The 61,347-nt window shown below is 41.7% G+C and overlaps 2 protein-coding genes across 3 annotated transcripts; both read left to right on the top strand.

Moving 5' to 3' along the window:
- The first annotated feature begins 19,737 nt into the window (after nt 1-19,737).
- LOC121197901 (paralemmin-1-like) lies at nt 19,738-46,021 on the top strand. Of its 2 annotated transcripts, XM_041061659.1 has the most exons (9): nt 19,738-19,860; nt 36,171-36,222; nt 37,411-37,491; nt 40,010-40,137; nt 40,582-40,723; nt 41,733-41,757; nt 42,620-42,700; nt 43,455-44,051; nt 45,226-46,021. In XM_041061659.1, the coding sequence occupies exons 2-9, from the start codon at nt 36,178-36,180 to the stop codon at nt 45,396-45,398; spliced, it is 1,272 nt and encodes a 423-aa protein (XP_040917593.1). In that variant the 5' UTR covers nt 19,738-19,860; nt 36,171-36,177; the 3' UTR covers nt 45,399-46,021. The 2 variants fall into 2 exon arrangements, with proteins under 2 accessions (XP_040917593.1, XP_040917592.1); XM_041061658.1 differs by having other exon boundaries at nt 19,743-19,860; nt 43,455-45,368.
- A 2,472-nt stretch (nt 46,022-48,493) lies between these two features.
- LOC121198772 lies at nt 48,494-53,612 on the top strand. The gene is made up of 3 exons (XM_041063088.1): nt 48,494-50,695; nt 52,750-52,835; nt 53,277-53,612. Exons 1-3 carry the CDS (start codon nt 48,616-48,618, stop codon nt 53,379-53,381), a joined length of 2,271 nt encoding a protein of 756 aa, XP_040919022.1. The 5' UTR covers nt 48,494-48,615; the 3' UTR covers nt 53,382-53,612.
- Nucleotides 53,613-61,347: the final 7,735 nt, after the last annotated feature.

Genomic DNA, 61,347 nt, shown 5'->3' with positions numbered 1-61,347 from the left:
GGCTTGTGCACCCAATCTATACAAGTATTCTGACAGAACAGAACATGATAAATAGGCTTTGGGAGCTGAATAAATGGTTTCCACATGAAAATGACCCTGAAAGGTTTGTCAGTTGTTTGCAAGAGAATGAAAATGAGAGAGAGCAAGCGGGGTATTTTATGGACTATAAAAGTTTAGATGGAGTACTTAAGAGTGAAAAATGTGAAGGAATGGGAGCTGGAGTAAGAAAGCCGCTGAGCCAAGGGTGCATTCACAGAGTCCCAGCAGCAAGGGGAAGGAAAAGAAGGAAGAGGGAGAAGAGGAGGTGCTCAGGGAGCAAGGGAGAGGGTGGGAGGATGATGGGAGCAGGGTGAGATGGGTTGAGGGAATGAAAGGGAAGAAAGAAAGAGGAGCACTGGCAATGGAGAGGGTTGCTGCGAGAGTTTTGGCCTGCATTTCTCTGAGTGAGTCTGTGTTTCTGGGCAGGTGAGGTGAAAACAGACACGGAGACAGCGGGAGAGAGAAAGAGAGAGGGGGCTTTTGTGCTGTATTTATTTGAAAAAGGGCTGAAGGGAAAGGAGAGTCCGATGGGAACCAGAGGAAAGAGATGAGAGGAGCATTGCTTTAATCATCCTCCAGTTCGGTCCTCTTTTCCCCATTTAAAAAAAAAAAAACACCTCTCATGTTGCTCTCATTTCATTTCCTGCCAGCCATCATGTATCCTGCCTTACAATGGTTTTTCAGCAGATAATACAGTAATAATAATAATAATAATACAACCAAAAACACTGTTGGGGATCCACCTCTCTGCATGTCTTCAATGCGGTCAGATAACCACCCCTGCAGTGCACACAGCGCCACGGAGAAACCCTGTGCACGCACATTACAGAGATTACACTGCAGCAAAACAGCTATTACTGGCCCACTACCTGCCCCGAGCTCCAAACTCCTTTGTCTGCTAAGTCATACAGTGTGCAATCTGTGTATTACTCACTCCCCATGAATAAGTAATGTCAGAGAAGTAGCCAGAGTGCAGAACAGTCGAGCAGGGTTTGGTTTGTTTTCTTGTTGATGATGAAATGTCTGAATGTTTTTTCCTTGCTATTGATGGATGTAGCCAACACCGAGCTGCCTTAAAGGATAAATCTGTTGATGCTCTATATTTTTCTTACTGTCAACAAAATTCCATGAAAAGACAAAAAAGGCTTGAAAGCCTCACTGCTTCGACAAGACTCCATCAACCCAACGCTTAATGGCCTTCACAGGCTCGGGATCTCAACCCAACTGAACACCTATGGAGATTTTGGAAGAATGTGTTAGACAGCGCTCTACACCACCATCATCAAAACACTAAAGGAAAGAATATCTTTATCAAGTCCACAGACTTGGAGAATCTATGAGAAGGAAGGCAATGAAGCTGCTCTGGAACAACATGTTACTAAGACATTTGATGTTGGTTATTCATCTGTGTGTAACTGTGTATAACACTATACTCACAGTGTCACCTCATTTACAAGGGGCACAATGGTTTTAAAGGAATAAACCACAACAGCAGTCTATTTTTTTAGTTTCAAAACATTTCAACATAAAGTATGGATTACATTTTGTCATTCAGTTGGGAAAAAAACCCAACAAAATCACAAAATAAAGTTGTGAAATTATCAGCCAACAGCATAAACACGTAAAACCTGAGTTAAGAAAAGAAAATGTATTTTCAGGTGACAAATATGTGTAAAAAAAAAAACAACACTAAAATGAAAAACAATTTTGTTGATTCAGGAGATTATATTCAGGAAAGAACAGGACACTCTACTTATTATTCATCAGTGTGCGGGTCTGATAGTCTCTTAGGCTTGTTATGCATCACAGCATCAATTTGAAACTGCCACACAACATCATAGGGTCGGTTCTAGTTATGATGTTTACCAGCTGGAAACCAAAGAAAAATCTGCTCTTGTTACGTCTAATATAATCTGCTTGATCACACCTCAGAGACACTACATATGCATGTGCTCTGGTTCCACGCTTGTCTCTTTTTTTTTCAGTGGATGTGCATTTTACCCCGATTTTGTTTTGAGAGTGTATCTACCCCCACATCCATGTGTTCCTCCTACTGTATGTGTGACTGTTTGTGTGATGAGGGGGTCTTCGCTGGCTAGACAGGGGAGACTTCCTGTGACAGGTGTGAAGCTACCACAGTGTTACCCACCATTAAACACAATGGCCTATTTATAGAGACAAAGGAGGCACCCAAGACACGCTGATGTGTTCGCTGTCTAATCTCTGCCTGTTGTTCAGGTGTTAATGAGCCCTGTGAGTCTGTGTGTGTGTGTGCGTGGTGCAGACAGAGACATTTTACATTTCTCTAAGTGTCAAAGTGAGTTAGGTGAGAAAATAAGTAATGAAAAAAACTTGGTGATGGTTGTGTCAAAACTCCTATTGATAGAAGAAGCTCCAAACAAGTTGAGAGCAGTAGAACTGTGTTGTGTGAGGGAGCTTCAGCTGTGTTACAGCAGTGCCCTCTGGTGGAGAAACTACAACAGCTCCTTCACTAGGAATATGCTCTATTTCTTTAATTATATCAGAGTAATGGGAGCACCTAATGCATGCTGTACAAACCCATGTTAACTCCACTAAAAATGGCACTGGACCAGAAAACAAAAGCAGCTAGACCACAGGTTTCACTATTTTCCAACCAAAAAAAAAAAAAAAAATCACAGAAATGTTTTCAGAACCCTGCGTTAGTAAGATTAATGTAGGACATCTATCCACACATTTGACGCTTTCATGAGGTACCTCCGGGAAAAGGAGGATTAAGATGTTGTCGGCTCTTATGTGGTTTAATTTAGATAATGGCAACAGAAAAGAATACACCCACACTAGCTCAACTGAGAGTACATGATATGTGATCTGAAACATGGGAGATTCAGTGTTTGAGACATCTTTAAGCGCACTGCAGATTTGTGTTGGAAAACCAAAAGTAATTTAATCTGACCAGCCCCCCACCTCTTGGTAAATCTTTTAAACACTTGGGCTGATATCCTAAATTTAATTTAAAGGGACTGTGTGCAAATTATTGGGGTGTGGAGGGGGTGAATGTCATTTTTCATTTTATAAAGGCTAGTGAGGCCAGATTAATATCTTCATAAGACCCTCCCCCTGACTCAGACAAGAACTACAACACCCTCCCCTCAATATCTCCAAACAACTTATCAATGGCAAACAACAGAATGGTGAAAATGCAGCCACTCCTCACAATTGCACAATACACAATGCAGAGTTGTGTGGCCTGGTGTGTCGGAGGTGTTTACTCCAAAAAGTGCAGCTTTCAGTAAAGCTGATTTACATGGTGCATCATTTCCTGTGAAGCACTTGTGCATGAATCTATGAGGGAATGGGAACTAACACTGAAAACTACAAAGCAGAGAGGTGATAACATAATGTAAATATATTTAATGACTGTTACTAAACAATAAAGACCATGAATGTTATCAAAAACAAAGTGTGATTTCATAAAAATTTTAAGGATTATAACGTATTTTTTGGTTGGATAAATAAGGACATATGGACTTGTTTATGTTTACTGTTTTTTAAAGACATACATGACGATTTTATAAATACTCCCCTCACTCCATAATAATTTTCATACAGTCCCTAATATGTTAGTATAATAAAGTCACAAATTGCAAACTTATACTGACTAAAAATCCCAAATGTTTTAAATCATAACTGGTATTAAAAGGCCAAGGGCTACAGCTGCAGCATGAATGGTGTGACAAAATTTGAATGCAGGTCAAAAGGTGTCATTAAACAGCTCCCAGTCTGTCACGTGGTAATGGCAGCAGCACATATGCAAAGCTGTGAGTGGGGCTGGAAAAAGTGTTTACAGTGGTGGAATGGGGCTTTATGTTCACCCCTCCACTGGGCTGGATAAGTGCCTAATCACAGACTCCTCACAGCACAAAGCTGCATTCTCCATTACACCTCTTCACTGAAGCGCACAGTAGATTAGCTTTAAACAGAAATTACTTTTAAACTGCAAATTTGCTAGTGCGTCCCCAGATGGCAGAGAACAAATGTGTTTTTTTAAGGGTGAAGGAAACAGCAAAAGGAAAAAATATCATCAATCTGTAAATAGAATGTGCTAGAGAAAGACTGACTCAGCTTTTTTTTGTTCCCCAGGTGAATGAGGTTACAGAATTCACTTTAAAGTATCATCAGTCTTTACAGAATTGGATTAGATGCAGAAGGGAGATGATGACTTAGATTTGCACACAGCAAAATGGGATTAAACAGCAAATTAATGAGGGGTGGCGTCAATGTGTGTGCAGCTGTGAATGGCTGGGAGGAATCTTGCCAAAAATCAGAGACGAAAGACGAGCACTGGCAGGGAATCACACTGAAAAATGGGAAATGACGGAGCAAAATGGAGGGGATAGAGGAGACACGCAGAACAAGATGGCTGAGTGAGTAGCACTGATAGAAAAGGTTGTGACTTGTGATTAGGGCAGGGAGGATGAAAGGAGTCAGAAGAAAGAGAGCAGAGACGGAGAATGAGTCTGGCTGATTGGTTTCCATGGTAACTGCTGATGAGGTGTGGGGCTAAATAAAAGAGCAGGTCCTTTTGGCTTGGTATGGATCACTGTCACACACACACACACACACACACACACACACACACACACACACACACACACACAAAGACAGACATTAAAAACTGAGGGTGTGGAGGGGGATGGTTGATGTGCAAAACCACATCATCACAGGATGAGAGTGAAGCAGCTCTGTTATTCTTTTACCTAAATTTAAAGGAACATTTGACATTTTGGGAAAGATGCATATTCACTGTCTTGCCAGGGACAGACTACTCGTTTCCCTGTGTTTCCAGTCTTCATGCTAAGCTACGCTAACCGGCTGCTGGCTGTAGCTTTATATATTTAGTGCACAGATAAAAGTGGTATCAATCTTGTCGTTTAACTCTGGGATCAAGATCACGAAGAAGTTTATTCCGCAAAATGTCAAACTATTCCTTTCATTTATTCTCCAGTGTTTTTCCTTCTATTGTTTACCAGCGAACAGCTACTCACAAATTTCCCCCACATAATTTTTGCAGTCCACACCAGAATCCCTCCTGGCCACAAGCCCATTTCTCTGATATTCATTTATTAATAGTTCAGTAAAATTGTTCTGTGCGGTTCACAGCGCAAAAGCTGTGGTTACTCACAGCGTTGCTGTTACTCAGTGTCGTCGACAGTTAATCATCCTCATTCATTACTTTTTAAGTGAATAATTTATTCGTTTTTAATTTCATTTTGCTGTCTGCTATTTGCTGTTTATTGTGAGTCACAGACCTTGACCGAGCATACACACAGATAAAGGACACACTCGTGTATCCAGCTTTCCCACTCACATTCATGGCCATGAGCAGTTTGCAGTTTCCAGAAACTGGGTTGCATAAACTCCCGGCCATCGCAGAGTACACAGAAAGGCCCGGGAATCAAACCTGAATCCTTCTCTCTGTAGTGGTGACAGCACTAACCACTGAAGCACCTCACAGTCAGTGTCAATAATGTCGTGTTGTTTAACGCAGTGGAGCGGCACAGTGGTTAGTGCTGTCGTCTCACAGCGAGAAGCTCCAGTCTTCGAGCCTTGGATACATGGGAGACATGCTGGTAACATTATGTGTGTGATTTGGATTCTCTGGACTGCCATCAGGGGTGTGACTGTGGACATGTTTGTGGGCTTGCGACAGACTGGCGACCTATCCAGAGAGCTTCCATGTGGACGAATGGTTGGATGACTGCAGAGGCGAGTGTGTGAAACAGGGTGTTGATGTAAAATAGTAAGCACGCGCAGTAAAGCTTTTTTTCTGGATGGCAGCAGCAGAACCGGTGCCAAGTATTCAGAAATGCACAAAAATACTGAGAAGCAGTTTAATGGAGAGGTTTGCCTGCTCGTACTTCACACTGTCTTCTCAGTCCACAGACCAAAATCTGCCTCTTTCACCTCTTCAGTCTGTCTTGATTTTCCCTCCCAGCAGCACATCACTGCATCAGATATAAAAACTCTTTTAACACCCAATACATAACACCCTGTCTTCTCAGCTGTCCAGTAAAATGAAAAACTATATTCTATCATCATGGTGCTTGACTGAACATAAGGTAACTTCAGGTCAGGTCATGATGTACAGGAAGACAATTAATGGAAATAACACAGTGCAGTAGAGCCGTTCTACCATTCTAATGCGAAGGCCTTGTCGTTCATCACATTTTAGATTTAAAAGTTAGAAAACCTTTGTTGTGCAAAAACTTTATTGCCTGAATTGAAATTACAAAGCACGAAGCAGCAAGAGGGAGAGAGCAGTCTGTGATGTTGCTTTCTGCTTAGCAACAGCATCAGTAATGAGACCGACTCCTCCAAACTCAGTTCATTCTGTGAGTCACTGCCCTGATTTCTAACTTGCACCAACATGAGTCTATTTGCCAGATTATATCTAAATGCAGAATAATATATCAGAACTGTTTACACCAAGCATTAAAACCATGTTTTGCCTGTCCACAGTAAATTAGATGGGACTCCCCGCGGTGTCCCCCTATTAATATTTTCACCCTGCAGAAACAAGCAAATAACACAACCAAGCAATCACAGCCAGTCGCTGACATGAAGGCAGTTTTATGCTGAGGCATGATGAACATTCTTAGTCTCAGTTTTCAGTTTCTGCCTGTAGCCTGACTATTGAATTTCACAGAAATGTTCCAAATAAATAAATAAATAAATAAATAAATAAAGGTACCATCAAATTAAAATAAAAATCACTGTTCGAGGAGATTCAGTTGACTGCTCACCAAAGACCTCCCCCAAAAAGGATTGTCCAATCAAAGCTTAGAAAGCTAACTAGGCATGGCAGGTCTATTAAGCATAGGATTTCTCTACATGTTGATGTAGTGAATGTAATGCAGTATTACTCCATATATAAAGAGTTCGGAGGGATGTGTTTTTTTTTTATCCTTTCACAAGAACATATGAGAAAACTAAGAAACAGTGTGTGTGTCTTCTCTAATGTAAGCTGCGAATGTTAGCATGTCCAGCCAACTAGCTCACCAGCTACAGTAGTAACCAAACATCCCATTCCCAATGCAAACCTCCACTGCTCCAGGTGTGTCTTCACAGGCTGCATTGAGACACGGTACTGTGTTACAGGCCACCCACGTTTGGAAGTGCTCAGAGCGTAATACACAATCACTGTAGTTACACGTGTGAAATGCAGGAGGATGGAGCATAAAAATATCCTTCAGGATGTGCTGACAGACATATGGTGAGAGTAAATCGTGAGCTGTTGAGCGGCTTGCGTAGACACCTGGATTAAATATGAGAATGTCTGTTCTGTCAGAGGCACGTGACACAAACGATTTGCTGTGTAAACATACTGTAAAACTTGTGCGCAGTACTGTGTGTGGCCATCAAGTGCATATTTAAGACCCTTTTACAGGGTTCACGTCATAAAATGAGAAACCATGAAGCATGTGAATGATGTGATGAATTTCGATGGTGAGCCTGATGCTGTTTTCACCACACAGTAACACAGAGGGACGGGGCTTAACAAACAATCTGTTCAGTCCTGACCGGCTCCTCGCACTTCCAGTGTTGTCATTTGTGTGAAATTTGCATACTGACAATTCATTACCACACACTTTCTTCATTCTGTCTTACAAGATTTAAATCATTCACTTGTAATCAATTATATCAATCAATATATGTATATATGTTCATTTAAATGATCATTGCAGGGATATTAAATTGTTAACTATGCCCTTTCTCCAGCTTCCATGCATACAGCCATGCAAGAACTAAAAGCAGAAGGAAACCTTGTTAACTGCCCTCCATTACAGGTAACAGCTGCCGGCCTCTTTCCCTCGCCCTGATTGCTTGCTACATTTCTCCATCCCAGTATAAATATATAGAAATTCCCTCCCTCTCAATCACACACACACACAGACACGCACACATAGATGTAAGGTTAGCAAGGGAATTGACTGAGACCTGAGGGCTGAGAGCTGATGTGTGGGAGGCATATGGCGGAGTGGCCTAATGGAGAGCTTTTATAGTATAACCAAAGGGACCAGTGTTTCACAGACTGGTTCATATGGGCGTGGTGGTGTAACCGACTGTATCCTGGGGCCAGGGGCCAGGCAGACACAGAGGAACACTACTGAACAGGGAAGACTTGCAGATGTGTTCAAGTAAAGAGCCGCAGACAAACATACCATAGCACAGTTTCCTGTGCACATACATTACCAGATCAAAAGTGAATCCAAACATGTAACATCTGCATCACATCGTGACGCACCTGCAACGCAATGATGCAACAGAAACAGCATTGCTTATTTGAATCTGTTACAGATCAACGCTCTGAATGCATGGGGTGCTCCAGCTGAAAAGCCCGTGGTTCGCTCACTTGAAGCCAATGAGCATGTAGACTGCTTGGTTTGTCTAATTAGATTACAGACAGTCTAATTATCTCACCAGTTCATGCTTTTCTCCACCTCAGTTATAATTTGGTGAGGGCTCTGGGACTTCCATTGCCCTCTGAGTCATGTGTCTGACTGCTCTCACAAACAATGTGGAACACGCTTTCCACAGGGGATGAGTGCTGTATGCGTGTTTGTCCGTGGCGCGTTCTCGGTCTGCCACAGACAGTGACCTTTAACATGATCTGTACAACACAGCTCCAAAGCCCACAGCACAACTGCTGAAAATCCACTCTGTCTGTGCTGTGACATCCACAACCACCTCGATGAATCATGCAGTTCACAAATATGCTGGAAACGCTTCGACACGCCGCAGAACAACTGTAGCCACTTTGCAAAGCCTCAGCTGCCCCTGGTGCTGGAACAGGGCAGGATGTGTGACACCAAGTGGGAATGTCAGCGACGGAGAGCGTGTTTGCTGAGCTGTCCCAGACTCTGCTGTTCAACCTGAAATATTTACCACTGAGGCTCAGATTGTAGAGATGCGAGGAGAGGAAAGTGCATCAAGCCGGGGGTTTAGATAGAAAGTCAAATCTCAGAGCCGCAAAGGTTTCTCAGCGCTGACAGCACCGGCAATCGCAGGGATAAATCACAAGTCAGTGTGAAAGCCCAGAGAAACAGGAAATAGCCAGCAGAGATATGATCGAGACATCTGTCCAGAAACTCCTCTCAGATCTTCAGTCGCTATTATTTTACACTGAGTCAGACTGACATACCTGGTGAGGAGTCTCTGCTCTCACTTTTGTCAAGGTTTCATCACCACTAATGTTTGTTAAAACGATGTATTCCTGAAATCAGTTGTGTTCACAGACACGGTGTCAGAGCAGTGTCTTTCTTAGGACACTCACGTTTCTTACCTCCACAAACAGGAAGCAGGGGACGATGGAGCTGCTGCTCTTCACACCGGGCTTCTCCTCCACTGCCATCCCTTTTTCTGTTTCTCTGAAAGTCCCTCTGTCCAGCTCTCTGTCTCCTTATCCTGAAGGAAACAGAGTAAGTCAGGTTAGTCCACTTGCCAACCTCAGGTCAAGTCCAGAGTGTGAGATTAAGTGGAATCCAATCAGGATAAATGAGCCCTGGATGGATCTGGGGCTTTCCTTGATGTCTTTCTTTCAGTACGATCACGCTGCTGTTGTGCACATTGTTTCCGTGATGCCTTTTTATTGTTTATTCATATGCTACATCCATGAATATTTAACACATGCACGAAAAGTGAACTCATTTCTTAGCACTGTGGGCTATGTGCATTCGTCAGTTTACTCTTTGAGTCACAGAAATTGCTTTGCTTTTGTTGGATTTTGATGCCTCATACACCAGTTCCCTTAAGAGTAAACAACAAATAGACAAATAAATTCTGCAAACAATCTACCTCCCTGTGCACTGTAGTCTCGCTTCACTGTACATGGATAACTAAGCATTTCAGTCACATAATGAAACACTGTTCACGTCTGGCATATGTAATCACATGACATTATATTACTAATATTAATACAGCCCTGTCATAACGTGGCACGGTTCACTCACTTGTCATCACAAATCAGTTGATGCAGGAAGCTAAGACAACTGAAGGCATCAGTAGGCTCATTTTTTTTATATGCTTGCTAGCTTACTGTAGATAGATAATTAGTGTAGAAGCACATAAAGTGAAAAACACTGTATAGCAAAGAGAAAACAATGATAAAATTTGCCATACACTGTGTAACAGACAACAAAATGTCGGTTGAAATTTGACCACTGTAACATTTTGTAGGTAAAACAAAGACTAATAAAACGTTAGCATCATATCCACAGCCACACACTATTAGAGATGTATTTATACCATCATGTCCAGAATCAACAACTGACTGGAAACCACTTGTCTTATGTGGAGCAGTTTATACTACAGAATATAAAATTGGATGGAGCAGCACACCTAACATGATAATGTGTTAACTAATGAGCTTTAGAGGTAAGTGGTAAGTGGACTTCGTTACCTCTGTACAGAGCCCAATTAACTGTTTTCTCCTGTTTCCAGGCTGTTGCTTCATATTTAACAGACAGACTCGAGAGTGGTATCAATCGTCATCCACCAGAGAGCCAATAAGCAGATTTTCCAAAAAAACACACAATTTCTTTAAGCTGCAACGTATCTCATTTGGTGAGAGACAACCATGCCTCGCTGGGTTTCCACTGAAACACAAAGAAAAAATGAACACACGTAAAACCCACAGACAAAGGACAAGTAACTGTCCCACAGAGGACAAGAAGCAAGATTCCTCACACACACAGTGTGATCACTGTGACATTCCTGAACGTAGATCACAAACTTTCTTATCAGTGGCTTAACATGGACCCTCAATGACCTGTTGTCAAGTTGGACAAATTTTAAACACATGAAATATACAGAGAGGAGAGGAGAGGAGAAAAAAAGATAGAGAAAAATATTTTTTTTGTCTCTCAGAGGTTGGCAGGTTGACCTCCATTCTGCTGGTGAGTGGTGTGTTATGTGCTGGAGAGCTTTCTTCCTCCTAATTCCTTCTATGCTGGTGGAAAGAATAGGCCTGAGGGATGAATAAGGCATGAAGCCAAGCTCTTAGCAGCCCTCAGAACAACGCAATGTGCCAACCAAGACTGCTTTTAGAGAGGGTTGGTTGGACTCTGTGTGTGTGCATGTGTACAGCTGTGTGTGTGTGAGACTTGTCCAAAAAAAAAAAAAAAAGTAGCTGTCAGGGTGAACAAGCAGTGGCCCCAGGTAACGGAAACCAACAGTGAGAGAAAGAGAAAGAGAGACAGAGGCAGGAATCGTTCCTGTTTCTTTTCCTCTAGAGGCTGCTGGGAAGTGTTACTTGGTGTTTCATGCCCTCAGTGGGAGGCAGCACAAAGAGGCCCTCTCCCACAGTTTGGGCCACCGGCTGAGAAAGAACACGTACGAGTTGTGAGTTGGTGGTTGCAGATCTCCTGAAGATGAAATCGCGTTTTGGGAGAAACCACTCGGGTGGACAGAGATGAGGCGGAGAAGCTTTTGATGATTAATAACTGTTAAGTGGGACAGCAAGCCAGGGATGGTTTCACCAAAAGAATTGGAATTACAAAAGCTTAGGTTACATTCCCCAGGGCTGTATGCAGACTTCTGAGCTGTCCCACGCACATTTGGTATAAGTGAATTTTTTCTCAGAAGCTGATTCGGGTGACAAGTTTGCAGCTTAATTAGTGTGAGAAAAATCTATCCACTGCTCAGTATGCAGGACATAGAAACTGAGCCAGAGGCTGATAGATATCCTCTTAATGTTACTGTCCTCATATCAACTTAAGGAGCATAGAAATCCGTGTTGAACAGGTTACAGTGCAATCAATTACTTACTACTTATAACTCACTGAAAAAGTAATTACACTGCTTTAGTCATTTCTCAACAGCAAAAGCAGCTAGTTACATTACATGTTACTGTGGTTTTGTTGTTCAGTACGGCTCCATCAAAGATGCCTTTCAACAACACCAAAGCCTCCATACCCAATGTCCGTATTTAAAGTGGATATTTTTGATATATCTATAATAAAAATATATCCATTGACAATGTGAAAACAATGAGGAAAGTCACTTCTCATAGTTACGAACCTACAGAGCATTATCAGCTTTTCAGAGCTTTACAGAGAGTTTCAGCTCATTGTTTTGCTGTACCGCCCCCCAACTTCACTGTAATGATTCACTCTCACTGATCTCATGGTATCATTTTCAGCCATTTTCAGAGAAAAAAGCTCTAAAAACCCACTCTGTGCTTCCTGCTTAGCTCCAAACAGCAGACAGACACAGTTAGAAACAACCTGGTGACTATAATGAAGCATTTAGCAGATACTAAGCCTGATATGTCCCGCAGGAAGTGGTACAGACCAAAAACAGAGCTAAAAGAGAGTGACTATCAGGCTTGTATTCATCAGGTGCACATGACCCCAAATGACCAGTAATGTTGCACAGTGTAAACTTCTTGATACTAAAAAACAAGGGGCCAGCTTGCTAACATTAGCAAGCTGCATAAATAGACACAAAACAACATGTAATTAAAACAGTTATGTCACTGTAACTCACATTTCTCCACTTTTGGTAGAGGAAAGTCTCCATATGAAGTAATGGAACATTACTGGGATTACTAACTTTAATATCCAATAAATACTGAATTTCAAATTGTCATTTGTTACACTACTACACTACTTTATACTGAAAAAAGTGATCACACCACTGTAATATGTTATAGTGAGCAATGTGTTACTGCCTTACGCTGGTTAAACTGGATGGATTTGTGTGCATGTGTGTGTATGTGAGACAGTCCAGATGGTTCTGATGTGATTAAAGGGGTCCAAGTGAGAAGGGACCTAATCGGATAGTTTATCTATCAATCAGAGAAAATCAAACCAACTGTCAGCAGAGACAGAGATGGGAGGATATACAGACATCTGTAGTTTAAGGGAGGGAGAGACAAAGAAAGACAGAGACAATCACACGACACACACGCCCACAACACACCAATCAGAAGAAAAACGTGAGAGAAGTGAAATCAAAATGGTGGAGATGAGAAGCAAAGCGAGCCGCAGAGGTGAAAGTTGAGTTAGCGCCATAACACACACAATCACACTGATGCACATGCACACACACACACACACGTCGTGTTGGGGAGCAGGACGTTTGAATCCCCTGCTGCTCCGAGGACTCCAATCAAAGGGTAGAGACCCAGGCAGCCATATGTCCTGTCTCTTGCCTCTGCAGTCCACCACCCTGCCCCAGGACATACACTACACATGCCTGTGCATGAGACAAAACACACACACACACACACACACAAAAGCTAATTGGGCACAACAATCTGGATAATGCTTGATGATACAGTCATTTCTGCCTTGCTAAATAATGCTTTTGCATATCACATATCCTTTTATGCACAAGTCCAAGTCATTGGTGCAGCAGTAACATAAGAGAAGGTGCAGCAGCAATGCAGCATTAAAACGCCAACTGTCAGTCATTCCTCTGCTTCTCTGTGCCACATCCAGACAGAAAACTCTGCCATAACCTAAATATTACTAATTTGACCGCAGATGATTTTTCAGTGTGGAGCACTGACAGAAATAATCTTTTTTTTTTTCTTTTTTTAAAACATTTACCTGCAGCCTAGAGCTGTCACTGTCGATCTGAGCAAAGCCTTACATCTCTCAGCTCTCATGTTGCTTTGGATTTTTTTGGGGGGGTGTTTTGTGTTTGTGTGTGCGTGTGTGTTTGTGTGTGCGTGTGTGGCCATTTCTGCCCAGCCACTGTCACACCAATCTCTTTCAACTCTGATCCCATGCTTTACCATGCTCACACATGTAGTCACACTAGTCATACTTCTTGTTCACAAACGGACAAACACACAGGCTGCAAACACGAACAATACACCTAACCTGACACCTGGGTTGAGTCACAAACAGACAACAAACATCCCACTCCTCTGACTATAAGGCAATCCCTCCCCGACTATTAATAGAACAAAGTAAAGGGGGAGAGTAAAACCGTAATAGGATTCGCACAGCGGTGGATAATTAGGGCTTCTGTTTGGGGAATACCACTGCAAAACACAGAATACCATAGAGAGACACTCCCCCCCACCACAACATACACACCCACAGACACACTCAAAGACCTGGGGAAGAAGCATGTAACAGCAGATCCTCTTAACATGCAAAACAGTGACTTCCACAACATGACTGCTCTGTTATGGCTGTTGAAGTCACCAGGAGAGGAAACCTGCCTTCCGTCCAGCCATCCATTCACCCTTCCCTCCCTTCCTTCTTACCTCGGATACCTCGTCACCGAGCTGCCGGTTGCCGTGGCACCAGATTCCTATGCGGTGGCCATGTCAGATCAGATGATGGTAAAGTGGTGTGAAAATCTCCTTCCACCCAAGCTCTCTCTCTCCTTTCCTCTCTTCCTCTTCTTCTCCTCCCTCTTCTCTCTCCTGCTGCCTCCTGGTCCACAGCGAAGCGTGAGAGAGCAGACGAAGAGACGGCGGCAGCAGCAGCAGCAGCAGCGTCTCTGTCTCCAAATCTTCCACACATGCACACACTCAACCTTCTTTTAATAAGCTTGCTCCAACAGCCAGCAATGACTAATAAATTAAGTGGCCGAAATTACCTCCTGTGCAGCGTTCGGTCCAATGAGGAGACACAGAGGAGAGGGACAGCGCAAGAACATGTGTGTGAGGGAGTAAGAGTGTATCCGCGTGTGTGTGAGAGACAGTGATCGAGAGAGAGAGAGGGAGAGAGGGAGAGAGGGAGAGAGAGAGAGAGGAAGGGAGGGCATACATTATGTGTGTCAGCTCATTTGTATTCAAAGCTTGTTTTCCCTCTCCATCCCTCCCCTTCTCTCCCTCTGTCCATCTCTCTCCTCATCTCCCTCCATCCATCCCTTTCTCCTCTCTCCCCCTCTTTCCTTTCCTCCTGGACATAGAGGACATGAACCTAGGACATGAACCTAGAGGAAAGAGGGATGGAGGGATGCTGCAGACTAAGAAGGTGGTAGGGAGGAAAAGAAGGCTGCACATGTGTGCGGCTGCTCGGCTGCCTGCCTCCAGCTAAGCACACTCTGGATGTGGGTTAATGATACACGGCTATTGATCTAGCGCTCCTGGAGCACATGTAACATCACAGGTCAGAGCTGGTAACAGAGAGAGAGAGAGAGAGAGAGAGAGAGAGAGAGAGAGAGAGAGAGAGAGAGAGAGAGAGAGAGAGAGAGAGGCCAGCCAGACTGGCTAGACAGTCAGTGTATGTAGACAGTGTATGTGCCTGTGTGTGCTTGTCCAGCACATATGGCTATGTCAGTGTGTGAGAGGTGAACCAAAGTTTAGAGCTATGCAGAGAGAGGATACAGCTGAGAGCCGTGAAAACATTATGACAGTCTGCCAAAACATCTCTGGCAATCAGGTCACGATGAGATACAGAGGAGACAGAATTAGCTATTGAAACAAGACATCACCTTGCACTGAGAAACAGCTGAGGGCAGCCCCCTGTTATTAAAAACAATGCCAGTTTAGAGTCGAGGCAGTGACTTTATACTGTCCACCACTTTGGAACAGACCGAAGTACAGGATCTCAACATCTACAGGACAAGATTGGCACAGGAATTTGAACAGACATTAATGAATCCCAGTGACTTTGGTGATCCCCTGAATTTTCCTCTACAGTAGCACAACAAATGAGGTCGACATTTTTGGTTTTGAGATCTCAACAAACTGGATGGATTGCCATGAAATCTGATACACATGTTCATGCCCTATGCAAGAGAAACTGCAATCACTCTGGCTATCCTTAAACTTCTCATCTAGCACTATCATCAGCGCTAAATTTGGATGTTCAACACTTCGGTTTATGAGCAAACATCTGCAAAACTAACAATTCAGTAGGGCTAAATAAATAAGATATAAAATATTAATTAGCAAGCATAATAGGTGGATTTAGCTGGTGGTAGCTTGATATTTACTGCACAGACATGAGACTGGTGTTGTTCCTCTTATCTAACACTTATCACTTTTTTCATCACTGTATCACTACATGTACATTTCTAACTTCTTTTATGAAGCACACATTAACAGGAGGACAGGTGGAGTCCTGCAGCTCAGAGAGACCCAGAGGTGCTAAATGAATCAAGAGGTTAACCTCAGGTGTTTTCTGTTAGCCAGGCTGCTGGTGGCTTCTGCCTTGCCCACTCTTCATTAATATAGCATTACCGCAGGCACATTAATAGCCACTGGCCTTTTTTTTTTATGTGCACAAAGCTTTTGACCTATATTTTATGAATGTTAGGACATCAAGAAAGAGGTAATGAATACGAATAAGTGACTTTTCAAGTTTCAAATGAGAAAGACACCAAAAAAAAACACAAATCCACACAGCTTAAATGTAGCTAATAGCAATAACCTCCCAAAATCACATCTTTTCTCCATAAGGGATCACATATAATAACAATGAAAAATTATAAAAAATAATTAAGGATGTTTTTGGGCTCTGTCTCTAAATAATATGTCAGTGAAATTCATATCCGCTCTCTGACATTCCTTCCAAATCAACACTTCACTGCCTCCCATTTCCCCTCCTCCATTGCTGAGTGTGCTGTCCTGCCTCGCATGGGTCTCAGTGGGATTGTCATGGTGGTGGATGAGATATGGCCTGAGCATCGTGGAAATGAGAAATCTGCCTGTTATGGGGCCGTTATGGTTTACGGCACAGTAGATGCGTGTCCCATGGGTCTACTCTCCTCCCGGCCCTATACCCTGCTCCATCTCTTTGTCCATCCCCCTCCCCTCTCTGACTGCTTGCACCATACACAAGCCTGGATGGAGGATGAAGGAAATAGGAGGAGGAGAAGATAAAGAGGGAAAGGGCAAAAAGCAAAGAGGTCCAGATCTGAAAGAGATCTTGCTGAGCTGTGCTTGTTGTGTGAATTTGTTGTTACCACGGAAACCTTGCCTTTGCATACAGAAGCATGCACAGAAAAAACACATTTAGTCAATGGGACGAACGTTATTATGTATGCATTAACACATCTGACTCATTCATGCACATTGTAGAACCATAAATCTATAAATCTCTGCTTGTATACTATATATGTGTGCAGCATGCATGAATGAATGAACACAAGCATCCACAGGACCCTTGGTACAGCTGCATGCCTTCCTTTACCGTGGCTGCATTCTTGCACTGTACATGCCTCATTTAAATAATTCAGATGATCAATTCAATGACAACATCATGTGGGCAGTCATGCAAGACGTTGGGCCCAATGTGTTGAGTCTGCAGTTGACACAAGAGCTGAAAGCACAAATTTAGTCAGAATGAAAAGCTTTAAAGCAGCGTATAAATACTGATGAAAGTACCGCTTCAACTACACCACCCATCAAATGTGTCAAAGTTCTTCTACTTCTATTAGCAGAAGCTGGATGTTTCAATCATGTATCCGATAATTTAGAGAATGCCAGCTCACTAAAAATGTATGTCTCATTTGTTTAATCTGTACAAAAAAACATTGTTAATTTACTAAATTCACATGAGAGTGATATCCATCTTTTGATGTAACTATTCCTTTAAATAAGAGCTTAGAGAGCCCTCCTCTACAGTAGGAGGTCACACACATTTCATACCTGAACGGTTCAGACCGCATGAGCACACAACCTTAATATCCAATTTCAAGCCCATCATATAAACACACCTTCCACAGATACACACATTACCCCTCCTATTACCACCACACATAATTCCCACAGAGCTCTCCAAACACAACCCCCCCTCCCCCCCAGGCGCACACACACACAAGTCCCTGTATCATTATGCCAGGGGCTCCAGCTGTGGTCTACAGGGGCAGTTCATTAATCAGCTCGACAACAAAGGACCACATTCCTACACTATCCTTTCTCCTTTGTCTGTCCCTCCCACTGGATCCTGTGCTAATTCTTCCTCTTAAACACACAACAAAAGCTCTTATTTTTGGTTTTTCTCAAACCAGATCATCCCTATTACATCACATCTATCTCTATTATTACTTATTGTTGTGAACTTTCACAGTACGTTAACACACAAGGCTTTCTTTGTTAAGTATGTGAATACTTAACATAAAAAAAACGCACTGTAACACAACAGTAGCAGCAGTACATTTGTAAATGTATCTACAAGCAGTGAATGAACTCAGTCAGTATCATTCATTAAATATCTGACCTGTTTTAGCAGCTGTGGCGACACAGAATACCTTGAGCACAGGCTTCCTCAAGAGTCTTATTTAATTGAAGCCAAATATAACTCTCTAGGAATTTGTTTAGACTCCTGTCTCAGGTCTGTGTTTTACAATGGAGCTGTGCTGCTTAGCGCTAGTCATGATGAATTACTTACTGTCTGAAAAAATGCCATTACAGACAGACCATCAACATAACAGCATCTGGGCAAGGTTCTGCAAATATCAAGGGGGGCGCTACAGCAGGTGTTCCCCTCTTTTACGGTGATTGGAAAATAAATTCCATCTCATGTGATTTGATTTCCCGAGCTGCAGTTGGCTATTATCAACCCCACCCCTTTACACAGGATCCAGTGGAGTGCCCCCTTGTTCATGTAGGCTTGCCATAAACCCCTCAGGCACAGAGGGAAATGATGCATATTATTGTGAACACACCAGATGGGGTCTTGAAGCAGAGAACATGGAGGTAGAGAAGCAATCTCTTCATAATGAGATGTAAATGGAGGCGACTCCAAGCTGGGGATGGTGACAAGGAGGTTCATTTCAGTGGATGACAGTGCAAAGTAATGTAAGTGACAGGTAGTAAACCTGCATGAAAATAAATCACATTTGTTAAATTAGGCTGAAGACATAGCTCTTCTCAGCCTGGGACCTATTATTAGAACCAGCCAACATTAAAGCAGCTAAAATAAATATTTTTACAATAACAACGGATCAAATGACTATGATTATTGTGAAAGGTGTTGCTCCAAATGATGAACCCACAACTTATCACCTGACTGTGCTGTTCCACTAATCTCCACAGAGCTGTTTTTTGTTTTGGTTTTTGTTTTTGTTTTTCCAGCCATTGCACTGTTTTGGTTCAGTCCCACTGCTCTCCCAGAATCGTTATTGGCCACAGCTGTTAGGTGGTTTCAAAGACAAATAATATGATAATGATAAATGCACTGCACAATACCTGTCCAGGATCAAACAACGGACAAAGTAAGGGACCAGTTGGCAGTGGAGGAAATAAGATAAAATTATTAAAGCTAAATCACATACAACATTAAAATACTGTCTACATATGATTGCATCAGCAATAATAAGCTAAAAGGAAAATTCTGCTGATAATATATTATCAAATAATACTATATAATAACATAGTAGTGTGAAGCTGTTCTATAAATGACTGATTATATCAGTAATGAGCAGAGAGAAATCCTATTCTACAGCCTAAAAAAGAAAACTGGAAGGCACAAGTGTGAAGCTTTAGGCCTGGGGTGTGGTGCAGCATTCATAGGCTGCCATTGCTACCTCCCAAGTAGTCGACCAGGTCCAATTTCAAGATGTTTAAGTTTTCATTTTATCAGAGGCTGAAGTGTGCAGCACATCGCTCCAGTCTGCCCCACTTACACACACACACACACACACTCACGCATACCGGGACAAAGCCACTCCCACCTCTCTGAAGTTGTGAACTAGCTCAGTTTGTTCTCCCAAAAGTCATTAGAAGAGGCCTCAGAGCCACGCAGGAAACAGTGACATCTGAGACTACTGACTGAGCTCATGAAGTCTGTTTGCAATCCAATTCATTTTCTAAAATAGTTTTTTTATTCAGCTGCCGTGAAGTTTACCACCTGCGAGCTGTGAAAGGTAAGACGCCTTATTCGTTATTGCTCATACCAGCTGAATTATTCTGTGAACTTTCTGACTATGTGATGTTGCAAACTACATCTCCTCCACTTCCACAAAGACACAAATAAGCTCAGACACAGACTGTTGCCATTCAAACCTTTCACTTCAGCTAATTCAAGCCTGGAGGAAAACAAATGCAAGAAGCAGTTACTACCGTGATAATTCCAGTATATGAACATACAAACTGCTTGAATAAAAAGTCAGACTTTTAAAACTTAAATTTTCAAATGGAGAGGGGAAGCACGAATGTCCTGTCACAGATAAAAACAGTACAAAAAAGGGTGGATGTGAAATGCAAGGCTGGTGCTGCAAATAAAACTAGAGTCTGCATCCAAAATAGCTGTTTTACATGCAGTCCAGACCACACAGTAAACAACAAGTCATTCATGGGTGACTTACAATGCGTCCCAACCAGTGGACACTGAACTAACAACAAAGACCTCAGTCCATGGCTGCAGACAGAGTTAATATGACCCAACTGTTAAGGAGACAGATTGCTGTGGGACACTCTGTCTGTTCGTCACCCAAGGCACAAGAAGCCCATTTAGTGTGGTAGCTTTTATTAAATGTGGTGGCTGCAGTCAAGGCACACCACCACCATCACTTATCAGCATCACTGTCATCATCCTCATCACTGCTACTGCCACCAATTTGTCCCCAGCTCTCTGTAGCTCTGGTTTTGCGTTCTACCCACTGCTGTCAGCTGTTCGACTGTTTTCTCCTCTGACCGAAAACAGGAAAATAGATGCTGAGATGATTTAGACACAGGATAATTTTCAAATTTTCAGTGTGTACCCTGATGTCAGGCTAAACCCCCCCCCCCCCATGTATAGCCACCTGTGTTTAGAACTTTTTGAATGAGGGGGGGGTAAGCTAGGGACACAGGGTCAGAGGAGAGGGCCTTTAAATTTCACTCAATCCTTTTTAATAACACCTTTGAGTCCAATGCAATAAAATTCAACATCACTATAAAACTACAGTACAGCCTCTAAAATTACACAAAGATAAATAGTTTCCACAGAACCTGAACATCACAATCCTCATCATTTACAGCAGTGCTGCATTAGTTTTTGTACCTAAAGTAATAAACTTGCAACTAAATGGTGACAGATAGAAATTTCAACTTGTCATTGTAGAAACAGTAGAGGTGTTATTAATAACTATTTAAGAGTCCCAGTCAGCCCATGATGGTGTAACTATGATTTCAGTCATCATTATTTTTACATTTTAGCATGGTTCAGAGGATCAGCCTTTCACTAGCAGGGGAAGAAATAGACCCAAGCCGTGCTAAAGAATCATGAAATGCACAAAAATGTGTTCCTGCATGGTAAGATAATGAAAGGAAACCATGTATTTATTTTCTAAAAGAGCAGTAGGCTAGACATTGGGGGTGTGTGTGGATGCATTTGGCTGTATTTGTTATGTTTCTTCTGCATGTTGGAGCTGTGTGCAAGCATCTGAGAGAGAAAGAGAGAGGGAAATCTGTGGCATGTTGAGGGGTTGACAGTGTTACAACCATCCAGATTGGCGCCCAAGGCTGCTAAGACTCGCTATAAGACACCCACATGCTGAATCGGAGCGCCTCATTAGGTAGGACACGCAGCGGTGGGGGCGGAGGACGAAGAGAGGATGGGTGGGAGAAGGGATGAAGATGAAGGGAACAGTTCTTCACGCTCCATCTGGACTGAATCTTTAAAATTGCTCCTGCAGTGTCGGGACTTTACAAGGGCAGTTCAAAGTGTTGGTGACATGGAGGAGGGATGGAGGATTGTAGGTCAGCGTGAAATCCTCTGAACGAGCATCATACTGAAAATGATGCAAGATCTGAGCTATCGGACTTGAACTGCCCACAGCTCTTAAATGTGTAATGACGATTAGTTATCGCTGGCCAAGCACACTCAAGTGCATAATGGGGTTCTGAGGCCAAAATGTCAAGTACAGTGAGTAACAGAGTGGTAAGGAGGTGGTGGTAAAAACTAGCTTAACCAGACTTGTCAGCGTTTCTATCCTTAATGGATTTCTTACAAAATGAACAACTTCCTCACCCTTTACAGATCTTAAACCCCACTTGTGTAATTTCTCCCACTCATAAAGTGTCTTAATAAGCCTCTTAATATACTTGCTTCTCTGCTCATGTAAGTGTAGTCAAGCTGCGCGTTCACACTGCCTGTGTACTGTATAGTATGAGAGCTTTTAGGATTAAATAGTATTGCCAGTAGGGGGCAGAATAGGCCTGAATCGTCCCTTGCCAATGCTGGAATGTCTTCCGTGACAACTTTAGCTTTTGTATACCGTGCTCCCATCATGTACAAATGTATGGCAAGCACCTGCTTCGAATATTATCACCCCGCGAAACAGCTGTTACCAGTTGTGATCGGGAGTATAAATGTGGGTTAGTACGGCCCTGTTCTACCTCAGAGTTGGCTCAGTAGGCCGTTATTGTGAGCCAGGCCTTCAGCATCATTGTTACAATAATAAACGTGGAACGTGCTAGGCTTAGTTTAAAAAATTACGTGGTAATGTTTAGGAAAAGATCATGGTCTGGGTTAAAATAACAACTTACAAAAATAGCAACGCTAATTATGGGTTTGATGTAGGAAATTAACAGTTGTCTCCGTTCTTATCCAACTTTTGTTCCTGTCATAATTACTACAGCCACTAGAGGTCACCTAATTATAAAGCATAACTACGGGCTGTAACGAGCTGCTTGGCTAGCCAACCTATGGGGTCATTTTTCAGGGGAGGGCAGTGTCGATGATATTCACCCTCTGGGCTATTGGTAGGTGCAGTTTGCCCCCTCTGAAGCATAATTATGGGTGTGATGACAAATGATAACAGTCATTTAATGTGATGCGTGGTGTTAAAAATCAAGTATATCAGAGGCTTCAGGTGTTGCACCACAACGAGCCTCCAGAGCAGCTTCAGTGTTTCTTTACAAAGACTCTAGAACTCTACAGATCAAAATTTCCTGGGGGACACAGACAGACAATGTGTAATGTCCCAGAAAAAATATCTGTAACAAGACAAGTCATTAGAGTGAATTTGGTCAGATTAGCAGCAGCATGAGATTGAGTGATATTCTTGTGGGAAATATTCTTCTTGTTTACTTTGTTGGTTGTGGTGTGCTCAGTTCAGAGTAGTTCGCTTTAACTGCGTTCATGTACTCTAAATATGTCTTTCTCAACGAGCCTTAGAAACAGATCTAATTTAATTTTGAACTTGTGGGAGTGAGGTTCTGTCCATGATGGTGATTCTCAGACATCAACTCAATTATATTCTCCTCCACCCTGGTTTGCTCTGAAGTGTTGTTTCCTGTGTGAATCTGACAGTTTCTCACACAGTTACACTACTGGATCCTCCACTTTTGCACTGAACACTAACCTGAAATGCTCCCCATCCCCTATTTCTGTTCTGTCCCAGCTTAAACTCCCAGGTTGTTGATGTCCATCATGTGGCTTAAAGCAGTTCAAGATGACACAGGCAGACAAGCTGAAAAAAGACCGAAGTATTGCAGGGGCCTGCAGCACACAATGAGCTGTCAGTTTGTGATGGTGAATCAGCTTTGCAACATGATGGATGGGCACCACTGGGACACAAAACCTCTGCCCTGATTTGGTTGTTTGGTTTATTTGCAGATAACAAAGCCATCATTTTTAGACTCATTACAGACCAACAAAGAAAATGCTTCACTGTCTCAGTTACTTGTTCTCAGCCATACATCCATCTCGTTCTTTGTCTTTATCTTTGTCCTTTTCCTCTGCATAATTTATGAGCCTGTCCGTCCCACACACCCATTACTCTCTCATCAGGTGACCCAGTTATGAGGGGGAAGCCTGCACCGCAGATATGGCCAGCGTGGGCCTCATAAATCAACATTTATGGAAACATTGTCCACTCATTCAGATGTTGAATGTGCAATCAGAGCTCACTCTAGCTCAGTGACACAGCTGGTCTGGTGTTCCACTGCAGCCGTGCTCCCTCTGTGTTATTGTTAAGATATTATACAATAAAGTATTTCTACTGGAATGCACTGTGTAGAAATCAGGGTTAAGAGACAATAAATAAAGCAAACAGTCAAGTGGTAAATGCTGATGTTGAAAATGTGTTTCAACATCAGCGTGAGGGCAAGAAGCTTCTGACCCTGGATTAGTGATTGGCATCCAGAAGAAGAAGAAGTTTAGAGCCAAGGATAACATTCAGATTTCTGACCTGTGTGGTACTTTGTAGGGACACATTAGGGCCTAAATAAAAACATATATCTCCCCAACGTGTTTCAACATATGACAAAAAAATTCAATTTTGTCCTTGTTGAGGTGCAAGAAGTTGTAGGACATCCAACCAGTGATTTAACACGGTTCAAGGCTCCAGGGGGACAAGGATAAGTTTAACTGCGTGTCAGTACAGTATAAACAACTGGAAACAACCAGTCACTTTTTACTCATAGATCCTCAATCACATGGAGAAGAGCTGTTTCAGTACTGTGGTTAGCACTGAGTCCTGATTGAAATGTATTATGCAGATGTTTAATGGTCAGGTATCCTGCGAAAGGAAATGTTGCTATAGAATGAGTTTCCTATTAGACAAAAGAACATATCTATCTATCTATCTATCTATCTATCTATCTATCTATCTATCTATCTATCTATCTATCTGTCTATCTATCTATATATACATACATACATACACACCCACACACACACATATACATATATATGACCATGGAGATAATATTATGTAAATTGACTGGATTATGATAGTTTGCTCTTTCTTCCTACGTTTAATTAACCTAAGTCAACCTTTAGCGGGATAACCCCTCTGCAACACCCTGTGTCTCTCCAGATCAGTGTTTAAACATAGTCTGGATCCAAAAAATGGGTCACAGGCCTGTTGCCATCTATTTGTATGTTTTAACGAGCTCAGGGCCAAGGAGTGAGATTATTTTCTTAAATGAATCCCACGTTGCTTGAGGTTAAGAGCCTGCGTGCCTGAGCCCTTTGCTTCACAATGGAATTAAGGCTGTAATAACACGCTTAGTGGTCATTTGTTTTTTACATTTTAAGACAGCAACGCAGATTAAGTGAAGTGGAAATAAGAAGTGATCTGAGGAACACAGATGCAGAGGGCTATTTAAAGAAAGTGCATCAGCAGAGGCTTGAAATATCTTTGCTATTGCCAAAAATAGTTTTCCCTCTCACCCTTAAAACTTCTTTTGCTAGCTGCAGCTTGATGGATGAGAGGAAAGAAATGCTCATTTTGAGAGCTTAATGTATTGTAAAGAGTAAAAGGAAAAGTATGGTATGGGCACTGGAATTGTTACCAAGCCACAAAGTATTTTATGAGCCTAGTTTTAGTGGAGAGTTAGTGGAGAGCCTGTTAGCTAATGCTAACAGGGGGTTACATGTTTAAAGGCATTTTGGTTATCACACAGATGTCTGGAACAATTACATTTTTGCTTGGGGCGAAACTAAAATTTAAATCCAGTATTTTCTCATACCATAAATGTATGGTATGTGTTAGTATACGGTCATCAGTAATGTATAGCATATGCAGTTTGATGTGCTAAGCACATGCTTGTTCCTTTAAGCCCCTTTAAAGTGCAATTAGCAGCATAAATTGAGCTACGTAATGATGATCCTTTTTCATGCAGTGTGAACCCTATCTCACATCGCAGATCCCTGCCTTCTCTTCCTACACTCAGGGGAGGAGATACTGTATGAAGGGCAGAGGGAGAGAGGAAGGGCAGCCTTGAACATGGCATGTAGTAAATATGAAACAGAAAATTGTTGTTGAGCTTTAGCAGGACCTCTTGTTTGTCTCTCTACCTCGAGCGATGTTGCTGTATGTGGATTCAGCCCACAGACAGCCAGCCAGCAGCACAGTGCAGAGTTACTGTACATACAGCCGTCACGGATCCGATTTCTGTGTGTATGTGTGTGTGTGCCCCTAGGACTCCATGTCCCATGTTGAATAAACAAGAATTAATCTGCGCTGCCAGATAGAGTACGACAGAGCTCAATCTGCAATCTGTGGGAGAACAGAGAGACAATGCTGCTTAACTGCTTCTCGTGTGTGTCTTGTCTATCAGCTCCAATGCATGCTGCATGTTCTTGCTCGAAGCTGGTTAAGTGCCAGCATGCCATGTCCTTCTGGCTACTTTGTGGGCGGATCAATGTGTGCACATTTGGTGAAATCATATGTTTCCTCTGGAGAATGTGGGTGAATCTGTGCGTGTGATCAGAATGTGTAGGCTGCAGCAACTTTGATTTCCTTCAACAGGAGGGAAATATCCCATGGAGAGGTATGGTAGGCTTATAGCGTCTTAGCGCAAAGATTAGCCTTAGTCATCATCAAGCAAACGCAGCAAGAAAGATTAAAGCTGTGATGACTTTGAAAGCTCTGGTTCTGAACAAGGAAAGACACCTTGACATATGACAATAAAGCTGTGGACTTAGGCAACAGAGGATTATGTTGTATACTGTTGACTCTTTATACAAGATTTGTGTGTTCTTTGCTCAGGCGGTTTAAGTGATTTGGGGGCCGTGGGCAAACCCAGGCACAGAGCCTTCCTTGTGATTTATTCTCACCCTTTACCTGAGCCAGAACATTATTGGTACTAAGCAGATAACAGATTGCTGCAGTACTGTATTTAAGTATATTTGAGGTAGTTGTACTGTAATATTTCCATTTCAAGGAACATACTGTACTTTTTATTCCTCTACATTCAGCAGCCTTGGTTACTTTCAGATAAGATTCTTACTCATAAAACATATGATCTGATCACATGATGCATGTTCTTGAACAAGCAAACCATGACAGTCTAACTGAACTCAGCTGCAGAAGAAATATTTAAGAACAAAAGTGGCCACACCATCACAAGATCAATACATCAAGCTTAGTTCCTGGAGAGATAGAAAAACAACTTCATCACAGACACAGAATCTGCTAAATAAATAAGGCTATAGCAATTAGCTAAAATACAGTCAAAAGAAGGCTGTCCTGTAGCTGTCTCAGAGGACAAGGAACAGTTTCTAAACTGCTTCTCAGGAGGGGAAACGAGGCCAAACGAGGCCAAACACTTGGGGTGGACTAAGAAATACCAGCGCTTCTCAGTGGACGACTGGACAGAAGTCCTATTTACTCGTGGCAGTAACAGAAGGGTGTATGTAAGGAGACAAACAGGAGACAGAGTGACACCACAGTCTGTCAAACCCACACTCTGACCGAGAAGAAGCACCACTCCAATCTTCAGAGACATGCTGTACTCCCTGAGTTGCACGTTCGTGGAGAGTAAAGTCTGCCCGTGGTTCTTTGTGTCTTAGCGTGCTGCTTAAAAAAAGAGGGGTCAGAGTTCAGTACAGATGTCAGCTAAGTGCCAAAATAGCTTGACCAAGGTCATCACTGTGGGACGGCGTATTTAAACGTGCAGCAGGTGCCTGATCACATTTGCTTCAATTAGCTTTTGTTACCTTTGTATATTTTACACATTCAGCTTTGCTAATAAGTTATAGGTTGACAGAGTAGACTAATGCCTGGAAAAGATGAGTGTGAGGTGGGAAGAGCTTTTTTTTCTGTTCACTGTCTCTCTCAAGACATACTGCAGCTTTTTAACATGCTGGTAAAGAAATGTTCATTACTCTGACGGCTGTGTTGTTTGTACTTGAATAAATTTATTACATTAAGTTTTTATGTCGCCATCCATGGGAATTACTCTGAACCCATAACAGAAAATATTGATTACCCTTGTTATTTTGGCTTGATTGGAAGGCAGTGTGGTTTTAATCTAGTTAGAAGCAAAGCTATATTACAGATGTGCTTTACAGCAACGATATATAAATAATGAGCTCCATCAGCATTCATTTTCTGCAACACTGTGTATTGATTGTCAATTTAGAGATCAACTGAAACAAAATGAACAGGCCGCTGTGTGATTAATAATGTGACAGCGAGCTCTGGAATGCCAAGTCCAACCAGCTGTAGTCGTGCGTTTTGAAAGTTCAGCTGAATCCAAAAAAAGAAAGAGGAGTGGGGGCAAAAAAGATTAGGAGTACTGGGGCAGCATATGAGATTTGTCCAGTCCTGCAGAGGTCAGCGTCCTCTGATCAAAGTAAAACCATGGTTATTTTAGGAGACTGAGGCCCAGAAAAGTACGTGCCCACATCTGAGAAAGGTGTATTTTTGACCAAAGCTACAAGCACATAATGTATGTATTTAAAAAAAAATTGCCAGAAAAATAATTCAGGCTTTGAAACCAGGGCTTCAGCTACACATCACTTTGACTGACATGTAGGTCTCATAATCTTTTAGTCTAGTTTGGTAGAAATATCGGGCATTTCTGCCTCCCACAGTGCACCACTGCAGAATTTTATGAACTTTGTAATATCATCGTATGGCATTGAGTTCATCTGTTAGATCTTTATAAGTACACGCTCATTATCTTTAGATTGGTTCACTTATTGGACCAAGTTTAATTTGATGTGGGCGGCCTGTCACAGCCGAGGAGGCCCGAGCTTGAAATGCAACTGTGGTATCATTTAAATAATGGCCCGCCTGAGGTGATACAGAGAGAGGGAGACAGAGAGAACGTGGCAATCCCAGCATCAGTTATGACACCACCGCTTTAACACGCTGCCATAGCATGTTAAGCATACCACACACACGAGCATGCTGATCTCCATTCTGTTTTATAGCAGCAGAAGCTGAGACTGAAGCCAAGTCAACAGCTTGTGAATACATTCCTACAAGAACAAAACACTGCTGCAGGTGCATTTATAAAGCTTTTGTTTCAGGTGAAATAAAGCACACGACAAGAATTAGACTGCTACACGTAACTGTCCTCCAACATGTATACTTTGGTCTTTAAACCCTAAATAACACAGACAGGACAAAGTGTCTCTCGTCCTGCAGCTCTAAAGTAGCTGTGCTTCCATGTATTCTTAATTCAACTGTAAACCAGCAGTGATAAACTGCAGGCCAGTGCAGATGTTGTGTCTCAACCCTAAATTCTTTGATCCCAAAACACACTGTTTATTTTTATGACTAAAGCTCTGTATATGCACAAAGACAGAAATATGCATAAGCACTGAAATTTAGGAAAGTTAATGTTTTAGTTCATAGCACTTAAGTGATTTACAATAAAAGATAAACTGAAAAGAAATGAATTATTGTCATTATTAATCATTTAAAAGGGCTTTAGACTGTCATGCTGTATACCATGTGTACATCTGGCCTAATGTCTGCATGAGTTGAGCACCTTAATGTTTGTGGCTCTTAGGAGGGCCGATGACTTCCTTCACCACTCCCACAGCTCAGCACAGACTGCAGCGGGACACGTTGGAGAAGATACATCATATTTCTCTCTAACAAAACAGAGAGAGTGAGAGCATCAGAGCATCAAAGTACATGTACGCTGAGGAGAGCTTTGAGAAAATCTGAGCGTGCGCAAGGGGAGCAAAGTGAAAACAGAGCGAGCGAGAAATGTGGGCAACAGTGAGCAACATCATATTTCAGCGATCTGTTATTTGAGCAGAAGGGAGGGGTTAAATACTGAAGGCTGTACGGGGCAGCGCTCAGCCTGCTGGGAAGCACAGGCGTCCCTTCTCTCTAATTAACAAGCACTTGACAGAGCCGCTCAGACAAACAAGGCAGCAGAGCACACAGCAGCCATCTGCAGCAGCCTCGTCTGCCGGGGCTTTGATGCTGATTTGAGCCAATGATGAAGTAAGTCACACTGACATCAGGCTGCATGCAGGCCTTTGAAAGGAGCAGACACACACGATAGCTCACAATCTGTGCCGCAAGATGACAACTCCACGGAAATAAACCCATCTGACAGTAGAGGAGGACCTCGGAGGCTGAAGTAAAAACAGAACATTCATATTAAACGAGACAGAAAGAGCTAATACCTTTATGAGAAGGACGTGATGTGATGTGATGTAAAATGCACAGGTTAATGTATATACACATACACACATTCACACCTGCATGACGTGTGGACATGATGCTAAAAGTCAGCTTCATTACTCAGTCCATAGAAGCTGTCATGTTGGTTCGCTGTATCATGGCGGTCTATGAAGAGTGTCAGTCTTTGGGTCCTTCAGGGCTGACGTAGTTCCACACCTGCTATGCTACTGTCTTCTTTGAGATGTGAAAGTAACTGACTCTAACTAACTCTTATTGACAACACTGCAACAGGTAAAGCGGCTAAATCAACTTCTGAACAAGAGGTGGGCTGCATTAGGCTACAGAGTGTGATTCCACACATGAACGGAGGTCACACAATAAGACTTCAAAGCAATCAATAGTTGATTTGTCCATTCAGCTCTAAGTTTCCACTGATGGACAAAATAATGCAACACATTTCGTCATAGTTGTCAAAGATTTTTTTTGTTTTTGCTGTGAAATATAGAAAGTTGTTTGTTTTTTTTTGGTTTTTTTTTTTTATTGACAAAATTAACACCGGGCTTGAGTCAAGTCGTTCCAAGTCAAAAGGCTAAAGTCTAAGTGAACTCACAAGTAACTGGTGTTTAAGCCAAAGTCGAGTTGCAAGAATCATTTGACGTTTTTTCAAGTAAAAGTCACCTTGGCCCACACGTCTAGTTTACTAAAACTATAACCATAGAGCACTTACGCTCTAACTGTTCACACCCACTCCTTCCCAGCACTTGCACAATCGTGCTGTCACTTCTCACCAGACTTGGACAGTGAGTCGTGTGTTAAAAGAAAGTGACAGCAGTAAAAGGCCATTTTGAACCCCCTGGGAGAAGATACGGCAGGAGAAGATACGATGCCGCCTCTCCTGTAAGCAGTGCAGGCTTTGAAATCCATTTGTCTGCTTTTCCCCCTTTCTCTCCCTGATCCTCCAAAAAATGTTTCTCCTACTCAGCTACTGAAACGTCAGAGAGTATGACTGGGCAGTAAAATAAATATTCATCTCGTATTTTATCTGCATTGCAATTTAGAAGAGATCTCTGTGGTAATTCAGAAAAATATGGGAATGTTTCTTGATTTCAATTGTTAGTCATCGTCTAAAGCTGCGTGAGCAATTGAAATGCATTTCCTACCTGCGTCTGCGTGTTACAGTGCTCAGTACAGCATGTTCTGGGCTCTGTGTGCTCGATTAATTATGTGCATCAGAGAGTTCAGTAAACCAAGCAAGAAACCTCCATTTGTATGGGGAAGATGAAGGATGTTTGCATGTTGTCCAATGTCTCCTTCACTGAAACACAACAAGAGTCACGCTGGAGCAGGAAACAAAATTAAAACGGTCATTTTTTGCTGAAGTATAAGCAGAACAGTATGTTTTCTCCACTGAGTTACTGCAGCCGAGGAAGTAGTTCACACTACAAATGACCAGAAATCTCAATTCTACATTTCCTAGCTGTATATCAAGCTGGCTGCACACAGAGCGTCTGTCTCCCTGAGATGTTCTGTGAAAGAAAACGCATCCACCAGTGTAAGCAAAGTAGAAAAAGGGTTCACAAAACTGTATCAGTAAAGAAGTCAGAGGTCACTTGCACGAAAGTAGAAAATATAAAGTCTATTACTGTGAGCCATCTTTGTGTAATTAATGGTGTTTACTTTAGCATTCAACTAGAGTAGCTTCCTATTTCTGCTTTTGTAGTTTATAAAATATGAATTAGACTCATGTCCTTCAACTCCACTGAAACAGAAAAATAGCAGCAGTTCGGTCGCTTACTGTTCAATGGATAATGGATTCACTCACCTTTTAATCATTGCGCAACAAAATTGAATTAGTCAACTACAAATTCAGTCCCATCACATTTTATTTATAATATCTAGCAATGTCAACTGTCACAGACCTGTATAGTCCTGTATCAGTAGTAGGGCTGAGTCAAAACAAACACACACTGTAGGATGTGTGCTGATTTCTTAGCCAAAATTCATTTTAATTCCTGTTAAATTTTAATCTTAGACTTAAAAAAAAACAAACAGAAAAATACAGCCATTAAAATATTGCATCAGCCTGGTGAACGGCCGCACTTCTCAATGTGAGTCATGTGCATTGTTGCAAAGAGCCTTTCTGTTCTGTTCTTTTGACCGTGGGGATTTCTCCTGGGTCGTAAACCCCCATGGAATTCAATCCACATCTGCTTGTCTTTCTTCACTTTTTACACTCGGTGCCCTTTGTGTCATTGGGCTATTTAGCTATTGGGTCATCTCAGTGTCCAGAGGAAGTGATAGACATGGTCTCAAATGATTAACATCTATCATATAAGCCTGTTTCCACAGGGCTACCATCAGAATAATGGTGTCTCGGAAACGCTGGCTACACTACCGGTGAAACATCAGCCACTACTATCACCCATTTCCCATCTCATTACCCCTTAGGCAGCACACACATACATCCACCACACATACAGTATCATGTTCATATTCACTCACTCCACGTCAGTGTGTTCTTTTGTTGTTACGTGCTTGTGTGTGTGCGCATGTATCGGCTGAGGCTGCTGTCATGAGGAGATAGCAGTTCCCCCGGGGTCGTCAGTGACCTTGTGCCTCTCAATGAGCTTCTTTCTCATATTCAAACAGAGAACAAACTCTCAGCAGTACTCCTCCTTCATGAACAGGCACAGCTCCTCATTAGTCCTCCTTCATATGTCACACAGAGGCAGTACGCTTCCCACCTGTGGCCTTGGCGGATGTTGTTGTGTTTCACAGACCTAATTTGTCTTGATCTTTGTGTTTGCTGTGATCTCTGCTGTACTTTGTTCTTTGTATCAAACTGTTTGGCTTTCAGTGACAAAGTTCTGTCAGTGAGATGATAAAGTAACACCACAGTACAACTGTCACCATCGCTACAACTCATCCTCCTACTGCGACTTCTGTAACCGACTCGGGACTTCTACCTTTTTATACTCCCTCCTGTATTTGTTTGTATACTAAAAGATGTACAGGGAATGAAAAATGAGCACCTCATATAACAATAGCGCCTCATCAGGAGGGAAAAGCAACCATCATAAGAAATAAGGAAATGCTCTTTGCCCCCCCCCCCCCCCCCCCCCCCCTTCCCCTGAGCCATAGTTGGACTCACTGGTGTTATGAGACAGGACGGGCCAGGGCTAGCTGGTTAGCATGCTAACTTCAGTAGCTATCTCTGCAACACATCAGAATATATATGAATATTTTTAGCTAAAATACTTGGTGTCGATCAAATGACACTGCAACAAAAATTCAAAATGATAAGTTTCACTTATGCAGCATATTTCATAGCAAGACTATACAACTTCTGCAGCAGCTATAAGTGATATTTGTGAGATAATGGTAATTGCAAACCAATGCATAACAAAAGATGTTTCCATGTATTTAAATATTGCTTCTATTATCAGTGCTATTTTCTTGTTAAATACTGCAATATTTTATCCCTAAAATACACAGCATCTTAAACCTAAGAAAAGAGGTCACAAGCACTGTAAACACTGCTTTGTTTTAAGAGGAGGGAACTACTACTACACTGTATTGTACTGGCTTTCCTGTTATTACAGTCGCCCTCTGCATAATACTGATAATGTCGTATTCCCACAGGGGATAAGGATCAGCTCCCCCTGCACAGAGGTCACAGTGATATCTAATCCATATTATTCCCTCCTTATGCCTGAACTCATCACGCAGGGTCAGAAACAGGCACACAGGGAGTTTTACTGAACACACCAGAGCTCCATCACCTCATTTCCAAACATGAAAAGGACATCTGAAGTTACCGCTCCCTCGTTGGGCGGCGCACTGACTCATCAGGCACCACTCTGGGGCCTGAAGCAGATATTGCCTTATCTCTGGTGAACTAACAAACAGTCATTAACGGTAAATTATTATACATCTCAAAGGGGCTTTAAGCCTACACACTTCAAAGAGACAGTCCTTTGCAGGGAGAGGCTTTGATGTAACGTGTGCGCAGGAAATCTGAAGTCTGTCACAGGATTATGAACCAAGGCGCATCGCTTTATATTAAGTTTCTGTGCATACCTGAACGTCTACAGAGAAAAGTCAAACCGAACAGATCACGACTGAAAAAAAAAATGATTTGCTACAGTTCACGGAAAAATATGAACATCTACCATATAATGTCAGACTCATATCACTCTAAGTTGACAATTTTCAAATGTATTTTCCTTGTTCTTATTTTTACTTTTCAATAATTTAACAGTGAAAACAGTAAATCCATGAATATCGTAACAATGTCGGGGCCACGGGTGTGCATGGTTTCAACAGGTGGAGCTATACTGTATGTTACAGCCTGGGCTGCGTTAAGGAAGTTCAGAGTGCAAGTTAAATGTGTGAGGAATGTGAGCTGTAGCCATCTACAACCTCACACTCCACGGCGACTCCCTCCCACTCTGCCTGACTAAGCTGAGACTGCCAGACTGGTCTTGGCAAGGGCTTAAATGTTTGATCTGTGAGTCAGGGTGTGATCTGATCTTTGTAGTACACTACGTTTTCTTTATCACTCCTCCTCCTCCTCCTCCTCCTCCTCCTCCTCCTCGTCTCTGCTTCACTGAGTGAGTCTGCTCCTCCATCAATCAATAATTCTTTGGACTGGCCTCCTCATTATCACGGAGCAGAGATCAGCTATGAGATACCGAACACTGGCAAACACCACATGGGTTTTACTCTGCAGATGGAAATAGTTTCTGACAAATAAATGTCCTGTTTACTTGTGTTTGAGCAGTAGTTGCTAAAAACCGCAGGGCCCGACTGTTTCAGGAAATTACCTTAGCCTTTTTGAAAAAGGAAACCTTGTGTTTGTGACCCAGTTTTTAAGATTTATATATTCAGTAGCACTGAAATAAAAGTCAGTGACATTATTGGAACAGACTGAAGTTGGAAACTGTTATTTTGAGAGTTTAACTGAGGCACGTCTTTTCACTGGATTTGATGAACAAGAACAAGACAAAAGTCTGATTTACTGTCATCCACTCACACTGATGTCATTCCAGCTAAGCTGATCAGAGAAGTGATGGAGGAAATTGGCTGCAGTTTTCTTCCATATTTCAAACACTTCCCTTTTCTCTGTGTCAAAGACCAGTTTATAACCTCCTGTTGTCAGCCGCTGCTAAAATGACCCACCCTTGATCCATCAGTTTTCAAAGATCTCAGATCAATCTCAACATTGGAACTTCTGGATTTGCTTAAGAAAAACCACAACATCTGAATTTCACAGAGCACAGAAACAGCTTTTGTAAGAGGTCTGGATATTACTCTGTGTTAGTGCTACTTGACCTTAGTGCTGCATTTGACAGTATTGATCAGGCTTTGCTAATCAATAGACTTAAAGAGTGGGTGGATATTTCTGGAACAGCCCTGGATTAGTTTTCATCCTGCCTGTCAAACTGATAATTTTAGGTTTCAGTTCATTCATTAACCTCAAGGATCAAACCACGTCTGTTCTCACTGTATTTGCCACACTACAGAGCTGCTCAGCTGATGTTAGAGGCACAAAATACACAACATATTTTAAACTCTGACAAAACAGAGGTCATTATTATCCCTCATCACCTCTGTAAACAAACCCCTCTGTGTTATTTTTGACAAGCTTTGGACAACACACAAAAAACAGTCCAATCAATACTGAAAAAAATGATCCATGGTTTTATATCTTCAGGCCTGGATCATTATAAGGCTTTGTATAACTGCCTTAATGCTTGAGCTGTATCTCAGCTTCTGCCAGGCTCCTAACACAGACCAAACACACCTCTCACATCACCTCTTTGCAGTACATCAGAGTACAGCCATGAACTTTTAACCCCTTTTAATGTCCCAAAGGCCTCTTAGTTCTGCTGGGTTTGGCCTTTTAGCTGTTTCAGAGTCCAGGTTAAGGTTAAAGGGTGATCGGGCTTTTGCTGTACTGGCTCCTCGACTTTTCTTCCAGTTAGTATTTGGTCTGCTGACCCTGTCTCAAAAATATATTCAACGTCAGTCTACATAACAAAGTGAATAAAAAAATGTAAACACAGTTACTGTGAAGAAGATAAAGTATAACATGGTATGATCACATATAGCTGATGCTGAACTAAAAGAAGCCACAGGTATCTGCAGTATATACAGTATACATTACAACTGTGGGTTGTTTCCTATAGTTTCCTATTACCTAACATTAAATTTACTGTTGGTTTCATCCTTCATAAACAAAGCCATGACTCCTACACATTTTCATCTACTATATTTTTCCAAATTTACCTATTTAATGTATTTTGATGATTGTGACTGAATGCTTTCCTATAAATCTTTAATCATTTCTGTTTTGTGTGTTTTAGGCCAAACATGGATGAGGCAGAGACGTACCAACACAGGCTGTTAGCCATAGCGGTGAGAATGTCTTTCTGTCTTTCTTTACTTTTTACCCTTCTACTGTCCACTTCAGTCTGCCTTAAACCAACTGGAACTTTCACCTCATGTCAAAATAATCTTACCACACCGACATTGGCTTATGTCACTTCAGTGGAACGGTCTCACTTGATCTGCAGTGCCTGAAGTGAGCATGCAAAGAACATTCCCCAGTTAACTTTCTGGCCAATAATCACTGGTGTGTGAAATGAAAGGTTTGAGGGCCCGAGTGTAGCCTGCTTGACCTCTCTCCGATGTAAAAAAAAAAAAAAAAATCACCCCAAACACAAGTGACCCACTTCACCAGAGACAGCACAGGCCTGGAGTGGACCTCAACATGTTTACAGCTTACATTAACAGTACAGATACAGTGTCAGCATGCATTCAGCGTGCTGTGTCACTGAACTATTTCTCTCGGCATCCCTGCTCTCTGCCAGCTGTATCACCCCGTTTTAATCTGTCGGTCACGTCTCCTAAAAATATCCCCGTCTCTCTCTCTCTCTCTCGCTGTCTGTCTCAGTTCTCTGCTTTCCTACAGAAGAAGTCCTTGTCTTCAGGCACCGTGACTGCAAAGGGGTGTTACCAAAGAATTATATTAAAAAGCGGGTGTAACCCACCATAAGTCCACTGCTCTCAGATCAAGTTTTATCTGGTGTTAGTAGAACACAGCAGTTGTAGTTGTTTCAGTTCACAATAACCTGCTCTTTTGGACTAATTCAAGTTTGAGAGGTAGCTCACATGAAGACTCTTTACAAAGTATTTGAGGGGTAAGTAGTGATAACGATTCTGAAAAATTGTCTTTTATGTGTGCTTCACACTATGAAAATGACTTGCTAGTTATGTTAATTCTCACATATAAAAAACTGGCAGCTCAGACAGTCTGTCACTTTCTGCTGCTGTAGCATGAAAGTGAAGAGAGCTGAGATTAAGTAGAGATTCAGTCTTTGACAAAAGGCTCTGAGTGGGGAGGTCAAGAGGTAAACTGTGAATTTTACCATCTTGTTTTAACCACTATGGTCTGAGATTTGGTGTCACAATCTCAAAAAAACTCCTACGATTCATCACCACATCACAGGATTCACAGATTTTTCCCTCTGATTTTGCTGTCTCGTTATTACCCCCTCTGTTTAATCATAAACCTCCGTTTATCACTTCTTCTCCTGTCATCAGGAAAGGCGTCGACGACAGGAAGAAGAGGAGAAGCTGAGGAAGGAGACAGAGGAGGGATGGTTGAAAACGGCCCAGAAAAAGGTCAGCATCTATCACACCTGGTTCAAACAGGGTATGATGATACCTGATGATACTTGTTTTAATCTGTCGTCACGCTAAACTAAGCTAAACCAGCTGCTGGATGTAGCTTCATACCTACATCACTACAAGACATGAGGTATCAATTTTCACATTGAACTCTGAAAGAAAGCAAGTGTGTCTCCCCCAAATATCAAACTATTCCTTCAATAAAAAAAGAACCTTCTTTTTGTAAATGCCAGGGAGATTGAGGGCTGGGATCTACCCTACTTTGTTTACCCTCCTCTCCAGCTGCTTCATGTTAAAAATTGACCACTGCTGTGTCCCACCCTCATGTCCTGTCTCATGACTGTTGCCAAGCTGAGCTGCTCACTAGCTGACGTCTAGCTCAAGTGTTTTGGGTGGGGTCACTTGGATTCATACTCCCAGTAACACATGAGCAAACAAAAGTTTTCAGCTCAGTTTTCAGAGCTGAAAGCTCCAGGAACAGGGATTCCTTGTTAAGAGGTCAACCTGACCTATAGCAGGATATACATTGAATTAAAAACGCTGACTCTTCCTGTTCCTGTGCTGAAAATAATAAGTGAGAGACACTGCAAGAGAGGACGTGATGAGGACAAACAAACAAAAAAAAAAGCACATTATAGTGAAGTCCGTTAGGGATTCCTCACACTGAGCTGTTATGCATCCCATTAACTACTTCACTGTTCCCTGCAGGACACGCTCTTTTGAAAATTAACAACACATAACAACCTACATTATCTATGCCACCAGTGGCCCAGTGTTGCATCACGCACACTGTAACAGCCTCCCACACAAACAGTACACAACACATTTCTGCTTTCTCCAACCACACCTTGCCTCGGGGCATGTGAATTGCCAGCGGCAGGGACACACCATCCCTGCCGCAGTTGAATGAGTTTAGCCTGAAGATACCACAACACCTCCTTCATCTTAGTGGCGGCTAAATGTGAGGCAGAATTTGTCAGTTTCTCCTGCTTAAACCCGAAGGAGATGATGTTATTCTCAGCATCTCCGCTCCAGCTACTGCCTGTTTGTTTATTTTTCCTCGTTTGACCCACCAAGACAGGGGCCCATGCACTGACCCTGGACAGATGTGTGGCTGTAGATCTGGTAGGTGGATATTGCCACCTTCAGACAACACCAAACTTTCCATTTCCCACTGGTTTCAGTTTTTAAGCTAAGATAAGCTAACCTAACCAGGTGGTGGCTTCATAACTTCTGTATGCTCCTTTAGGTTGGTATCAATCTTCTCATCTAATCTGGGTAAGAAAGTGTTAAAGTGTTTGAAAAAAGGTATTGTCAGGTTTAGGCTGTCACTCCCACTCATGCCACTGCCTGCCTTTAATGACAGATTGTATCTCCACTCAAGGAGCAGGATGCCTGGGTCTCAGGGCAGGGGCACAGAGCTGTGACACCTTTTCACGATCACTCACAGGCAACAGCAGTCTGCTGGCCTTACTCATCCAGCTCAGCAAGATCTAACACGGCAGCACCACAGGCCTTGCTCCGTCTATGGAGGGGTCAAAATGGCAGAGGACCGCTGCCAGGTGGCTGGCTGCGTGTCATGATCCCCAAAATGAGCGCTTCTGTTCTGTGTTCACACAGGAGGAAGGTTTGCTGTGCAGTCTGTTTGTTTTGGCTGCGTCTCGGTTTTCTGTTGGGGAAGATGTAGTGTTGCAGACTCGACAGCTCGCTGGATAACAGAAGGACATAGTTGTGGTAATGTGGGTCCTTCCATGGACCAAGGTTAGGATATTATTATTAGCTAATAATAAAAAAGGATTATTCACGACTAGCACACCCACTGTGCAGTAATTCCTCACTGTGTGGAAAGTGGTCCTACTCTTTACTGGATTTGGGGGACATTTACACTCCAGCATTACCCAAGAATGAAAATTTACATTTGAAAAAACAAACCAGTAGGTAGGCTCAGCGGCCAAACAGGGTTGTGTTTCAATGAAATAACAGTCTGATCATTTTTCCATATCATCCTCATAATTCTAGCCCCAAGCAGCTCTACACAGCAACACAAGAGCAGTCCTGTTCAGCTGCTGAGAATGCAGAGTTTTAGCCTCAGTCTTTTAGCAAATTATTATTTAGCCATCAAATGCATAGTTAAGACCCTCTTACAAGATATTCTTATTTTAAGATGAGTCATGGGGAAACACAGAAAAGTCATCCAGAGGAGACATTTTCAGCTCATGAACTCATGGAGTTGTTTGTTTAGTTGTCTAACAGACTCCAACTGACAGCAACTGTGGTCACTTTAGTCACTCGCTGGCTACAAATGAGAAACCTGCTTTTGTGTACCTCTGTCTGAAATAAAGAATCCACTGGTTAAATAATTACTGACAATTTAAATCTGCCATTACTATCACTGTAAACTGTGGGAAGAGGGAAAGCTTTGACCCCTCCTTCTTTTCTCTTTCATGCCTATCTGTCCCTCTCTCTTCTTCTTGATCGTAAGTTTGAACTTTTCTCTTCTATCCTCACACAGAGGAAGTACTTGAGGGACCAGTGGCTTAGTGAGACAACTCCACCTCCTGTCCTTCTTACACTGGACAACTTTAGGACCAGTCCTGCACAACAGGACGAAGCGGACAAAGCGGACGAGCACACAGCAGCGTGAGACACATTTTACCAGCTTCAACCAGATAAACTTAGAGACGGGGAGGAGCAGGAACAGTTGTGGTTTTAGGTCTTTTTAAACTACATTCTGTTGGCACGTACATAAAATATGCGAGTGAGACATTGATTTCTAAACACAGAAGATGCACTTCTATATTGACTGTGCTGAGATCATATAGCAGCCATGAGATTGCTGATGTGATGGATTACTGTCTGGGACATAAACACACACACACGCACACGCAACTCAGTGTCTCCTTTTTCTTGGTCCACTGCTCTGAATCATTTATGTTATGAGCTCTAATGTGCATATTTTTGTGTTGACACATTATGTCTGTGCCAATGTGTGCATGTATGTGTGTGTGTGTGTGTGTGTGTGTGTGTGTGTGTGTGTGTGTGTGTGTGTGTGTGTGTGTGTGTGTGTGTGTGTGTGTGTGCCAGGGAACTAACCAAAAGTCAAAAGACGCCTGAGGACGAGGACAAAGAGGCAGCTGATGCCAGAAAAGAGGAACAAGCTTCTCAGGAAGAAAACAAAGAGTCTGTCAACTGTACAGCTGCAGCCAGAACGCACAGCCACTATCAGGTGAGATAGGCAGATGTTTCCAGAGTACAGTAAGGACAGAAATGCACACACACAGATAAAACAACCTCGGATACATGGCAAATTCTGTGAGACCTCAGCATGAAAACCAAAAACGTTCATCCAACAATACCCACGTTTGCTATAAAAATGAGGCTTGACAATTTAGAAACATAATCAGCCCCACAGTATTTTTTTTTATTTTAGATGTTGTGAAGGTGCAAGTTTAAGATGCATAGTAAACATAGCACCACATCACCAATTAGTTAAATTATCCTCCAAGGCTGAGCTTTTTTCAAAATCTCAATTAATTCACTAATGAATATAAAATAAGGTCAGAGGATGCAAATGGTGTTCAGTTTGGCCACCTACCACGCCTCAGTGCTTTGGCAGTGGACTGTTAAATAAATAAACGTTACAACAAACAGAAAATATTTTACTCGTCTGTACAACTGGGATGTAAGTACCTCCAATTATGTATCATGAATAAAAAATACTGTGCTACCACATCATTTCACCGCATAAGTAAATCAAAACGGAACTTTTTGCTGAAGTTGGTTAATAATGAAACAAATTCCCTGTTTGTTTAGATGAATGTCGTTACACACAAATTTCTGTGTTTTGAAGCTTGATTTTTTCCACCTGATGTAAAATTTAGTACATTATTAGCCTATATTTTGTCTTACATGAAGCAAATGCATCACAGCATATGAACTTTAACTTCCACCAAATGTTTCACTTCACTAAAAAGCTCAAACATAGCTCAGTCTAACACTGGAAAGCAACAGCAGGGCTGAAATAATCTCAGTGACTCTTAACATGATGGGACTAAGCTTGGTTCAACACTTCCCTGATGACGACTGTGAAATATTTATGGCAGGGCACAAGTTGGGGAGGGCTCCAGAAAAGGTGGGAGGCGTGTGATAAAAGTTGCAGACTCAAGTTGTGATGCAGCGTTTTAAGCGTCTGACCATGGACAGCATTTAAAATTGTCCCTTTTCCTTACCCGCAGGCTGCCACTGACGAGGACACACGAGGTGAGAAGTCAAAGTCACTGTGGTCGTCATTAGCTTCTTACCATCGGCTTCTGTCTCTTCTTTGTCACTCTCATGACTGTTCCTTCCTAGAATCTATTCTCTCTTGACAGATGATAATTTACCATAACTAAATCTTGGCCTGAAGAATAGTAATTTAAATCAGAGTGACAGAATGGAGCTACGGCTCAGAAACAGCTCTTCTTCCACTGTAAGAACATTACTTATAATCTGCCTGCATCTGACTCTTTCCGTTTTACAAGAACGCCATTAGGGCACAAGTTTATCCCACCCCCTTCCCAGCCTATCTCTGCTTAGTGCACAAAGTTAAAGAGAAGTTGGGAGGGAAACAAAAATGAAAAGGGTGTGAGAGGATAAGAAAACGGCCATCGCTGACATAAGGCAAGAAAGCATTTGAGTCATCTTTAGCTAAAGTACAGACATTGGAAAAGAGTTGGATATTTCAGTAAACAGACAATACTTTAATAATGACTGTCTTACTCTTCAAAGTCAAGATGAAATTTGAATTCACCTAATCTTTGTACAGAGATTAGGTGACAGGAGCCCTGCATAGACAACAAATGTTGGTTGAAGATAGTTTTTAGCACCAGTTATGTATAGTTACCAATTTAACTTGTCCATCCCTTCATAACAGTTTTTATAAGACTACCCAAACTAAGAGGAATCAGTAATCCTCTAACCTCAGCGCTCCATGCATTAGTCTGTAATCACAACACGGCAAAGGTGTAATTTGAATTTGCCTACATTTTGGAACAAAAGGGCACAAAAGTCAAAAGTATGAGGATATAAAGACTTATTTCTAAGTTTTTAGTTTATGCAATGCAATGTATGTTTTCTTTTTCAGTGAATACAGAGACTGAGGATCGCTTTTCCATACAAATGGCACAAAGGATGTTTCAAGAAAGTGGGCAAGACGGCCGATCCGGTAAAGCACAGGGAAAGACTGTTCTGTAATGTAATATAAATTAGTAGATTCAGTATATATTAGATGTAATTGCAGGGTTGTATCCAGAACTGAGGATACCAACGTCATGTATTTAGTATTTCTGGCTCTATATTTGGTAGCTTGAATCCCCTGACGTGTAGTTTATCTACAACAACAGACACTTCTGTCTGTCTGACTGCAGCCCTTTATAACTATGTGACTTGGCAGTGCTGGAGTGGTCCCAAAATATTCACCATTGAAAAGGATAAACATAAGACTTAATAAACAGGAATTTAGGCAAAATAATATCTTCAGTTGTTTGCATTAGTCTCGCCCATCTTCTCTTGCAAATGATGACCCCTTTATTTAATGTCACTCCGTCCAAATTCAGCCTTCGGGGTACGACTTAATGATGGGACCGAGGTGAACAGTCTGAGAGCATTGTTATATTTAGCCCACTTTGTTATTTTTCTGTTCAATAATTTTTTATGCCAGCTGCATTTTGCTCATTGTGTCGCTATTGTCTCACATTAGCTAAACAAAGCACTGTTCCTGAACCAGCATCAACTTTTGCACCTCTCACCATTTAATTACACCCAGCTCTATGATGCTGATAAGGACAGATCAGACAAAAATAAGGACCTGTCCTGGACTGCATATGTCTTAAATATTTATCTGTAATTTAGCCGTGAGAGTAGTCTTGCCTCTAGCATTTCATTTTAATATAAATTCTGCTCTGTCTCTTGTATTGCAGTCCTGGGAATGTTGGCAGTGCAGGTCGAGAGAGACCCCAAGACAGGGGCCACCATTGTCAGGTCAGTGGCCCCTGTGTCCACACCGGCTGCTGCTCCACAGGCTACAACTGTCTTTGACGATGGCAGGAAGAGTATCCACGCTGTCGGCGGGTCAGGAGGCCAACCCTCGGCCAAAGAGCTCGGGCAGATCTTAAGCGTCATCGATGGGGTAGGGATGAAAGCGCTGCTAGATGAAGTCACAGTCGTGCCGAGCAAGGCAGAGAAGAAGACTGAGAATGCAGAAGCCAGCAGGACTCCAAAGGAAAAAGTCCTGTCTCTTTCTACCCATCATGCCATGTCAAAAGAGAACACTACGCAGTTAGACAGCCTCAGAAGCTACAATGTGGAGGCTGAGCTGAGCATAGAGGACGGTGCTGTAAGCGTGGGAAAAAAGGAGGATAAAAAAGAGGACAGAAGCATCATGGCACTGAGCGACATGGAGGGACAAGTAGACAATGTGGATGATCAAAGGTTGGAGGAAGGCCCAGTCACTCTTGTGTTCTTGGGATACACCGATGCCACAAATGGCCAAAGTCACAGCCAAGAGGACGGTGAAGGTATGCTCACCGTGGAACGAGTGATTATCACTGAGGACGGAGAAGAACATGTCTTAGGACCTGAACCGTCTGCTCCACCTCCATTAACATCAAACAAGGCAGCAGAGCAAGAGGCAGGGAAAGAGTCCCAGGACAAAGTATTTCAGGACATTCCCCTGGATGGAAATGAAGCAGGAGTTAAGGTCCAGGGTGAGACAGGTGACAGGGGGGTGCATAATTTATCTTCACCCAGTATAGCAGAGGGAGAAGGCACTCCCAAAAGCAAGACCTGTCAGTGTTGCTCTGTCATGTAAGAAAACGACTGAAGAGAGAGACTCGCTCATCGGGCTTAATTATAACATTTGTCATGTTATTAAACCCTCGTACACCATACGCTGCCTTAATAACTGATATGAGAGCATATAGCACTACCTTGTGTGGTCTTACAATGGTTCACTTCACTTTGCCAAAGACAGAGACATTTATTATGTTGTAAATCTTTGCAGCAGCTGTGGACTGTCAGCAGCTCTGAGAGACTATTAAAATCCACTTCCTCCACCTAGTGGACAAAGATGAGAACTTCAACATGCACTCCTGTTTACATGCAGATATTTCTTATGTCAAATGATTACTCTTTTTCTCCGCCTTGGGACTTGTCCTATGTCTTATCAGCCAGAAAGACTCCATATGTTTAGCATTTTTAGAACATGTCTCCTCCACAGTTATATTTCTGGGATTGTGGAACAGCGATCATGTATGGAAATCAAATTTGCCAAAAATATATTTAAGGCACCTTGTTATATACAACAGTATCACCATTTTGTTCACTTCTCGGTTCACCTGACACACACACACATGATTTGCCAAATAATCCTCATAAATGGGAAAGAGATTTACATGCTGGATATATTGAAGATGATGGGCAGTTGGCTCTAGACTTGATCAGATCCACGTTTACATGTAGCACACTGAGGAAGACTCAGTACAAGGTTCTTCACAGGCTGCATATCACCCTGTTGCCTTGTACAAAATGAATCGTTCCCTTTCTCTGGTGCATTAAGTGCCATTCTGATAGGAGAGTGTATTTTTATTGCTTCTGGGGGGGTGTAAACTAATTTCCATATTCTGGGCACCTATTTCTAAGATAATTAGTTGGATATTTAAAATGAAAAAATAATAAAGAGCCAGGTCTTAGGCCTTCCCTCCAGGAAACTCCATCTGCCTGCATCATACTGCAAACGTTGTGAGAAGCTCCTTTCAATTGCTCAAAAGTGCATCTTGCACAATTGGATCAAAGAGTTCCTGCCAAGTGTTACCCTGTGGTACAGAGAGCTTCCCTCCCCCATCAAAGATTACAGGCTGCCTTAAAAGGAAGAGACGAGCTGTTTCTGAAGGTTTGGACGCCTTTTCTAGATTATTTACCTGCAGACCTGAAAAACTTCTCAGAGTTAAGCACTTTTCAAAGTGAAGACACAGAACACGATACTGTTGACTTGTTACCCTAAACTCACATATACATGTAGTGGACTGGGAAAAACATTTTTCTTAATTTCATAAGATTAACTAACATACTTGTTTGAGGTCTATTTAGATTTAATTATATGACTTTTTGTTTCAAATCTCATTCAATTATTTCTCTGTGTTTTTGTTAGATGTGTAGATGTCAGGGACCGGGGTTTATTGTGCAATGTCCTGTGTGTTGTGCTGGTCCCTGTTTAAACTCAATAGAAAATATTTAAATATATAAATACATATTTTAGTGGTTGAATTAACAATGAAAATGTGGAAAAACAAAATGAGATTTTTTAACGCAGGTGGTGTTGTACTGGGGCCTCAGTACTTTTAAAATCCTGGCTACAACAAGGCAACTGTCCGATAAAGTGTTTTATTATGTTTTTTTCAGTCTGTTTCACTGAAATGTGGTGTACAACTGATTAATATCAGTGGATGTTAACTGGAATATATAAAACAATAAAATTATACTGATTGTGTCTACTGTTATTTCTTTAACATGTCGCCATTACTGTACTCAGAATTTCATGCACACGCAAAAAACAGCAAGATGCAGACAGTCCACATCTTACACACTCTAATGTATAACTCAGTATGGGATAGTTATTGTCAGCTAACATTAAATTCTTACACACAGATTGTTGAACATGATGTTATTACTTTGTAATGGCACATTCAACTCTGTATTGCTTACAATGTTGCTGTGGGTCATTTGAACTGTGCACTGCTTTTCACAGAGGAGGATTTGTTTGTTCACGTGACACAGAAAACTGGAAGGTACAGGTGCTAAGCAGATCAACTGGATCATCAGCTGGATCATTCATATTTCCATTGAGGTTAGTACTATCACGCACAGAGGATGACTGCAGCTCTACAATCAGGTCAGTCTCTCCTTCAGAATTTTTATATTATGGCTCAGCCTTTGCACTGTTTGATTTTCTGTCACAGGTTTTAATAGTCGAGCTTTGTCTGGTAAAAGCAAGAAAAAGGTATCAGCACAGTTAAAGATCATGTCACAGTATCAGAACGTCATGTTTTTCTGAATATCTGTATCTGATATCTAATATCTGTAAGAATGATCCAGTGTGTATGTGAACACTATGAGCACAACAGCCATTACCACATCTGTGTCCAAATATTGGAAAACAGAATAATGAAACTGTGAGTATATAATGCCACTTATATATTTTATTATTATTATTATTATACTATTCAATATTTTTGAATAGTATTTAAAATAATCTATAAGAGCCTTCTTCGTGACAAGAGAGGAGAAAATGCTCCTTGAAAAGAGGGAGGAATAAACAGGTTAAGCTCATTAAGGCACATTAATATGACCTGTTGCTTGAGCTTTATATTCAGTGTGTTGCTGCTGCTGTTGCTGTTTATAATCCTGAACTGCAGTGTGGCTGGCATAAAGCCCCTGAATGCAGGTGTAAATATAGACTCATACATTGAAACATGCAGCTCAGGGAACCAGATTACGCTGGGACAATGCTGCGATTAAGGAGTACACATCTTGAAAAAGCATTCAGTGACACTGCACAGTGTATCTATGCTTTCTATGATTCACCAGTGTAAATACACAATACACATCCATTTCCAAGTTTGGTAAAGATAAAGTGTTTTCACATGGCTGATATTGGGCATTAACCAGATTAGTAAAGGTCATTATACCAGACAGAATGATGGAAAAACATGATTTTTAAAAAGGCTCTGTTGAGTTGATGAGAGTCCCTGTGTCTGACCAGGCAGGCAGATATTGTACATAGTGTGCGTGCCAAAACAGACAGAGGAAAGCCGATTACTCTTTCCCTTTGTCAGCAAAGTTGGCTCCGCTAGGTCACAGTGGGGGAGAAAAGTCACCAAAACAACACAGTAGCTGTATGCCCTGCTGAGAAGAAAAAGAAAAGAAAACTAATGCATCTCTCATTGCCTGCAGCAAGTCTCGATTACCAACTGGCCAAAGCAAAATGGTGCCAGGTGCCCAAAATGGGCATGTCCACAAGGTTGTACCAGTCACAGCACAATAAAAAATAGGATGAAATGTGAAATACTTTGATCTATCTCACTGAGGGCCTGGTTTAAACCTATTTAAAGACATATAAAAATAATCAAAGCTCAATGACCTTGTTAAAAAAAAAATCTGAAATACTGAATATGTAAATATGTAAATATCTTAATTTCAATCATATCTTCATTTCCTACATCGCTTAAAAGTCCATTGTCTGTATGTGCTCTGAAGGTTTAGAGATTTTACAGCTAGTGGTACAACTTGCACACTGGAGCATGATCAGCTTCCAAATTAGCTGTGATGGTACAAATCCTGCTAGTAAGGACACAGCTGAGATTTAAAATGAACACAGAGAACCTGTCCTCCTCCAGCAGATGAGATGTCAAACTCTAAGTCACAATGGGCAAAACACATTTTTGGGAGGGGGCTTTAGAGTTCAGCCAGAGTTGAGCTATCCTACACTGTAATCTATATCTAAAAGTACTGTCTTGAAAAAGAAAGTTTTCCTATGTGTTCATCACCTGCACTCTTCAGTTTATCATTACAGTTATTATTATACAATTATTATACAATTCACATAAAGGACTTTAAACCTCAGTGACACTTTCTCATGTGACTCATGTTTAAACCCAAGCAGGGAAGCATTACAGGGGAATACAGAGGAAACACCCTTAAGTACTTGTCACCATGGAAACAAGTGATCCCAGACCCAGCCCTCAAGGTGCGGTCTCCCAAGGTGACGGTCTGTGGATGAAGATGGACTCCAGCCCTGTGACAGACCACACAGAGACCCAGTCGGTAACCTCTGGTGAGATGCCCCAAGTCATTCCCCCTGCTCATGCAGTGATCACCAGGTACTACAGTGTGATGGATGATGAGGGTGCAGACGAAGTCTTCATCCCGCCTCCATCCTCCATGGCTCTTTCGCTGCCAGCAGAGGGCAGCACAGGTGCAGTGGTCAGTAATTCCAGTGTGACCCTTTCAAATGGGGCAGCTGACGCCACAGAGGCTAAAGCTAATCCCAGCGGCTTAGACTGGCATCATGGTGAGAAGCACTTAATGGCAGCACAGAAGAAGGTGGATGAAGTGACAGCAACTACAGCACAGACCCCTAAGGAGTCTATGGACCCCACACCTCTGCCCAACAAGAAGGACCCCACAGATCAAGATCAAACATCTATGGAGGGCACAGGGTGTCTGATGGAAACAGGCCGTGATCCATCAGGAAGACACCATCAGGAAAACACCACAAGAGACAAGGAATCAAATGAGGAACCTGGGGATACTGTAATTTGGAGGGAAACTGATGCAGAGAAAGACAAACATCCAAAAGAAATTCCTCCAAATGTTGACGCAAACTCTGACAATGTGACACATTTTGACAAAGAGGGAGACAAAACAAAATCTGAGGATATTTGTGGTCTTACAAAGACAGAGTCAAAATTAATTTCAGAAAATGTCAACTGTGACAGCATGGGGACAAATGTACCAACACCGCCTGGTCTCAGTGTGAAAGATGATGATTTCGAGTCCTGCAAATGCAACCACAACAAGACAGATTCAGCAACCAATCAGCCACAGGTAGTGGGGACTCCTGCAGAGATGACCACTGATGACCAAGAGCATATTGACAACAGATCTTTGGACTATAACCTCACAAAGAATGACTGGGCAAGGAGAGAGAGCGGCAACACACAACTGCCCCAACTCCCCACCTCCGAAGGCTCTGAGGAGACAATGACGAAGGGAGAGCAGGGAGATGGAAGCAGGAGAATAGCTACTGATATCCAACAAGGACAGCAGCTGCTTCAGCGTCTTCAACTGGTGCAGCAACGACAGGATGGGCATATGTCAGAGAGTCCTGCTACCTCCCAGCCGGTTGCCCAAGAAACGAGAGGTGAGGGAAAGGTTGTGTTTGAGAAAGAAGTGGATGATTTGTCCACAGGAGAAGCAAAAGTGACAGGTGGAGATAAGAGGGAAGAGGGCAGCATTCACACCGTTATGGACGAGGGAGCAAAGACAAACCAGATGGAAAAGGAAAAGAAAGAAGAGGATGACAGTAAAGACGGTGAAAAAACAAGGCGGTCTTTGTCCACATTGCCTGAAAAGCCACAGGATCAGAGGACTGTCACAACAGAAGCTGAACAGAAGCAAAGTGACAGCTGGGTGCCTGCAGATTTGTCTCCAATCAATCCCCATGAATTCACAGAAATTCACAATTTATCTGCCCAACACAGGTTCTCAGCTGCTGAAACCTCCATGGAGAGGCAGATTCAAGAAGCAGCCCAGGGGAAGCAAAACCTGCAGAGAGCTGGGGGTACCTTCAATCTTGCAGAGAATCCAGATGTACTGGAGATTCCTTTTAAGACCAATATCTCGCTTGAGCCACTCCCCCCCAAGGCTGGCCAAGACCAAAGCAGTGACTGGCAGGTCTCTGAGGAGAAGATACAGGAGACAAGTCCAGAGATTCAGAAAGAACTGATGCCAGTCAACCAGGGGAAGATCCTAGGAGGGTACAGCAAAGGCGACGTCCACCAGTTAAAGGAGACAAAACTGCTGTTTGAGGCTTTCCAGCAGGATAACACAGAGGGTCCAACAAGGAACAGGAAACTCCCTACCTCAATGACAAGAGGTCATGTTTATCCCTCTGTGCTGGAGCGCACACATAGCCTAGAGATGTTTTCCCTCAAAAGCTGCCTGGTGTCCAGAGCACATTCCCTCAGGCTGTATGAATCTGCGATCTCTGACAGGGAGAAAAGTCCTGAGAACCTAAGATCAAAGAGCCCAACTGGGTGTTCACGAGATAAAACACACTTATTCCCTTACCCAAAACAAGACAAGCACCTGCGCCTGTACAGAAGCATGGACTCCATAAGCACTGATGTCTCCACGTCAGCTGCGGAGACTAGGAGCAAAACAAGGGACAGAAATGCAAGACAAGGGTCTCCCATCCTCAAACAAAACCCCTTCTTCAAATTGCGCCCAGCCCTAGCTCTGCAGCCGGAGGTAGAGAAGGACATCAGGGAGGCCAAGGAGAGAGAGGAGGAGCTGCGCAGACAGAGATGCACTCTGTACGGAGAGAACAGGCAGAATAACCAAGAGGAGGAAAAGTCACAATTCACAGAGATACTCGTCCCAGGTCAGTCTGCATGGGCTCTGTGATATGTTTAACATGAATATCAGTGTATCACTAAATACATTTACTCATACAGTGCACTTTTCTGAGATACTATGGTTACCAGTGACTTTGCAGACATACTAAATCAGATGATAAGCTTATAAAACATGATGCATTGTTATAGAATAAACAATCCTGTAAAAGATTTCACCATCTGCTTCATCACTGATGATTGGTACACCATGGAGGTTAATTTGGTTAATTTATAATTTATTTAATAATTTATTATTTGGTTTTAATAATTTCCAAATTCAGAATATTTCAATGACTCCTGATTTGATCATGTAGACAAACGTCACAGTGTTAAGAAAAAGTATGTGGAAAATATTAAAACGTTTATGAAATATATTTCGAAAGATGTATCATGCATCATGTAAATACTGTCTAAAAAGAGTCACTTCGATCTTTATTCATTGCACATCCTCTGAGCACTTTAATGAATGCCTCTCCACATTATCATCACATTGTGTTATCCAAGGAGTCTTATCGACAACTTAGTGTCAACCCTGTCACCGGCAGTTAAGGGCACATCACTCTAACAGAGGCCTGATCTGAGTCAGCAGATGCCAGCGGGCTAAGCGACAACATGAAGGCTACTATCTACACTCCAGCTTCAGCCAGGGGCAGTTCTGGTTCAGTTATAGTGTTGTGTAAACACAAATGACTTACGACAGTTGATATGTGTTGTTGGAAGGGATGCATTAAGTGTGTGCATATGTCCACTTTCTCTGCATTTTCTTTTTTCATGTCTGCTGTTGTTGCCTACATACCCAGCAGGGCCAAGCTTGAGGACCTGACTAAACAGTGCACCCAGCCAGGGAGTGTGTCATTATATTGCACCACGTTAGTATTTTCAGTGGCTGGATAATGATGTGTGGGTTGACTCAAGGTAAAGATGATGAATGTGACAGCAGCATAATGTGTCTGGGCTGGGCTGGACTGAAGGAAATGACTCATTCTTAAGGTCAGATAAGCTGTACTGTGTCATCCTAACCATCCATGACACAACACTTTATGAGAATTTATAACCCAGATACACTGATATCTTCACAGAGGGCATTTCAGTACAGTTTGGAAACTCAAAATATAACCATGATAGAGTTATTCCTGATTATTTACAGTAAATAATCAGGAATAAGCAGTCAATGTCACGTCAAAGCCTTCGTCAGTTTTTACGACAATCCTCAGGCAGATTCAAGACAAAGCAGTGTTCGCTTTTACCAATCTAAATGTATATATACCTAAAAAAAACATAGAAAGGGTGCAAATAACCATTTTACAAGCCCAGCGCTCTAAGTTACTGTCACTTCAAGGGCAAATTAAGTATCACTAGCAGACTTTATCAGCTGCAGCTTGTGAGCTAATTAAGCCAAAATTAGCTTCATCACTCAGTTGAAAGCAACTGTCTCTGGCTGATTTTTTAAGGTTCCAGACTGACTTGTCATAAAATGAGAAAATGAGAAATGATATTGTGCTAAGAGACCAAAGCTAAAGTTACATGTCCGGGGCAAAAAGTCAGTATACTCACTAGTTGATGATACACGGAGGAGACACAGAAATAAAGAAAAAGCGTTGGTCTGGTATTGTAATATAGTGCCACAGTAGTTAGTGGTACTATAAGTACTATACTGTAAGTACTGTAAGTACTATAAGTACCACTAACTGCTGTTCATCATATGTACTACAACAATCACAAGGTTAGAGGTTGTTCCAGCTTTCACATTGCAAGGCTTTAGGAGGACGACTAACCATTGTGTTTGGCAAATGTAATCCATCCCAGATGATGAGTTTGCGCGAGGTTGCTGGAGTGTAAACTTTCCCAAATCCAATAGAGCCTGACAGAGTTTCTAACTTTAGCCTACACTCTGTTAAAGTAGCTCCAAGTAGCAGCTCCTTGGAGCTACTTTACCTACACAAAGTCTACAAAGTGGATGTGCTGGTCGTGAACTGGGCTTCTTTTCTTTTTTTAAACATAACCCCATTAACCCCATTTTCCCCTTCATGTTGTCCTTTAGATGTCAGAAAACAGTCCAGGGGAAAACTGGAACGGGTGTGGCCGCCTCCCTCCAAGAATGACCAGATGAAATCTGAGCAGATACAGGTGATGAGTCAGGTCTACTATTACTGTAAACACTGTTTTGTTTTCTTCATCATTCTCTAAGAGCTGCACATTTGTTTCGTGCACAGCACTGGCAAGAACACAGTGTGGCATCGTGTTACATTGTCACTAGTGCAGGAAAACGATTCTGGGCTTGGCATCTTCTATTCTATTCCATCAGTCTGATCCTGAGTGGTTCCAGAAATTGGCTGAATATCTGTCATGGGTTACAATCAGCTAAACCTATAGGACAGGGGTTTATTTGTTCTCTGGTCATATTGTACAACATTTAGTTTTATACTCATCTACTACAGTGTTTGTTTATGTGTTTATTGCTCATGATGTTCATGCACCTTTCATACAATCTCAAATTCAGAGACTCAAGAGGAGGGAGCTAATCTCGCTCTCCTCTAATCCTGTTCTTTCTTCTGTCTTATCCCACAGCCGGAGTCAAAAGTTCAAAGAGCGGGAGGTCAGAAGGCTCCCCTGTGGCAACGCTGGGAGTCCGGCCTGATCAACGGGCAGCCGCCGTCGAAGGAAAACAACTGACACCGGCTGTCCTGATGTCTTCAACACTTCACATGAAATATGAAAATAAAATGATCTGCAATGCTAGAGCTGCATAAACCTAAATGGAGATGAATCAATATAACCAAAACTCTGACAGTAGTTCCAGCTTAAATTTGTTCTGGCTCTTCTAACTCTGCTTTGTATCTGTGTCAAATATGCTTTTTTCTATAACACTAGTTTTATTCAACAGATAAATAAAGCAAAAGAATCTCTTCAGTCATTCTCTGTCATTGTTTTCTATCAGTTGTGTAATGTAAACAATAACAGTGCTTATACTGTAGTCACATCGTTTATGGGTTTTTAAGAGGATGCCAAATTTCAATGTACAGTTCAACTAATTGGCATACAGCGCTGTAATTATCATCTCTTTCTGTAAGTCTCTTCTTCCATGAGTTCCCACTGCAGATTGCCAATTCAGTTTTTGCTTTGGGTTTTAGATAAATGAAGTAAATAAGCTCTGTAGCAAAAAGAAGGGTCTGATTTTTTTTTTTTAATTGTTTTTGTTCCATGTACACAAGTTTTAAAAATAGAAAATGAACACTATTCACTGTCAGAATTCAGTTTAAACATTAAAGGGACTCTCCACCAATTTTACACATCAGGTTCAGTTTACTTGTCACAGAGAGTACTAGTGGTTCTGCTTAATAGTTGGAGGTAATTAGATACCAGTAGCTGACTTTAATCAGGCAATAATAGAAGCACATTCACCTCTAAGGCCAACCAGAGGGGGGTATAGTGATTGTAACTACAATTCTTTTTACATACCTATATACCATAGAACTCTAAACTAAAAATCATCCCAGGACAAACAACAGAATCTTACAACACAAGATAATAAAGTGTCCTGGTTAGGTCTTGGGCCACCATGTGCCGCTGGAACAGTTTCAATGCACCTTGGCACTGATTTTACAAGTGTCTGGACTCTACTGGAGAGATGAACACCATTCTTATAAAAGATATTCCCTCATTTCATTCATTCATGTTCTTCCTTTAATCTGCCACCTGTCTGTATAATGTCATCCAATCACTGAGTTGATTGGAAATTCAACTTGCAGCGGGACCAGCATGACCAGATTGTGTAATACCTAAATAAAGAAGGAAGTCCATGGTAAATGTAGCCATCAGAAAATCTCCAGTTAAACTTTTCCTGGTTGACTTGTGATCGTGTCTACTAGAGAGAGTTCGGTTTCTAATCTCTACAATCAGAAGCACGCAGCTTAGCCCATCTAAGTACCATCTGTCAGCCCAGTGACTCTGCCAAGGGAGGAAGGACTTTCACTCTGCCCTTCCTGGCTCGGATACCCCAGTGTTAATTGGCTGCAGTTCTCACCAACCCACAAACAGCACACAGGGCCAAGGCCGAGGTTTCAGCTATTATGGCATTTTAGGATGAGTTCCCCAAAACACCCTGAATACAGATCCAAACTGCCAATGGAAGGTGTCAGTGTTTGCCTAATGGAAATTCTTACAAGGTCACATACACAAAGTCCATGTCCTGCTTCATTTGAATGACCGTCCTCAGACTGATATTGCTGAATATCTACATAACTGGAACGGGAGACTGATGCACATGGTGTCAAAGGACCCTGTGAAATCAAGGCCAGGATGTCCTTCTTCGTGTTTGTGGCCAATCTGTTGCCACTTCTCAATCTGAGAATTTAGTGTGGAACATGCATCTTAATCTTCAGCACTTCTCAGTGTGTCCTGTTAAAAGACACCAGCCTCATCCATCTCGATGACAACAAATTTAAAGGCGAGCAAGCACAGTCAGACTTTCTCTAACCATCAGACATCTGTAAATGAGTGTACATCTAGGCAGAGGCAGGATGAAGCTACGAGTTGTGACAACAGGAACCAGGGGAGACATCAGAGAGTCAGTGCTGGGCCTTGTGCTGTTTTCCAGCACAGCTTCATATTTACTGTACAGGCATGAGAGTGCATCGATCTTTGCATCTAATTCTTGACAAGATAGCAAATAGATGTATCTCCCAAAAGCATCTATTCCTTTAAGCTCTGCCACAATCAATTTTTCACCTAATGGGATGGTTTGAGGAAAGGGTAGAAGAAATTATTTATATTATATTAGTATTTACAGTATTATGTGATATGGCCTTTCAACATACGTCAATGCAGTATATTTAAGATAACTGCTATACATCTACATATGAATATGGGGAAAAGTAAATAATCACAAAATATGCATAAAAGTAATCATTAGAAATGTATCACAAGACAAAGTTTCACATGACATTATCAAAAGACCAGAAGACATCAGAACCGATTGAGTGTATGTAGTCATGTCATTGTGAATGACATGACTGATGATGATGAAAAAACACAGAGCATTAAAGTCTTCCTCTTATAAACATACTAAACATATTAATTAGAACTATTCATCCTTCAAGCATGGATGCGAGTTTGTATTGTTTACCAGTAGAGGGCAGTATAGCTTTAATAACTAAGAGAAAGCATTTCAGGACAACACAAGTCAACTGTGTCCTTTTAGATGTGATTATGGGCATTAAATTGCTTGTTCAATCAAAGTATGCAATTACTGCATATATACTGTGAAAAGCTGCAGCTATAGGTATTTTCAGAATTCAAAATGTGAAAAAAAAGTCATATCTTTAACAATGTGGTGAAGCCCAGATCTTTTGACCTAAAAGATCAGTTCATCAGACATACTTTGTGTTCTGGATCCCATTGTATGTCTTTAGGTTTCTTCATATTCCTGTTTAGAATTACTAGTGCAATACCAAGAAGTCATTTCATTGGAAGGGTAAGCATATGTTGAGAAAGTACAGTAGTTATGTAACCTCTGTAATTTATCCAATGATGAGTCACTTATTTCGCAGAACTACAGCCACCAACTACATGCATTATCAATGCTATGTACACTAAGATGAAAAAAAAAAAGTTGCTTAAGAGCACATCTGCGTCATTTTCTGCAATAACATGGGGGTGGTAATTTCTTCAGATGTTTGGCTAATGTTCTGAGTCACTCATGAGGGTTGTCATGTACTGAGCACATTAAGGCCGTGTTGTTCTAAAGAGCAAACAAACTCTGCTCCCGTGAAAGCATGAACAACATGCCAGGGAGATGAATCTCACAGTAACGTGTACCTTGTATCATCATGATGAGCACCTTCTTTCTGATAAAACACACTGAGACAAAGCAGGAGCAGAATCAATTTTCTCTGAGTATTAGAAAGAAGATTTGAAGAGAAAACTAATCTGTTGAGGATGATTGTTCAAGGATTCGTAACGTTCCCACACTTCCTGGAAAACCTAAGTTAATTATCAGTTTCATTCAGACCAACCTTTGGCAGTGATAATACGCAGGCTTCCAGCCAGAAAAAAAAGCCAGAAAAAGATTGACAGTTGAGGAAGAAATGTTAAAATGGGGCTAACACTGGGTTTTACAACACAGAGACAGGGGGTTAAATGAAGACAGTACACTCCAGTGCTATTATTGTATGCCACCCTGCCTCCAGTGCACAAATACCAAGAGCTCTGTGAGTGGGCGCTGATGAGCGAGTAGAGCAGTGACAGCTCTGACATCATCACTCCTTCACCGCCGTGAGATGGGGCTTGACTCGGTCTGCACCAGCGGCAGCAACCTAACGCAATGGACAGATGATGGATGACTCATTCTTTCCACCCACACGACTTGCCAATGTCAGGATCCATCATGAAGGAACTCTCACTTGGCTCTGGATTAAACCTTTCCACATAATCCATACAGCACTAAAGTTAAACTCAGGGGAAGCTTAGACACGTAGCTTGGATAGTACAGGAAAAGGGGAAGTTACACCGGTGATTCCCAACCAGGAGAGAAATTTGTTTTTGTTTTTTGTTGTTTTTTTTTTCAATCCACATATTAAGAGGGAAGTAGCTTCAAACGGTTGGAATAGTTTGCCTAAAGTACAGGATAAATGGTTCAACCACCCAAACAACAAATGGCTTATACAGCTAATAAGTGTTTGGGACAGTTAGCTAAGAATAATGAATAAATGACTGAAACAGTAAGCTCAGTGTTATGGCTAAACTCTTGAAATAACCTAAAATATAGTATAAAAAGCTAAAATATCTGGCTAAAGGTAAAATTGATTAATAGTTGAAACAGTTTGCTTAAAGCAAAAAACAGTTGAAATAGCTAACGGATAAATGAATAAAAATTTGTTTGGTAAACAGTGATGGATAAATGGTTGAAATCGCTAAAATAACAGATAAATAGTTAAGATAAATGCAGCTAATGTTAAAAACACTGGTTATGGACATGTAAAGGCTTGAAACATCCATCTTCTGCCACTCCCAAGCAGAAATAGTACAAATACAAACCAGACCGACTTCACCATCATTTGTATGAAAAAAAAAAAAAGGAACAATATCCACTTTCTGTCTATAGAATTAATAGTGTGTGTCTGAGTTACATTAAGTGAAGAAATACACTCAAAGGTGTGTTTACATTAAGTGTACATATTTCATCACATCCTCTCATTCCACAGAGAACAGGCTCTGGCTGTTTAACTTGCCCATGCCTCTTTTACACTTACTGATGTGAAATGAATGAATAAACAATGGGCTGCTGGAGCATGAGGTAAGGACAGAATAAACAGAAAAAACCTCAGATTGCCCTGGCTAAGATGAGCTATTGTCCTCAACAAGCCCTCTTATTTGTTGTCACTCCCTCCTCCTCCTCCTCCTCTCCCCTCCCGCTCTTTCTTTTTGCACAATGAAAACTCAATTGTCTAATTCCATGATCCCACATTACAACAACAGTCAACAATAACATGAAGCAGTCATGCACAACAAGATGTCACTCTTTGTCCCTTTGCCTTGTGTTTTCTATTTCCAGTGCTTCTGGGTTGAACTGTTGTCTTCTCTCACTTTCTGGAAAGCACAATGATTTTCTGTCTCTTGAATTGTATGTTTATCCAAACATTATGTCAGTTTCACAGAAAGTAAGATGTCAGATACAATAGTTCATTACAGAACAGCAGTCAATGAGATCTGTGGGGTCTTTGGTGTAGGGTCATCTTGTCAAATGTCAGAGCAGCCAGTCAGCCTAAGCACAAATTTAAGCAGAAAATTTTATACCCAAAATCTGGACTGTTCCTTTGAGCAGTAAGCATTGAACTGGGACTAATAGGGTTAAATATCACTCTGGCAGAAGTAAGGTTATTTATTTGGCCTTTTGATGAATAATAATTCGTTGTGAAATAATTTGGGATGAAATTCAGGATTCTGTAAAACATTTGATTTGATATCACATCGCCAATTCACCAATGCGCTCCAAAGAAGTGACCATCTTGTTTTATAACATAAAGCTATATGAAACAGGAAAAAAAAAGCTTTAAAGCAAACTGGAGTGGAATATCCTCCTGACTGGGGCCAAAACTGTATAACCACAGGCTACTCTGTAATTCTTGGTTTTCCAGAAGTAGCTGGTACTTAAACCAAAATCTACTTAGATGAAGTGTAATTGATGATTTTAGAAAGTTTGTTAGTTCGAAAGTTAGTTATGAGGATAATTATTACATGTAATTAGATACTTTGCACTTCTGCTTGTGTAATGAAGATGGCAAAGTGTAAGAAAGGCAGGAACAATGTCAAACACTCTTCATTGTCACAGTTGAAGTCCAAAAACTGTCTGAATTAAAGCTGGTAATAGACTGAAAACACATCATTTATGTAATGGTGTTGCCGCCTTTGATTCGGGCTGAGCTTTCAGGTCAGTGGTTGAGAAGGGTGGTCTAAGGTCATGGAGAACTTCAGCAATCACCATGGGACAAATCCTTTCACCAAACAAGACTCTAATCTTTTACGTTTCTCCTCCATCTCTTGGCCGCTGGCCTGGGTGGTTGACTTTGAGCATCAGGGGAGCAGTTCACTCTGGGTTAAGCCCTTTGAGCCAACTGTTCAAAGCTCTTTTTGCATGGTTCGCCTCTCTAGTGGCTGCTGCTGAACTGCCTCCCATTCTATTTCAGGATTTAAAGGAATGGCAGCGTTCTCGCTTGACTGTCAAGAAAATCCTTTCAGTCCACTGTATGGAACACCGCTGGGATTAGGATGCGGCCTACGTTATATAAAAGTGAAGATCACATCCTCAGTGAATGTTAAACCGAAAAAGGAAGCCTGTCATGAGAACAACAGCAACCGCTCTCAGAGCTCTCAGTGTGGCGGGGGCTGAGGTGGGAATTAGGCCTATAACAAAAATACTTTGTCAACAGAATGGTAGTTAGATACATACAAACAAACAATAAGAGTAGTAAGAATCTATGAGGTTTCTCCTTTATGAAACAAAAAGAAACAAACATAACCAACTACTCATGTCTTTGTTGTGGAAATCAAAAATAAAGGAAAAGGCTTCTTGTAAATTGGGACTGAGTCTTATGCATAAGTACAAATAGCAAGTTACATAAATTAGAAAATACATCCAGCATGGTTCTTGTGTTAGGATTAAACTAAGACTTATTAAAGAATAAAAAAATTCAAGGTCAGGAATGTAGACTGGATGTACACTGCAAGTACACTGTGGTCCTCGTGATGGAGGGTTTCACCCTTGGTTTCTAGGGCCGACCTAACGTTCATATCACAAGCATTAATGCTTCTTTGATGATAATGTGCGGAGATGTAACAGCATGTTATTATTTAGAAATTAGTCCTTTTTCATATAGGATCGTAATAAAGTCCTCAATCTTCCCAGAGTGCTTTCCAGAATCCTCCATCATCTAAGGTTTATTGTGTTCACAATAATGTTTTCAATGTGGATTTGAAAAGGATCTACTCTAAGCTTTGTGCAAAAGGGATTTCAGGAAACATGACCTTAGTTGGTCATAGGAGCATGAGCACTCATGCAACAATATCCACTTCGTGTTATGAAAGGTTAGGGCTTGCCTCATAATAAATGTTGCTTCTTCTTTTATCACTGCAGCTCGATGTAGCAACTGACAGAGCTGGAGAACTTTTATCAACAAGATGTAAAATGAAGGTACAGCCACGTAGTCTAGATTTCAGATCCAAATTCAGTTCTGTTAATGTTGTCAAAGCACAGAGGACGCAGCAGAAGATGCCACTCCAACTGTTCTGTTCATTATTATGTTAACAGAATAAGAATTTCATTATGCAAGAGTTTCTTCAAAATTAGATAGTACTCTTACTCAATAGATACTATTTTTTGGGACTGTTCAGATCACCTCATCTGTTCATTATCTAGGTATAAAGTATAATGTATTTGTTTACATCCCTGCTGCCTACCTTTAAAACGTGTTGCTGCAAGTTGTATTGTAAAAAAATGCCACTTGTAATTGTGGAACTGCTACAAAAACAAAGACAAACAAACAGGAAAACATGAGTGTCCCATATCATTTGTAGGTGGCACACTGAAGGATTATACACACTGAAGCCTGGGCAGTATAAGTATTGTTTCTAATGCAGACTGTTTGTTTGTAATGTAATCTGTGTGACATGGGTCGTACTGGAGGGGTCGTACCATGCTGTGTGCACTTCATAGTGTCATGTCAAAGGGCTTGGGAGAACAGAGATTATCAAAGACAAATTGTGACTCACGCAGGAAACAACTTCAACATCTGCTCATATTCATGCAGTGAAATAAAACACGCAGGATTAATATTGTCTCTTCACAGGAAGTGGCTACGGTATTGAGCACTGTTGTGATGGCTGAAGTTCAACAATATCAAACTGTCTGCCAAGGCTGCCTCGGGTGACCCTGGGCACTCAGGACACTGTGCCACTGTCATGCTGCAGCGAACAAGGTGGAAACTGGGCCATCTATATCTGTACTACCCCCTGATTATGAACAGATTATGCAACGGCACAGCATGCTTTACATAACCAGCTTTACATAACATCCATGCACTCCTTCTGTATACACCCTTTGTTCTCAAATTAAATAATTTAATTGCCCCAGCCCCGTTCTATC

This window comes from Toxotes jaculatrix, chromosome 18 (assembly GCF_017976425.1).
Source record: "Toxotes jaculatrix isolate fToxJac2 chromosome 18, fToxJac2.pri, whole genome shotgun sequence".
In the NCBI taxonomy this organism is placed as follows: Eukaryota; Metazoa; Chordata; class Actinopteri; family Toxotidae; genus Toxotes; species Toxotes jaculatrix.
Note: the sequence above shows the minus strand (reverse complement) of the source record. Positions and strands in the feature narration are given on the sequence as shown.

Coding starts and splice junctions, on each gene's coding strand:
- LOC121197901 (XM_041061658.1), top strand. CDS start 36,178: ATGGATGAGGCAGAGACGTACCAACACAGGCTGTTAGCCATAGCG. Junction 37,492..40,009: donor TGAAAACGGCCCAGAAAAAG/GTCAGCATCTAT, acceptor ATCCTCACACAG/AGGAAGTACTTGAGGGACCA. Junction 40,138..40,581: donor GCGGACGAGCACACAGCAGC/GTGAGACACATT, acceptor TGTGTGTGCCAG/GGAACTAACCAAAAGTCAAA.
- LOC121198772 (XM_041063088.1), top strand. CDS start 48,616: ATGGCAGCACAGAAGAAGGTGGATGAAGTGACAGCAACTACAGCACAG. Junction 50,696..52,749: donor CACAGAGATACTCGTCCCAG/GTCAGTCTGCAT, acceptor GTTGTCCTTTAG/ATGTCAGAAAACAGTCCAGG. Junction 52,836..53,276: donor TGAAATCTGAGCAGATACAG/GTGATGAGTCAG, acceptor CTTATCCCACAG/CCGGAGTCAAAAGTTCAAAG.